At 46.7% G+C, this 64,531-nt stretch overlaps 6 protein-coding genes and 1 pseudogene across 9 annotated transcripts; 5 read left to right on the top strand and 2 right to left on the bottom strand.

Moving 5' to 3' along the window:
• The first annotated feature begins 9,640 nt into the window (after positions 1 to 9,640).
• Positions 9,641 to 10,672, top strand: LOC136479378 (uncharacterized mitochondrial protein AtMg00810-like). Its single transcript, XM_066477261.1, has one exon. The coding sequence runs from the start codon at positions 9,641 to 9,643 to the stop codon at positions 10,670 to 10,672; it is 1,032 nt and encodes a 343-aa protein (XP_066333358.1).
• A 4,443-nt stretch (positions 10,673 to 15,115) lies between these two features.
• Positions 15,116 to 40,365, top strand: LOC136483506 (putative disease resistance RPP13-like protein 1). Of its 4 annotated transcripts, XM_066480586.1 has the most exons (7): positions 15,116 to 15,299; positions 17,209 to 17,307; positions 22,637 to 22,713; positions 27,527 to 27,828; positions 27,909 to 28,958; positions 37,505 to 39,678; positions 39,840 to 40,365. In XM_066480586.1, exons 5-7 carry the CDS (start codon positions 28,518 to 28,520, stop codon positions 39,868 to 39,870), a joined length of 2,646 nt encoding a protein of 881 aa, XP_066336683.1. In that variant the 5' UTR covers positions 15,116 to 15,299; positions 17,209 to 17,307; positions 22,637 to 22,713; positions 27,527 to 27,828; positions 27,909 to 28,517; the 3' UTR covers positions 39,871 to 40,365. The 4 variants fall into 4 exon arrangements, with proteins under 4 accessions (XP_066336683.1, XP_066336685.1, XP_066336682.1 ...); XM_066480588.1 differs by lacking the exon at positions 17,209 to 17,307 and having other exon boundaries at positions 27,912 to 28,958; XM_066480585.1 differs by lacking the exon at positions 17,209 to 17,307.
• LOC136479377 (putative disease resistance protein RGA4) lies at positions 27,929 to 28,473 on the top strand. The gene is made up of 2 exons (XM_066477259.1): positions 27,929 to 28,406; positions 28,451 to 28,473. Exons 1-2 carry the CDS (start codon positions 27,929 to 27,931, stop codon positions 28,471 to 28,473), a joined length of 501 nt encoding a protein of 166 aa, XP_066333356.1.
• Positions 40,366 to 40,961: 596 nt separating the features above from the next.
• Positions 40,962 to 42,785, bottom strand: LOC136479376 (probable indole-3-acetic acid-amido synthetase GH3.4; annotated as a pseudogene).
• Positions 42,786 to 43,235, top strand: LOC136479375 (probable indole-3-acetic acid-amido synthetase GH3.4). The gene has a single exon (XM_066477258.1). It carries the CDS (start codon positions 42,786 to 42,788, stop codon positions 43,233 to 43,235), a length of 450 nt encoding a protein of 149 aa, XP_066333355.1.
• A 170-nt stretch (positions 43,236 to 43,405) lies between these two features.
• On the top strand, positions 43,406 to 56,241 carry LOC136479373 (3-ketoacyl-CoA synthase 20-like). Its single transcript, XM_066477257.1, has 4 exons — positions 43,406 to 43,432; positions 45,740 to 45,807; positions 45,898 to 45,972; positions 55,674 to 56,241. The coding sequence occupies exons 1-4, from the start codon at positions 43,406 to 43,408 to the stop codon at positions 56,239 to 56,241; spliced, it is 738 nt and encodes a 245-aa protein (XP_066333354.1).
• Positions 56,242 to 56,543: 302 nt separating this feature from the next.
• On the bottom strand, positions 56,544 to 57,005 carry LOC136479372 (3-ketoacyl-CoA synthase 20-like; the record flags this gene model as incomplete). The annotated part of the gene is made up of 1 exon (XM_066477256.1): positions 56,544 to 57,005. A coding segment is annotated over one exon (462 nt), but the record flags the coding sequence as incomplete, so codon positions are not given.
• Positions 57,006 to 64,531: the final 7,526 nt, after the last annotated feature.

Raw genomic sequence — 64,531 nt, 5'->3', positions numbered from 1 at the left:
CACCATCCACAGGGACCCGGCTGTGTGGGAGGACCCTGCCGAGTTCAGGCTAGCATCATGCTAGGCTCGCCCACGCCGACTCCATCGCGGCTCATTGCTAAAAAATATGAAAACAAAAAGAAGAAGCAATCTCATCACTGCAACCACCACCACACAAGCCCCATCATCGATCGGTGCTCCAGTCCATCGACGGTACGTTTTATAGTTTTCGTCTAGGGCTTGCAGTGCAACAATCTATGCACGCACGCACAGATCATCTCATCCACTCTCATATCTTCTCGTAAACTCGTGTCTATGCTGTATCACAGGAACATTCGGCTCGACACCATAACTGATGTTACACACTCAACACAAGTACCACTATGTCAAAAAGCATTTCTAGGGGCGGTTGTAGATTATTTGTAGGGACGGTTTACTCAGCTGCCCCTACGTAAGGGTCTCTACAAATCATGCATTTGTTAATTATGCCGAGTTCATGCTAGGCTCGCCCACGCCGACTCCATCGCGGCTCATTGCTAAAAAAATATGAAAACAAAAAGAAGAAGCAATCTCATCACTGCAACCACCACCACACAAGCCCCATCATCGATCGGTGCTCCAGTCCATCGACGGTACGTTTTATAGTTTTCGTCTAGGGCTTGCAGTGCAACAATCTATGCACGCACGCACAGATCATCTCATATCTTCTCGTAAACTCGTGTCTATGCTGTATCACAGGAACATTCGGCTCGACACCATAACTGATGTTACACACTCAACACAGGTACTAATATAAGTACTATGACATAATTTATTGTTTCCGTGATTCTGTTGCAACGCACGAAGATTTATCTGATAAGCATAAAAATAAGCTAGCATCTCCGAGTCCCAGATGTGAACGCAGTTAGGTCGCCGGAGAAGGGACGTCAGTCGTCTTTGTTTTCTCCCGTGTCCCAGCTTATCATAAAGTACTCCACTGTGCGCATCTGGCCATGTGGGTAGTGCACATCATCATGTGTGGTGTGGACTTGCTGACTCGAGACTCGAGTTAGTTGTGTTGCAAGTTTGTGGTTTCTTCCAAGAATCCCTCCGAATGCATCTGTGCCTATTTGTATTTGATGATGAAGATGAGTTCTAAATTTGCCTCTGGAGATCATGCATTTCATGCCAAATTAAATAATTGTACCGTGAATATTCTCCTATCTCCCGTCCAACTAAAGGCATGTTTGGTTACCCCTACTAAAGTTTAGCTATTAAACTTTAATTACTTTAGCTACTAAACTGCTAAACAAACCAACTAAAAATGGACTAAAGTAGTTTAGTCACATTAGTCACTCAAGAGTAGCTAAAAGTGGGCTAAAGTGTCAGGTGGACAAGGACTGTCCCTCGTTATTGCTGGTCCCCCATCCTGATTTAGACATTCATTAGGGGTAATTGGGTTTTTGTTGAACTGCTTTAATGGCCTTTAATCACTAGAACGAAACAGAAATGACTAAAGTTTAGTCACTGGTTTTAGTAGCTAAATTTTAGTCGAGGGAAACCGAGCATGCCCTAATAATTTTGTGTAATTTATGGTCCTCTCGACACACATGCGTAATAAATTGTTATTTGGGATGTTCTATGTACAGCCAGCTGTTTTTGCAACAAGGCACAACTGCACAAGCATCTCTTAGATAATCCTGGCAGAAGGGACTCATCTCTGTTTCTTCCACGTGCAGACGGGCCAGGGCCAGGCCCCTTTGCTCCGGCCTTCGCTTGCCTCGACCTCCGGAGAAAGCACGCCCCACATTTAAATTTCCCCGCCGATCAATAGGCCCACGGTCAGACCTCCCGTTGGGCCGCTCAAACCTCATGGCGGCCCAGTAGCTACCTAGGCTAGCCCAGGTGTCGCCAGCCAACCAGGAGACCTATACTCCAGTGTGGGCTTCCTCAAAGCAACCGGTGGGGCTAAAAACAACCCACCAAACATCTGTCCGAGCTCCTTTTCAAAGCTTTTGAAAACTTGCTAACTCCGTGTGTTGTCCCACGGGACAACCACCGCCTTTTAGTTTAAGTTAGCATTTTTCAAATCATTTCACAAAGGTTTTCAAACCCATTTTCAAACTGCCACTAGTTGAGCACTTGTATCATATGCAGAAGCCATCTCCCCTTTCATTGCTTGCTCAACCTAGTGTTGTGTGGACTAAATACCTTCTCATCTCACGTGAAATACTTTAGTCCACCTAAGGCTGTTTTTCAATTATCAAAACTAAACCGAGACTTTCAATGGGCAAACAAGCAATTTTGGCATCGGATGACTGGTGCCATGTCTAGTTGCTCCTTCATGCCGCACCGGATCGAGGGATGAGGTGTCGACTAGGAGCTTCCTGTACAACGTTGCATGCTTCGGTTTGTGATTTTACTTCGAGCATGCGGTCGTGCCATCACTTCCCGAGATCATAAGCTCGTTGTCTCTATGGTAATTAACCTAGTTCGAGCGGAGGAGGGGCATTTTTGCATAAATTGCATGACAAAGACAGTTCCTCGTGGCGCGTTGTAGAATCTTAAGTAAAAAAAAACTTAGGACCCTTTTGGTACAACTCTGCTTTACTAGTGGAGTACCTTTTTTGGATTGGACTTCATAAAAAACTTTATTAGTGGACCTGAAGCTATTTTAGAACACATTTTTATAGTACTGATGCCTGAAATCAAGGATCGGGAGAAAGATCGAGAGAGAGAGAGAAAGAAAGAAAGTAGATGTATAGTGCTAGTTTTCTGAAAGGTTGGATTTAATACTAATGGCTACTATTCATCACCTAAAAAAAACTTTAAAATTAGGCATATGAGAAATATCAGCTCCCATTTTAGAAAAACGTTTACTAAAATAATTTTTTATAGTAAATATGAGAGAGTGAGAGAGCAGATAGAAGCTACTCTTTTCAGCTCCACCTGCTACCCTCGACTTGTCTCATCATGTTTCTTGGGACTCCAAGCGTTGAGAAGCTAGCCTTTCACCCGTTTGGTAGATTCGGAGGCAAAACAGCCCCAGGTGCTATCTCAGAATCTATAAGGCTAATGCTCTTATGAGGGTGTTCGAAGGAACGGACGCGGCTCCCCAACTCGGTACCATGCGTCCGCTCGCTCCCGTTCGTGCCCCTTACGAAAAACTAATCTCTCTACTGTGCTTCTTCTCCATCGCGCCGCTTGCCTACACCTCGCATCCATGCGCCGCAGGCGCCTCAACCGTGCTGCCCGCTCACCGCGGCCGCCTCCACGGAGCCGGCGAGCCTCCACAATGGATGCTCCAGCAAGCATGTGAGAGGAGAAGCTTCCTGTGACGCCGCACCGCTGCCACATCAGCGAGCTCCATTCACTACCGCCGACCTCCGCGCCGACGTTGAGCTCTGCAACGACGAGCCTCCATTCGTCCAAGCAGCAAGGTGGCATTGCGCTGAAAAGCGCATGTTGCGAGCGTATGTTTCAAGTATTTCAGATGTTTTAGATGTATGTTGCAAGTGTTTCATATGGATGTTGCAAAAGTAGATCGAGATGTTGCACATGTAGCAATGGCTATACACGTTTATTGCAAATGCATGTTCTAAATATTTCATCTATTTTCAGACATATGTTTGCAAGTATTTCGTCTTGATGTTGTATTTGTTTTACACAAATGTTGTAAGAAATTTTTATCTAGACGTTGCATATGTTTTGCAATGACTTTTTAAGTTTTCTCAGGTGTTTTTGCAAGTGTTTCAGATGTATGTTTTAAGTGTCTCATCTGTCTCAGACATATGCTGCAAATGTTTCATTTGGATGTTCCAGAAGTAGATCAGGTGTTGCACATGTTGCAATAGCGCTGGTAGCTGTCCACCACCTTCTTTCCCTTGTCCGCGAACTCCTTGACCAGTGCCACGGCCCTATCGTGGGTCACCATCAGCTCCGGTGCCCGGCCTCCTAGGACGACATAGTCGAAGGGGATGGCAGCGCGGCCTCCCGAGACGGGAGATGGCGGCGCGGCCTCCTGAGACGACGCAGTCGAGCGGGATGGCGGTGCGGGTGCGGGAAGCGGAGGGAGCGCGGGTTCACATGAAATGGATCAGCAGGTGCTGCCGTCCGGATGCTAGCCACACCAAATCTATAGCGAACGCTGCCTTTGGTAGGAGAAGCAATGGATTTAGTTAACTTTTTGAGAAAAATGAATTTAGTTAACTTTTTTTTAGAAACATGAATTTAGTTAACTGGTGATGTCCATTCGGTTAGGGATCACGTCCTGACTGGACCTATATAAGCCCACGCGCACAAACACTGCCATCGCCGCATGGGCCAGCTATTTACAAGGCCTTTGGCCCAAGAACATTTATTTTCACCATCGAATTTTCCCTCCTTTACTCCTTTGCAATGCAACGCTTGTTCAAGGTCTTGACAGAATGACAGGACGTCAAGGGTAACTCCCGTTTGGACGCATGGGCAATGATGGACACGCCTGTATTTGTTGGGAGCTGTTATGAACCTCCACTACCAAATCACATGTACAAGAGTTCTTGATACAAATTGGGTAGAATTAGAGGGAATTTAGACCGGGAATAGCAAGGATCAGAGGCAGGGAAGCAAGAACAGCAGAGGTTCTGGAACTTGACGGAAGTCGAGAGGAAGACGACGAAGCTCGATCAGTTCTTGTTCGATGGTTGTCACCGGTGCCGCTCTGGACTTTTATTCCTTGCTCCTGTCCCGGCGACTAGCGATGAACGGACGGAAACAGGCAGAAAAAAACCCCTTTCTCATTTGGGTTTCTATATTTTTAGCGGAAACAGGACCGGGATCGAAAAAAAAAACAGAATTAAAAACGGATGAGGAAATACGAAAATAGGGAAATGGACAAATACGGTTGGAGTGCCAGAAAATTAAGTTAGAATAGCATGATCAAATATTCTCGAGTATACATGAACAAAGTGACAAAATAATATATACGTAAGAAGTTACCGGTCCAATATTCACTAGCACGCCATGTGTTAACATGTTAACATACATAATCGGTGATTAGTAGGTTCATGAACATATCAATTTCTAGACATATCTCACATAGATTGAAAACGGGATGAAAAACAGAATAAATACGGGTCAATTCCAGATGAAAACGAGACCCATGGAAACGGACGGAAAAACCCCTCTCCCACGGAAACAGGCCGAACAAACTAGAAAACAGAACGGGTCGGAACGGGATTTTTCCGTCGGTTTTCAACCTTACCGGCGACTGTTACTCGGAAGCCCATCCCGCGGCCCAGCTTGGAAGCCCATCTGGTAGCCCAGTCCCTGACAGGACCTCTTAGCTAGCTCCTAGCTGTGAATTGACACTGTGATTTGTGAATCTGTTTGATGGGATCCGCAATGAATTGAATCTGAGCTTGGAGAAGTTCCTATTTGACGTTTTGGGAATTTGTGAAAACGAGCTTTACCTGGAACAGACTCGATCACAATTATTATATTCTGATCTGTAGCGCTATACTGAACGTACGTAAGTCGTGTTGCAGAAAAGGAAATCTGGAATCAACATGTTCGCAGTAACGTGGGGAGGAGGAAGAAGAGATCCGGAGGAAGACAAGTACTGTAAGAATTGGCGAGGACAGGATTTAGGATTTCAGAATTTCGTTTACAGAGTTCATGACATCTCCCCTCTCATCATCACTTGACTTAAGTATTCTATTACAGCCATTCTGGGCCAGAGACTGGTGTAGTACTGGGCCTGCGCTTGCGGATGGGCATGGGCCTGGCCGCGTTTCAGTGGACACATGATCCGCACTCGCCTCCCCTGCTTCTTCTTCCTCTCTGCTCTGGCTGGTGAATGACCAAGAACAGTCAGTGTTGGCACAACAGGTGCCTCAAGCCCTCAACAATCAACATTATTATACTTAAATGATGAGTGATTGTACAAATAGTGTAAGCATCACGAAAGAGACAATATAAGGCCAGACAGCCGCATGGACCAAGTCATTTTTGTGAGCCGTGCCCAGTCAGACAATAAATGCAAAGGTCTGACCACCGCCGCATGGACCTGGCCAAAGTCTTCTTTGTGAGGACGCGCTCAATCGTACATTCTCCCAAAGACTCCTCTGTGAGCACGCGCTTGCTGCTCACGTTGTTACTGCTGATGCTGATGCTTCCAGCACTACTACAAATTTATTTGGTTCGAATATGAACTTGGACGACTACCGTGTCTTTGCAAGTTGGATCACTTGTGGTCCTTGTTGTTAGATATTGTTGAAGACTGTATAGATATACTGGCACACGATCTGCATATATACGGTGACCACGGTCACCACGATCCGTTCCTTCATTTTGTAAACTCGTATATGAGCCGCACCAGTCAATGAATCATTCTTGTTGGCTCCTACTCTTGTTCTCTACATGGTATCAGCAGTCTAGGTCCTTCTCCTTCCCTCATCCACGCCGGCGATCTCACCCCCAACCATCGCCGCCATGGATCTCAACCCCATGTTCGAGGGTGATGTTGAGGATGACGTCTCCTCCTCTTCCTCTGTTGATGGCGGTGCCTCCTTCACCGAAGACGTCGTTCTTCCCCCACCCCCTTCCACCGTCATTCAATCTGTCAATATCCGCCACCACGTCCCAGTCGAACTTGATATCCAAGAGTCCAACTACGCCGAATGGCGGTGCTTCTTCGACGCCGTCGTCGGCAAATTTGGCCTTACCTCCCACCTCACCGTCGCCCCTACATCTGCTAATCGCCGTGACGCCCATTGGGTCATGATTGATCAGTGTATCCTCGGCTGGCTCTATAATTCAATCTCCAAAGACGTCCGTGCTATTGTGCGCCAGCCGACGCCGACGGCATATGCCATCTGGCGCGCGATCAGCGAGCAGTTCCGCGACAACGAGCTCCATCGCGCCGTGTACCTCGAGGCGGAGTTCCGATCCCTTGTCCAGGGCGACATGGATATCGCCACCTACACCGGCAAACTCAAGCGCCTCGCTGACGCCTTGCGCGACGTCGGTCAGCCCGTTCGTGAAACCTCTCAGGTACTCAATATGCTTCGTGGCCTCTCCTCCAAATATCGCCATGCTGTGCCGGCGATAACCTCCAGGCAGCCTCCACACACCTTCCTTTCCGCGCGCTCATATCTCCTGCTGGAGGAAAAGTACGACGCCGAACTTGCCAAGACCGACGCGCAACATGCCCTCCTGACATCCAGCGGCTCCGGATCGGGCGGATCCGGCGCCGGCAGCGGCCACGGCACCGCTCCTCGTCCACCAGCACCAGGCACGGGCAACGGCGGGTCCGGCAATTCCGAATCCAACTCCGGTTCGCGGACTGCCCCCAACGGCTCCGGCGCACCGCCACGCAATGACAACAATCGTGGCGGCAAGAAGCGCGGCCGTGGTCGTGGCGGGAACAACTACGGCGGACCCCGTCCTCCGGCCTGGCAGACCAGGGGTGAACTCGTGGACCGGTATGGTACAGGCATGGCAAATGTCGTTCCGTCCCCCGGCCTCCGGCGTTCTCGGTCCCCGGCCTGGCATCTAGGCCAATCAGGCGTACTTCGCTGCTCCACCGCCCGGCTCCAGTCATCACATCGGCGCCGCGTCCAGCTCTACACCACACGACGTATGGAACCACCAGGCCATGCTCTCGGCCCTGGTGAACTCCGGCGCTCAGCAGCCCTAGAGCGCGGAGTGGTACTTCGACACGGGAGCCTCGTCTCACATGTCTTCCAGCACCGGTAATCTCTCCTCCATTACACCAGTCTATTCCCCTATACCCATCACTGTCGGCAACGGTGCATCACTCCCGGTCACTCAGCGTGGCCGTGCCCACATCTCCACCACAATCTCTCCACTCCACCTCAACAACATTCTGATTTCACCATCGCTTGTTAAAAATTTGATCTCCGTCCGCTCTCTTACTCGCGATAATAATGTTTCTGTCGAGTTTGATCCCCTTGGTTTCTCTGTTAAGGATCTCCTCACGCGGGCGGAGATTCTCCGATGTAACAGCACTGGCGAGCTTTACCCCTTGACGCCGGCTCAACCTCAAGCTCTTGTGACCACTGCACCCACCATGGATCTGTGGCACCAGCGCTTAGGTCATCCCGGGCATCGCAGCTTCCACAAGACATTGGCCAGTCTTGATCTTCAGTTCAGCAAGTCCCAGCATACCACTTGTGAAGCATGTCAGCTAGGAAAGCATGTCCGGCTGCCATTTTCCAATTCGAATTCAGTTTCTTATGTTCCTTTCCAAATAATACATGCTGATGTATGGACATCTCCATTGTCAAGTTTTTCTGGATTCAAATACTATTTGGTTTTAATCGATGATTATTCCCACTATGTGTGGACTTTCCCATTGCATGCGAAATATGCGGTTTACTCCTGCATTGTTGCCTTCCACGCATATGTGCGCACTCAGTTTCAGATGCCACTGCTCGCCCTCCAAACTGACAATGGCCGTGAATTCGATAACTTGGCCATGCGCACCCATCTTGCTGCCCACGGACACCATGTTTCGCCTCTCTTGTCCGTACACCTCTTCGCAAAACGGAAAGGCTGAGCGGATCATTCGAACCATGAACGACTGCGTCCTGCAGTCTTCTTATTCATGCTGGCATGCCCGGAACCTACTGGGTGGAAGCTCTACACACTGCCACTCATCTTATTAATCGCAGGCCATGTCAGTCCAGTGGTTCAATCACACCTCATCAGCGTTTGCTCGGCACTGAACCAGATTTCAGTCATCTTCGAGTATTTGGCTGCCTGTGCTATCCTAATCAAACAGCCACTACATCTCACAAGCTCAGCCCCCGTTCTACCCCCTGTGCTCTCCTCGGGTACCCAGCCGATCATCGAGGTTACCGCTGCCTCGATCTCCATAGCCGGCGGGTCATCACCTCCAGACATGTTGTCTTCAACGAAGCTGTCTTTCCATTTCTCTCTGACGAGTTTCAGGCAAAACCGGCACCAGCGAGACCGGCTACAGTACCGGACTTCGACTCCTCGCCTGTTTTCATTCAGCAACTCCTGCCTCCACATCCGGATCACGCAGCTCGGCAGTTAGCGCTGCATCCTTCCCCACCACCCGCATCCAGTTCGCATGCAGCTGCTCCATCACCTGCGCCCTGCTCCCTCTGCCCCACCTAGCGCCGAAATCGGATCAGCACCACCGGCCACTGCTCCATCCTCCATCGCCAACTCCACCTGCCCCACATACCCAAGCGCCCATTGCCGGGCAGGGCCATCACATGGTTACTCGATCCCGAGTCGGCACATTCAAACCCAATCCTCGCTATGCTATGAACCTCACGGCTCCCACGCCTTCCAGCGCTCCATCACCGATCCCCAAGTCCGTTCGTGGCGCTCTGAAAGACCCGAACTGGCATTCAGCCATGGCCGCTGAGTTTGAGGCTCTTCAGAAAAACCGGACTTGGCGTCTGGTCGATCGACCCCCCGGCGCACACATCGTGACTGGCAAATGGGTCTTCCGGCATAAACTCAACCCGGCCGGCACTCTTGAGCGCTATAAGGCCCGGTGGGTGGTCCGTGGCTTCACCCAAGCGCGCGGGCGTCGACTTCGGCGAGACCTTCACTCCCGTCGTCAAGCCGGCGACAATTCGCACAGTGCTCGCCATCGCGGCCTCCAGGAACTGGCCAACGACGCAACTCGACGTGTCCAATGCCTTCCTCCACGGTCCATCTGAAGGAGCAGGTGTTTTGTCAGCAGCCGACGGGATTTGTCGATCCTGACCGGCCCGATGCAGTTTGTCTCTTGGACAGGTCTCTCTACGGCCTTCGTCAAGCACCCCGAGCCTGGTTTGAGCGGTTCGCCGCATTCATCCGGACTCTCGGCTTCACTGCGACTCGCTCCGACTCGTCGCTGTTCACGCTGCGGCGCGGCCACGACCTCGTCTACCTCCTCCTGTACGTCGACGACATCGTCATCACCGGTTCCTCTGCGGCCCTCATCCAGAACATCGTCAACAAGCTGCGCGCCGAGTTCGCCGTCAAGGACATGGGCGATCTGCGCTTCTTCCTCGGCATCGACGTACGACGGTCCAAGGAAGGATTCTATCTCTCTCAAGCACGCTACGCCAACGACGTTCTGGAGCGCGCTGGCATGGCTTCCTACAAGGCAGCGGCCACACCCATCGATGCCAAGGGCAAACTCGATGCCACTGGCCCTGCTGTTGCTGACGCCACAAGCTATCGCCAACTCGCCGGGGCCCTGCAATACTTGACCGTGACGCGTCCGGATATTGCCTTCGCCGTTCAGCAGGTATGCTTGCACATGCATGATCCACGCGAGCCACACCTTGCGCTTCTCAAGCGCATTCTCCGCTACGTCCGCGGCACGACGTCGCACGGGCTGCTCCTGCGCGCCTCCACCGACTTCAACATTACCGCCTACTCCGACGCGGACTGGGCGGGCTGTCCCGCGACACGGCGTTCAACTTCAGGCTTCTGTGTGTTTCTCGGGGACGCGCTCATCTCCTGGTCCTCGAAGAGGCAGGCCATGGTGTCCCGTTCAAGCGCTGAGGCGGAATACCGTGCCCTCGTGAACGCCGCCGCTGAATGCATTTGGCTTCGGCAGCTTCTCGGCGAACTTCATTGCAGCATCAACAAAGCCACTCTTGCATTCTGCGACAATATTTCAGGCGGTATACATGTCGGCCAATCCAGTGCACCACAAACGAACCAAGCACATTGAGCTCGACATACATTTTGTCCGCGAACGCGTGCAGGCTGGCGAGATACGAGTTCTACATGTCCCTACCGCCGAACAATATGCAGATGTGCTCACAAAAGGTCTTCCTACATCGACATTTCAAGCTTTTCGTTCCAGTCTATGTGTTGTAAATACAATCCATTAGACTGTGGGGGGGTGTTGAAGACTGTATAGATATACTGGCACACGATCTGCATGTATACGGTGACCACGGTCACCACGATCCGAAGGTCCCGGCGCCCTGCGTGGTCAGCCGTTCCTTCATTTTGTAAACTCGTATATGAGCCGCACCAGTCAATGAATCATTCTTGTTGGCTCCTACTCTTGTTCTCTACAGATAAATGTCATCTTCAGCTGTATAGCAATCTGTCTGCCCAGATCAGATTCCGATTTCAAGTGGTGCTAGAACTAACCAATCACTACACAAAGATTTTTGCCTACTGGTACTGTACTTCTCACAGAGAATCACGCTAGTGTGATCTTGAGATCGGAATACAGAGCTTCCAAATACCGACAGGGAATAAAAGATGACAGCCACATCAACAAAGAGCAATTCGCTCCACTGCTAGCTGAACAAGCAGAAATCAAGGTAACTCAAAATCATCCTTGATTGTCTGAATTTTCATTGATGAGTAGGCCTAAAGACTGGATGGAATAGCAATTGTGTGGTGACTGGCTTGTTCCCGCTGTATTTGTCACGAGAGCTGGAAAACCTTTGCACAGATTCTGTAAGCCTGTAATAAAAAAAGAATGAAGTAGAGGAGGTAGAATAAAGTATTAAAGTTACATGATGCAATGAAAGAAGGCATGAATATGGTGCTTGAGAGCTCAGTTGCAGACAGTACAGCATAGGAAAATTATACTGTCGAAAAGGATAATCAACTCAGAGAGCACTGAGAGAGAGGGACAAAAATAAAGCATTAAACTTTCCAAAAGTATAACACAAAGAGTGATCAACCCAAGCTGCAATCCGACATTTTGAAAGGAGTGCAGAGAGCAGAATAAGGTACTAAGCGATAAGACAAGCACAGCACAGGTCATACCTGAACTTTCAGGCACTTCATAATTTAGGCATTGAAGGGATTTACATACAAAAGAAAGCATCAATATCTTTCATTCACTCAAACAAGGAACCATAAGAAAGATACAAAAGTTAGCGATGGCAAGAAGAATGAATCTCGATACAGCAAGAAATGGTACACAGACAAAATGCAAAATGTGCAACCCAGCAGTGTGGGTTCCTGTTTTCAGGAAACATCGGGTTAGTCATCTAGTGCACAACAACAATGGAAATGTCATTTGATTTCATCTCCATGCTTCAATCCGTTCAACCTTGGAATTTATCCGGCTCACAACAGTTTTTTCCTTCCCCATACCCCGCTCATGTGGGAGCCTCCGGCACTAGGTCTGTCCTTTTTTTTTTACGATGCTCACACCTCTTGATTTCTCAGCTGGAGGCGTGGCACGCATTGCAGACTGACCCTTACCTTTTCTAGTCCTACAATTCAGGTTTTGGCTCTCCTTCCCTTGAAGAGAATTTGTAGTAGTGCTGGAAGCATCAGCAGTAACAACGTGATTCAGAAGCCACTTCTGTACGTACTCATTTGGTAGTAGTTTTTTTTATTTTATTAAGCTGGCAGGGAAATCCCATAAAAAATCGTGTAAAAGAGGGCCTAAGCTAAAATGCCATATTTAGTCTTGATGTGCTTTTGCTTTTGGGTTATTTGATTGGTACAATTACAATTTTTCATGGATTGAATATACACCACTATGATTTATCTATTCTGAACCAGACTATTATATTTTTGTTGATGTCTGAAACCCACCACTGTGTACACTTTAGACGTTGTAGGGCCCATCTGCATATTTTCGTATTGCCTAAACTGCCCTTCTACCATTCTCTCAGCACGTCGGTGACATGCGGGCCCAACAAGACATCTTCTTCCTCCTTCCTTTCTTCCCCATGATGTCGCTGTTTGTACCCACGTTGCAGCCTGACGAGATACCGCCGGCGCCATGCTGTTGCTCTCCCTCTCGCTCGCAGCTCTGCCTCTGCTAGCTCTCCGCACCGTGGCCGCGTGGGCGAACAACAAGTAGGAGGACGAGAGGCCAAAAAAAAAAACAAGTAGGAGGACGAGGCCCCGGAGCGGCAGCGGTGGTTGTGCCCGGCGCTCGCATGCGAGGCTGAACTGCGCGCCAGGCCGGTGGTTCCTGTGCTCGCGCACCAGGGAGGCAGCGGTGGTTGCGCCCCGCGCTGGCGGCGGTGTCCAAGGAAATTTCCGTTCTGTCCGATAAAATTTGACATCGTTCAAATTTTTTCCTTTTTTTTTTTCTCCCAGACAGACAACCCAAATTCAGTCGTACGACGGTCCCACACTATAATATTTTATTCTTGTTTTTATCAAGTGATGTTTAATAGCTTAGGAATAGTTTCAAATGAAATTCTACGAAATTTTTTCAAAACAATTTGAATTTTTTTAAATTTGGTCCAATATTTCCGATATATCATGTTTATCATATTTATCTATAACCCGATAAATTTTTATTTAATGAAAACCTGGTGTCCACACGCGCCGGGGCGACGGCAGCGGTCATGTCCCACATGCCAATATTTCCCAAGGGAAGCCGAGGGCAATACTATCCATACAGAAACACTCGTATGGCACGTACGCGGTACGCCGGCAGCTAGGCTGAAGGCCTTCCCACCAGATATATTCTATTTAGTTAATTTTATTCGTCTATGACGAGTAGTTCTTGGTGCAGGACTGCAGGCCGCCAGCTGCTCAGAGCTGAAACGCATCGGCTTCTCGTTTTTTTTTTTTTTTTGACAGCATCTGCTTCTCGTTGAGGAATGACCACATCTTCCACGGGGCCGATCTCGATGACCACATCTTCCACGGCGTTGCACGCCTGCTGGCTGCTGCACCTCGCGGTTCTTTCGGTCAAGCTCCTCCAATACTTTCTTTGCGACTTTCGGTCAAGCTCCTCCAAGACATAAGCAAGTTACGTGAATGAACAGTACAGTAAAAACCAGTAATGAGCTTGCAATCCCAAGTTTTCCCAACAAGAAATTTCAGTTTTCTGAACAAAATCTCCGAATGGAGGAGGAATCAAAACCCGAATGCCCCGGCCGACAACAAGAGCTTCAAAACAGAGAAGGAAGAAAAGCTGACATGTGTGGATAGCCATCGCTTGAACTTCAGCTTATCATCATGGTAAAGCGTTTTTCTCTCGCAACGAGACCGGTCTAGCTGATGCTGATGACTGGTGACGGAGAGAGAGAGGACGTTTGCAGCTACGACGTTGACTGCGCGATGCGTCCGTTGCAGACTAATTGGTGTTAGAATCCGGTGACCAAAATTTAGAAGGTGTGTTGGGACAATATTATATGTAGTATTCGGATGTTAATAAAAAACAAATTACATAATCCGTCAGTAATCCACGAGACAATTTTTTAAGCCTAATTAAGTCTTCATTAGCACATATTTACTGTAGCATCACATTGTCAAATCATGGCCTAATTAGGTTTAAAAGATTCGTCTCGCAAATTAGTCGCGAACTATCAATTAATTTCGTAATTAGTCTATATTTAATACTCTATGTATATGTCCAAACAAAATTTAGAAGGAGCAACCAAACACCACCTAATCTGAGAGGCACAAGCGGGCAGCCATTGCTGACTAATTAATTAGAGACGTGGACTGCGCGATGGGTCCGCTGCAGACTAAGGGGGTGTTTGGTTTCTGCATGCCCTCCTAAAATTCCGGTCACATTGAATGTTTAGACACATGCATGAAGTATTAAGTATAGACTAATTACAAAACTAATTACACAACTTACGACTAATTTACGAGACGAATCTTTTAAGCCTAATTGGTCCATGATTTAACAACGTGGCGCTACAGTAAACATATGCTAATGACAGATCGATTAGGCTTAAAAAAATCTCTCCCAAATTAGCCTCTATCTATGTAATTGGTTTTGTAATTAATCTATATTTAATGCTCTTTATTAGTATCCAAATATTCGATATGACATAAATTTTAGGAACAACTAGAGAACCAAACATAATCTCGTCTGAGAGGCTTCCTATTCTGCTGACAGCAACAAAGCGCGAATCCTTGGAATCTTCTTCCGTTCCATCACCATCGACGGAGACATCAGTGTTCAAGACGCATCTCTTCTCTGCTGGATTGGACCGTAGGTCCAGACAATCTTTTCATGGGCCTCCGGACGTATGTAACAACACCGGAAGCTTATTTTATAGGTGCAAACGAACCGATATGTAAAAACTTAAAAACTATTAATTAGGACCACTGAATATCCATCCAATAGATAGGGCCAATATAAGGCCAGACAACCGCATGGACCAAGTCATTTTTGTGAGCCGTGCCCAGTCAGACAATCGTACATTCGCCCGAAGACTCCTCTGTGAGCACGCGCCCAAGTCTTCGGGCCTTTTTTTCTTTAAGAGGGAGAGAGAGTCGCTCTTAATTTTTGTGTGTCCTTCCTTTGCATCTGTGAAGCTCGAAACCAGTCCAGGTTTCTTCTCACCCAGGGCAAGTGAGCAACTGCCTTATATTACGACGACCGGGCGCGCCGAGTCAAGGTCAGATTCTCTCTTGTTATGATCATCATAGTATATTTACAAGCATGTTCAATGTTTTGTTTCTCTCTCCATGATTTATTTGGTTCGAATATGAACTTGGACGACTACTTAGTCTTCGCAAGTTGGATCACTTGTGGTCCTTGTTGTTAGATATATGTCGAATATGTGTACAGTTTTGGTTAAGTTGGTCTTGAGTTGTATGAGAGGTTAGGGAACTCTGTATCCTAGAGATCCATAAATATGAGGCAACTCCTGTTGTAACCAGAGAGACGACTTTGTTGCTGGTTTGTGTGGCGGTGAGGCCGCGAGAGCTCCCGGATACCGGTGTAGCTGTTGTTTTATGGAAAGGAGCGCCCGTAGTCATGCTCCGAGGATGTAGGCACATTGCTAAACCTTGTTAAAAAACAGCATGCCTCGGTGTCGTTCTTGTTTGCATATTTTCTTCTATGGTGGTTATGCTTCCGCGTTCGTCGGTTAGTAGATCTCTTTTGGTCTGGATCTAACCGTGCACTCTAACACTTGTGTGAGCCCCTACTGGATGATGACGTGCACTAGGTACGGCTGCTTGCGGCTTGTTGCAGGAGCAAGAATTTCATTTTTAATACGGTAGCTTCACTCAACTTCCAGATCACCCGGTTACGTTATTTTGACTTGGTCGTCACTATTTCACCCTACCAACTTGATAGTCGCTTTCATTTCAAACGTGATCAGGTCATCCAGTTCTTACATATAGTTTCTTTAGGACCTGATTGTTTTTGTTTATTTTTTCATTGGATCTTTGTGTTATCTTCTTGCTTTGAACCTTTACTACCTCTACAATTGCCACTACTTTCTGTAGGCCATAAAATCTCTGTTTTAACTCCGATTTGACCCATTCAAATTGCGTTAGATTCGTAACGACATAATCTACGCATTAGTATCAATGTTTTCCATGTCAAGAGCTCTAGAATTTTATGGTTTAACGCCTAACTTGAATAATGATTATACAATTGGATTTTTTCTAATTAAAAGTAACTTAGACTTTTCATCTTGGTCAATTATATGATTAGTTTTACCTTGTTTTTTTTCTAAATCAAGTGTAATTTGACTTAACTCAATTAAGGTATTTCTCTGAAATATCTTATATATGTTTTATATAGCTAAAATAAATAAAGCCTATAGTTTCTTTTCCAAGCAAATCAATCGGTAGATGTATCTTTTTCACCGTAGTTCCGATTAGCGTGCTTTTCGCGTCTGTGTGATCATAGCAACACGTAGATTTGATTTCAAATCCTTTTTCACTGATTGGTGTATTGTTCTAATATAATTATGTTTGAATGCTATGCATGTTGTTCGGATGCTTGTGTGGTGCTTAATGATCTTGTCCAGTCGGTGAGTTTTACGTGGTGATCAAGAAGCAGTTCTTTGGAGGCTACGAATCAATAGAAGAAGGATCTAAGTTTAATTGGATCTTTGTGTTGTCTTCTTGCTTTTTTTTTCATTGGATCTTTGTGTTATCTTCTTGCTTTGAACCTTTACTACCTAAGTATCTACAATTGACACACTTGCCACACATTTTAGCCCTATTGATCATGTTTTCACTTGAATCGCCAAAATCACAATATGGCATAGTGTCCCATATTCCTTACACTCTTGAAAGAATCTGATAGTGCAGGACGAGGATGAATAGGCTGAACCTAAAAAATTTCTGTCAAACTCAAAATAGCATATCTGTCAAACTGTAGAGGTCCCACAAATTTTCTTGAACCTTCACACTTGTCCAGAGGCTTGACATGTTACAACAAAAACAAAATCACCAAGAAAATTATTCTGAGTTTAGTTGGCGAAGTACTAGGCTTACACTGACCTATATTGGGTAAAAGCTATTCCCTTCCACACCTGCAACTGAAACCTTGCCAACCACACGCAGCTCAAAGGCCACACACACACACAGGTGACAGGTGCAGCTGTATGTTGGAGTATACCTGATTACGCAGGGAAACTATCTTACAGGGTGCACTGTGTCAAGGTCAGATTCTCTCTCATTATGATCATAGTATGTATGTGTGTGTGTGTGTATGTGTGTATATTCACAAGCGTGTTCAAAGTTTTGTTTCTCTTTCCGTGGATTAGTTCAAATTTGAAATTGGACTACCGCCTTTGCAAGTTGAATCACCTGTGGATTTTTGTGTGAGCCCCTACCGGATGATGACGTGCCCATTATTTCTGCCCTTGTGTAATTCTTTTGGGCATGAAACACCTGTCTCACTTCCAAAACTAGTACTAGTACCACAAAATAGAATATCCTTGATGATCACTAATTTCCTTGAGGGGCGAGATTGGACTCTCAAGGAATATACCATTACCTTGGCAGTGGTAGAAAACCTTCAAGGAAATACATATTTCTTAAGTGCTAAACCAAACTGCCATGTTATTTTAATCATAGATTTCCTTGAGTGCTAGTCTGAACCGCCAAGGCAATTGCACGTTTCCTTGAGTGCTAGTCTGAAACCGTCAAGGTAATCGCACGTGTTAAAAATGTAACTTCATATTTGTTTCCTTGGCGGCTAAACCCCCTAGAAAATAATTTGTAGCGACCAACCCTAAAGGTAATAGCTATTTTCCTTTCTATCTACCTTTGGCAATCTTTCCTTGAGTATTGGCCTCCAAGAATAATTTCGTTGGCAGATTTCATGGTGTAACACCCTCAAATTTGCTTCTTTTTGAAATAAAGTTAAAATCATTTAATTATGTATTTTGTGCTCATTAAAACATATGAAATAATAATTTTTCATTAAATTGAAATTCATCATAAGGAGTAGCAACATGGATGTGCATACATACCGGTGCATTTGATTTATTTCAATCAGTGGTTGAATCCAAAATTCAAAATGAATTCAAAATACTTTTGAAAAATGAATTTAAAAATGGCTTTGAAATAAAAGAAAAGAAAATTTGAAAAATAAAAGAATTTAAAAAATTATAAAATTTATTTTTGGAAAACTTACCAAAATTTCTCATTTTTATTTGAATTCAAAAGTGTATTTTAAACCATATTCAAATTCGATTTGGTTTATATTTGAAATTGGTTTTGTGAGAAAACAAAAAGGAAAATAGAAAAGCTACTCTCTCTATCTCCCTCCTCTCTCTTTTGGCCCAGCTCGGCCTGCTCCTCTCTCCTTTCCCGCGCGGCCCGCTCGCCTTCTTCCCTCCTCCTTCTTGGGCCGGCCTAGTTGAAAGCCGCGCGTATGCGCCCCGCCTCCTCTTTCGCTTGGCTCGCTGACAGCCCGGCCCCGCTCTCTCACTCACTGCCACCCTAGGCCCGCTTGTCAACCGTCTCCCTCCTCCAACTTGTGCCCGAGCCGGACACTGCCGCCGGTGAGTCCGCCTTATCCCCGCGTCGTTGCCTTGCCTCCCACGCATTCTCCCGGCCATAAATACCGCGCCCCTACATCACCCGCCCTCGCCTAACCCTAATTCGAGCCGCTATGCCGCCCTGTGCCCTAGCGCCGCCGTCGAGATCTCGCCGTGAAGAAGCTCTACGCCGCCGTGACGATTAGCTGCTCCTCCGTGCCCGAAAGTGCCTCCTCGAGCTTCGCGTCGTGTTCGCGAGCATGCCAAGCCCCTTATCTCTCTCTGTCTTGCTCTGTGTTGCCTTAGCCCGCGTCGCCTCCTATCCCGAGCCTCAGAGCCGTAGCCGCCTTGCCAAGTCGCCAAATCACCATGCCGTTGCGGAACCCTAGCCATCGTCGAGCCGCCAGCTTCACCGTGCTCCATGCCACTCTCCGTCGCTCCGCACTCCGGTAAGCCATCTAGCCGAGTTCGCTGCTTTCTCCTCTATCTTCCAGTGGCCACAGTTTGCTTCCTCGTGAACTGTAGGCCATAAACCACTTGCGTCGCCTAGCTCCGTCAATGGCGCCACCGTCGGTGTCGCCGCCGGCCAGCCGACATTGCTGTTTCCCTCTCCCGATCTATTCAGAACCATCCATCATCGATCCAACGGCTCAGATCTCGCCATATCCCTTCGCCCTTGCCTTTTTGCCAAAAACCCGCTCGGATTTTTAATATAGAACCCGTTGTCCCTACAGTTATTCTAAAGAGCCCCATGAAAGGTCGAGATGACGGACTAGAGGGGGGTGAATAGTCCTTTCTAAATTTAATCGCGTCGGCTAACCGAAACAAGTGCAGAATTAAAACAATCGGTCTAGCCAAAACTACACCCCTCTATCTATTGTCTCTAGCACCTTGCAAAGATCCTAATTAAGCAACAAAGGTGCCGGGCTAGCTAGAGCTCACCTATCCAATCCTAGGAGCAAGGTCACACAAACATATGCCACTAGTATTTTGCACACCGGGGAGCTCCTACACAATTCTAGTAAACAAAAGCACAATGCTCCTAAGCTCACTAGCAATGCTCAATAACAAGGCAACCAATGCCAAATTAGAGAGCGCAAATACTTAGCTACACAAACTAAGCAATGTGACTAACAAGGTTACACAAACCAAATTAGCCACGTAAGGGAGCTACTTCTATGCTACACAAGCAAGAAGGTAATTAGTGAGCTGCACAAGCTAACTAATTACAAGAGCAACTACACAAGCACAATGTATATGAAAGTAATTACAATCTTGTGTTTGTGTAAGGAGATTGCAAACCAACGGGAAGAACAATGTTGACATGGTAATTTTCTCCCGAGGTTCACGTGCTTGCCAACACGCTACGTCCCCATTAAGACAAGCTCTAAGGTTGCCGCCGGTCCTCTTGCTAGTGGTGACCCACAAGTCACACTCTCCCACATGGAGTCTTACCATAAGATCTAGCACTTGACCCGGCTGGACCACTTATCGCCCTTCGCGTCTTGCTCTATTAGAGTTGCTCCTCATGGCTCCCACGGGGTGAGCATAATGCCCCTCACAAAGCTCTTCTCCGGAGCACCACACAAGCTTCTTGTGGGCTTCGACGGAGACCACCACCAAGCCGTCTAGGAGGTGGCAACCTCCAAGAATAACGAGCACCACCGGCTTGCAAGACGACCACCTAGTGCCACTCGATGCAACCTCACGATACAATCGCACTAGAATCACTCACTCACTCAATCGGATGAACACTATCAAGCTAGAGTGAGTTAGAGGGCTCCCAAGCACCACCACATAAGCCACCAAGGCTTTAGTGTGCTAAGCTCTACTAAGCTACCGGACAAAGGCCGACCAACACTTCTATTTATAGCCCCATAGGCTAAAGTAGCCGTTAAACCTTCATTGGGTGTTTTTCGGGACGATCAAACGCGCAGGTTGTGTGCATCGGACGCGCCTAGTGTGGTGATTGGACACGTCCGGTCGCTGTGTCTAGTCGCAGCATCCGGTCGCAGCCTGACCGTCATGTGTCCCTTTCAAATTGTTTAGCCATTCATGCCCAACAGCTATCACTGCGCATAGTAATACCACATGATCGGACGCGCCGTTAGAAAACGACCGAACGCGGGAGACACAGCATCCGGTCGAGTCCAGAGAGCTCCCAGAGCCGCTCTAGGCCAACCGGACGCGTCCGGTCACACCGGACCGGACGCTCCCAGCGTCCGATCAATTATAGCGCTAAAAACCCGAGACTTGCTGGTTCACACTGGACGCATCCGGTGTGGTGACCGAACACGTCTAGTCACTGCGTTCGGTCGAGTCTAGAGAGCTTCCAGAGCCGCTCAATTGTGATTAGACGAGTCCGATGTGGCCGACCGGAAGCACCCCTGCATCCGATCCTCTCTGGACCAACACCCGCGCCCCATGTCACCTTGATCAGACGCTAAACAGTGATTGCTCAGTGTTCGGTCACTGCTATGACCCAGAGTTCGGTCAACTCGTCAACTCTGTCGTGCCTGGCTAGAATACCGGACGCGTCTGGTATAGATATCGGATGCAACCGGTCACGTTGGGAAGATACAAGACGTGTCTGGTCCTCACGTCGGACGCGTTCAGTCACCCCATGACCAGTGCATTCAACTCCTTTTCTTCACCAACTTCTTTTCCTTTGCAAATGTGCCAATACCACCAAGTGTACACCACCAAGTGTATGTGTGTTAGCTTTTCACAAACATTTTCCAAAGGATTAGCTACTCAACTTGCCACGCCGCTCGATTCTAGCAATGATGCAAAGTTAGATCACTCGAGTGGTACTAGATGACCGATATACAAACAAGTTTGCCTCTCTTGATAGTACGACCATCTATCCTAAACCCGGTCATAAACTTCTCTACACACCTATGACTGGTGAAATGAAATGCCCTAGGTTATACCTTTGCCTTGCGCATTCCATTCCATCTCCACCATTTTTATGCAACACATGCACCAACCAATCACCAAATGATATGATCCATTTCATATCATCACGTGACTGTATTGGTTCATCGATCTTGACTTCACTTGCTTTTTACCGTTGCCTTCGTCCATCGGTGCCAAGGCTTGCTCAAGCTTCACTCCAAAGCCTCCGACTTGATCTTCTCCACCTTGATCACATGACTCTATGTCATGTCTCATGTACAATAAGCTCCTTCATCATCACATGTGTGAGCTTTGCAACATCTTTGAGCCATCATCACCGTCATGGCATATGTTGCTCACACACATGTACCTGTAGACTAATCACCTGTGTATCTCACTTAAACACATTAGTCCACCTAAGGTTGTCACTCAATTACCAAAACCAAACAAGAACCTTTCACCCCTACCTTTTCTTTAAATAGTATCCGCAGTCCTTAGGCAGATTTAAAATCAGATTTTAATTATTTTAAATTCAAAAATTAAGTTTCATCTATTTACAAAATTGCCACTACTTTCTGTAGGTCATAAAATCTATGTTTTAACTCTGATTTGACCTGTTCAAATTGCATTAGATTCGTAACGACATAACCTACGTATTAGTATCATTGTTTTCCATGTCAAGAGCTCTAGAATTTTATGGTTTAACGCCTAACTTGAATAATGATTATGCAATTGGATTTTTCTAATTAAAAGTAACTTAGGCTTTTCACATTGGTCAATTATATGATTAATTTTACCTTGTTTTTCTAATTCAAGTGTAATTTGAATTAACTCAATTAAGGTATTTCTCCAAAGTATCTTATATATGTTTTATATAGCTAAAATAAATAAAGCCTATAGTTTCTTTTCGAAACAAATCTATCGGTAGATATATCTTTTCACCATAGTTCCGATTAGCGTGCTTTTCACGTCTGTGTGATCGTAGCAATGCGTAGATTTGATTTCAAATCCTTTTTCACTAATTGGTGTATTGTTCTAATATAATTATGTTTGAATGCTATGCATGTTGTTCGGATGCTTGTGTGGTGCTTAATGATCTTGTCCAGTCGGTGAGTTTTACGTGGTGATCAAGAAGCAGTTCTTTGGAGGCTACGAATCAATAGAAGAAGGATCTAAGTTTAAGGCAAGTATAGCATGGGATCATCCTTGTTTCCTATCAACTTTAATATATTTAATTCATATTGCACGTGTCACCTTGATAGGGATTCCCTAGAATTAAACTTATACCTTGTCTCCTATGGGATATGCATTGGGTAGTATGATGCTAATGCTCAATTAAAGGCCATGATCTTGTAACTTGACTAATGTTATATGTAATAAACATTAAAAGATGTTTTTTAGCAACATGGAACCAGGGGGCTAGAGCATTGGGCTATTTTTATGGTGCTCTAGATTCCTCTCCCTAAGGACTTATCTATAAGTGATCATTCAGGACTTATAATACAACTGTGAGGGCTACATGGCTCTGGCTTTAGCTCAGTATGAAGACCTTTTCTAGCTTGTTAGAGGTTACCTTTATTGACGTAAGAATGGCTTGCCGAATCAGGTATAGTGCGGTCTCTGTCCCCTTGTGTATAGGCTGCGTGTCGTGGTGCCATCAGGAATGGGGGCTCTACATCTGTTTGCCGAGTGAATCTAATGGCCCTAACTTGTTAGACGAACCTTTGAAAGGCTTCATAGTGAACCCTGCCGACCTTCCTTGGAAGTGGATCAAGAGATTAGCTACCTCGGGCGAAAGGGTAAATCACGATTCACAGTGAAAGTGTACAACCTCTGTAGAGTGTAAAACTAGTCTATCTACTATGTCCACGGTCACGAGCGGCCTTAGAACCCTTACGGAATAGATGATCATTAATGGTTAATGATGATGAATACTGATGATACGGATAATGAATATGCTCACTAATGATTACTGTTTATGCTATTCATTATTCATGTTTACCTGATCATGTGTTTATATGGGCTTGTGATAAACTTGTTGCTACTCCTATGCTAAAATTATGACAATTAAAAGCTAATCGCAGTTAAACCAGTGTCAGCCTTTTGAGCCTCATGAACCCCATGTTATATTTGTTGAGTACGACATGGACTTACACTTGCTTTATTTTTTCAATTATTTGAATAAAAATCCCGGATGAGTACCAGATTGCTAGAGTTTGGAGGAATTAGGCTTGGGAATTAGAGTCTTCCCCCGATGATCAGAGTTGTCTTTCTATTGTTTGTTGTCTAAGGTTATATCCTTTATACTAAGTACGTTATATATTGAGCGTTGTCTTTTGATATTATCCTTATATGTAGCTATATGTGAAATTTGACTTCCTGGGTTCACATATGGTGTGTATCTGGTTTTGTTCTTAAAACTGGGTGCTACACATGGTTTCCTGTAGGGTTTTTGACCCTCAAGGATATTCTGTTTTGTGATAGTATAAGTGATAGTATATGAGTAATGTCCAATCTACCAATCTAAACTTGTCGCTGAATTTAAAAAACATCCTCGAACTCAAATGATGGACAACTTACATCCCTTAACTTTAAAAAACCAGATAAAATACCCACCATAATCATTTCAAAGTGGTTTCCTAGGTTGTTTTACTAACATGGCAGTGGGCCCACATGTCAAATGATTTCTCTTTCTTCTATATTAAAAAATCATAACTTTTTTATATTCAGTTGGATGAATACAAACTTTATATCAAAACTATAGAGATCAATGCGATCTATAACTTTGTAGTTGATAATTTTTTTGAGATCTTTTGGAGGCTCAAATATTTGTTTTAAGGTATCGGATTTTGAATTTCAGATTTTAAAATTTTTCAATCAACCTAGGATGTTGACATGGTCTACAACAAATTTGTAGTTCTTAATACGATCTACAACTTTTTATTGACAACTTTTTTATCTAGGATCATTTAGAGGCTTATAAATTCATTTTTAAGTTTTTGGATTTTGAAATTCTTTTTTTTGAAATTTTCAAATAACATGGGATGTTGACATGGTCTATAGCAAAATTATAGTTCTAAATACAATCTATAACACTTTGTAGTTGAAAACATTTCTATATGAGATCATTTAGAGACGCAAATATTTATTTTAATTTCCTATATTTTAAAATTCAAATTTTTAAAATTTTTCAAATGACCTCGAACATTGACATGATCTATATCAAAGTTATAGATCCCATTGCGATCTTTAACTTTGTGGCTGAAAACCTTTTCATTTGAGATCATCTAGAGGCCCAAATATTCGTTTTATTCTCTGATTATTAGATTTAAATTTCTGAACTTTTCAACGACCTTGGATGGAGACACGGTCTGCACCATATTCCATACATTCTTGAAAGGGTCTAATTAACAATGCCTAGAGAGGAGGTTAAATAGGCTGAACTTAAAAAATTCTTTCCAACTCAAAGTAGCAAATCAGTCGACCTGTAGCGGTTCTGCAAAATTTCTCAAAGCACCACACTCTTTTAGAGGTTCCACATGTTAAGAAAATGAAATCACCAAGTAAATGGTTGTAAGAGTTGAATTGACAAAGTACTAGGCTTACCTTTGCGGGGTAAGAGTTATTCCTTGCCACAACTACAACTAAAACCTTGCATAAGAGTAGATAGAACAACTAGAATACTAAAAGCCAACGCATAAGTGGTATTTAAAAATTAAAGCAAGCATAAAGTACAAGTGAAACAAGGATTTATATCAAGATTTGGCCACAACACCAAGGCATGCCTACGTCTTCATTTTTTAGAGACCATAAAGGTCTTGAGTCTCATCCAACTCTATCCTCTTCTCAAGTGACCATAAAGATCAAGCTCAAACGTGTCACTAGAATGTTCGGTGATGCAAACCTTGTAGGAGCACACCACAAAACTTGGGTGCTTCAACGGGCACCGTCTAGCCATCTAGGATCAAAATCTAAGAGTAATGAACACAAATCCACCGAATTGACAAAGAAAAAGAGTGCTCAAAAGATGAATTTGAGTTTATCTAGCACTCTCCCTTATCTTCTCTCAATCTCACACCAAGTCTCTAAAAAAATCAACAAGGGTGCCCTTTGTCTTATGTCAGGTTGAAATAAATGAACATGGTGACCATTGGAGAATAAGGGGGATGACTATAAATACTCCCCCACAAAAGAATCCAACCTATGCACTTGGTTAGCAGAACGCTCTCAAATTCAGAACCTCTGGAAATGTCTGGAGCCTCCATACTTGTTGCTAAGATTTGTATCCCCCTTAATAGGAAGGCAATCCTAAAATCAAAATCTCAAAATATAAAATGAATTATAAGCCTTTATTGTCCATGTTGTTTTTCTTTTCTTTTTGAGGGCTTGGGATACTTCAATATTGCTCCAAAGTGTCTAAAAGTTGTACACAATCTCATAGACATCATTAGTCCCTAAATTGCTTGTCATTATTACACCAAAGCCTACTAGGGACCTAAATGCGGTTTCAAATATCCCCATTGATGTTAATACAAACTTGAACACCCTCAGACCATGCTCGTAATCCACTAAATGATATTTTGATTGCAACCTTTCTTGTTAAAGCATATCTTCCTCAAAGTCCCACTTATACCTTCTCAAAGTCTATCATTAATGTTACCCTTGTAGGTTTTTGTTTCGCAACTCATCATGTATAATTTAATGCAATACCAACTTCCTCTTCACTACATGTCTCTTGCAAATGTGATTCTCTTGTGAGTCCAGCTCACATTGCACGATCCATCAACGTGAAGCATGCACTTTCCGTTCCCTTCACCACCGTGGTTCATTGGCGCTAAGCCTTCCCTTTCCCTTCACCATTTCCCCCCTAGTAGCCATGATGCACCCCCACACATATACATCATGAGATAAAAAGAGTTTCTCCAACAAAACATTATTGTGACCACTAGTTAGTGATATAAACAAAACATGTATTACAGCACCCTACATGTAACTACATGCACACCAATCCAAGCATGCCCTTCATCAAGCACAAAAATGCACAATACCAAGCATGCACAAGTTGTTAATTGCTAATAATAAGCCTAGGTCTTCCCATGATCTCATGGTTTCGCACTTGATGAAATGATGAGTATATTGACAGCAGCCGACAGCAGCATAGCATAAACATATGCAAACATGTTCATGCAATCCCAATAGCCCTCTACCAATTTCACCACATATCAATCATTCATCCCAATGTTGAACCATGGTACTTGTCAATGTGGTTGTATATCTATCCCACATAGCAAAGTTGGTAGAGATCGTAGACAACTTATGACTAAAAATTTTATAGTGGCCTAGTTTTTTTTGTGAAATATAGTGGCCTAGTTTTACTTGTTCTTGCTATTTTGTTCTTGTCGGGTTTTTTTGTTTTTGTTTTGGGGAAATATTTGGTGGAAATCACCTTCTTAAAAATGTATCTATAAGTTTTTCAAAAAATCCAGAATTTGACATATTTTAAAAAATCATATAAAAATAACAAATTTCAAGCGTGCGCTCCAAAAGACAATTTTGTCTTTCTGGTTTCGACGCATGCAAATTTTTTAAGTTTTATAGGAAAATTTATATATTAAATTTAAATTCTAACTTTTGCAGCAAAATATATCTCCATAAATAGGCACTTTGGGTGCACCAAGTTTTAGGCTGTTAAAAACCTCTGGGTATCCTATTTTGGGGTTTTCACGATTCCACAGAGAAGTCAGTTTCCACCTAATATTTTCCACTGTTTTGGATTAAGCTGCAGTGGCGTATTACCATATTGGTACTCTGTAATTTGTTTTCTTACACTTCTCTTGATGAGTCGGCAGAGTTTTCACAGTTTTTAACTAAAAAAAAAAGAATAAAGATAAATAACGGGTAATGGCGTTACTGTTACTGTGAGTACCATTCTGAACATTTTGGACTTGCAGAACAAATGGCCTGTACATCTCAACAATTCGTGTTCTTTGGTGCAGAGTCATACCATTGTGAACTTTCGAAGCTTGGCGTTCGCATTGCAGTTTGTCAGTTTATGAGACATCCGTACAAGTTGCATTCCCATCAGTTGCTGACTGCTATTTGAGTCGTCGCATCCCAAAGATTGGCAGATTCATATCAAATGGCTGAACGGATTGATAAATTAGCAAATTACTAAATGTAAAAGTATCTCAATTACCTACGGCCGTTCTATATATTTGCACGTGAACCTTCATCCCTGCATCAGACGTTCTTTATCAAATACTAGTCTGTACCGAGGAGCAAGCAAATTGTAGTGGAGGTAACACTCTTGTTATATTCAGTTGATGAAATGATTGAACTGAAAAGGTACATGAACTAATATAAAATATTTTCTCGTAGAAGCCACAACATCACAAACCATGGCGGCGGTCCTGGATGCGATGGTATCCTTTGTGATAGACACGCTGATAAAGATGGCAGCTGATGAAGTGGCCATGTTGTATGGTGTTCCCGATGAGATGAACAAGCTGGAGGGAAAACTGCAGGACCTCAAGGCAGTGCTCGCTGACGCGGAGAGGAGACGCATAACAGAGAACGCCGTGCAGCGGTGGGTGCTGATGCTGAAGGATGTTATGTACGAGGCAACTGACATCCTTGACATCTGTATTATTCAGGCTGAGGAGGGGCAGGAGTCCATCATGTGTGCAGAATCGAGGTGCTTCAATCCCATATCATTCTGTATGCGGAATCCTGTCTTCACCCATGACATTGGAACCCGCATCAAGGATCTCAACAAGAAGCTTGACAGCATCTGCGAAAGCGGTGCTAAGTTCAACTTCATTAGAATGGAGCAGAATAACCAGCAGGACAGGGGGATGCTTACTCATCCTGCCGGCAGTAAGACTTCGCCGGTGATTGAGCGATCGAGCTTGGTTGGGAAGAAAATCGAAGAGGATACAGTTGATCTGGTGAATATGCTGACAGGCGAACGGTGGAGCAATCATCCAGATGATTACATTGTTGTTGCCATTTCTGGCACTGGGGGCATCGGCAAAACCGCATTGGCCCAGAATATTTACAACCATCAAAGACAAATTCAGCATAAGGATGTGGTTGAGTATCACTCAGGCCTGCACTGAAACCGAACTTTTGAGGGAGGCCATCCATCATGCTGAAGGACGAGATTGCCATGATGATGGGAAGTCTCGGCTTGAGTCAACACTTGCAGACACAATCAGGGACAAGAAAACCTTTGTGGTACTAGATGATATGTGGACTGCAGCAAAGTGGAACGATGTGCTCAAGGCATCCTTCAGTTACGTTGCTCGTGGAAGCCGAGTCCTTGTCACAACGAGAGATGATCGAGTCGCCCGTTCGATGAAGGCTCAGTACCTCCACCATGTTGACTACTTGGGGCCTCAAGACGCGTGGACCTTGCTCAAAAAAGAGGTCAGAAACGTTTCTTATCTTTACTTTGAATCATCAAACAATACACTTTTTTCTGCAAATGTTTTGAATAGCAATGCTAATGTAACTTACATTGTCTGTTGACTGAATTTTCCTCAACATGTGTTTATTTAATAAATTAATACATCTACTAGTCTGTCAACCCGGGCTCAGAGCACGCTGCTCTTGCACTGTTAGAATCTTAGAAGAAGCAAAACGTTAATCCTTACTGCTTAGTACCTACATCTACCTAAAATTACTTATCATTGCCCTCTCACTTTGTTATTTTATCCAATACCCATATAGATACTTTGTTTTCTCTATCCGGTTGTGATAAAATAACAAAATTAATTTATATGCTTTCCATCTATATCATCGTTTTTTCCCCCTCTGATGGCACCTCCATGTGACTTCCATATGCACTTAGTTAAAACCTTAGCTTAAATTATGGCAGCTCCTATTGCAGCACTGTCATATTATGTCATGAATTTATATTTTGACTTTTTTAAAAAAAATGAAATTGTTATATGCTTGTGTTTATTATAAATTTAACCAAAACTATCTTTTCTGTTTTTATTAAAAATAAGGATTTAGATCTAGACTCTACAATTAATTACTATAAGCACATAAACAGTCATTAAACCTGCACTACAGTGCTTTGAAGTGGGATTTGGAAGGAGGGAGCAATAGTGGTAACCTCAAGAGAACAATAATATTTAAGTATATAATACTGAATGTTTACTCAAAGAAATCTATAAAGCAGGAAGGTCCTGAACATTTTTATCTGCATTAACCTTCTGCACTGTTTAAGGTGTCGGATTTCCTCTCTCAAAGAATTATATATACAATAGTATTTTTTAATAAAAAATGAAGTGCTTACAATTATGCTAATATATCATAATGTCTTGATCAAAATGCATAAAATGATTCAAAGTAACAAAATGCATAAATAATTGTCATAGATATCAATATGATATTATATCGATTATTATTGTCATTAGTATATATGAGCCATGAAGAGAGATAATTTTCATGATTACTAAAACATATAAATATATATTTATTGCTCATGTATGCATGTATACTTGATCTATATGAAGGTACCATATGTATGTTTAATTTAAGTGATTAATAGTGATAAAAGTTTGTAATTTAGAGACATATATAGTTGTAATTTACAGTGACCTTAATTTTTTTCATAATAGCACACATTGGTGATTTAGATGTATATTTGAGAGAATGTTTAGTTTATTTTAATAGTGGCAAAAGATAATAGTATAGATGAAAATTTAAGGCGCTACTTATATTATCATCATAATGCCAGGATGGGTAATTTATTCACAAATTTAGTGCTTACTATATATTATGTTTTATAATGACAGATGTGGGTAATTTAGATGTAGTTTGAGGGCTTTACTTTATCTTATTTATAAAAATGATAAATGCGGGTAATTCTAAGGAAACAGAATATCCAATAGCTATAGGTAAATGGTGATTAGAGCAAATCATTGATGGCTAGATTTTTTTTGATATTTGTAGGAATTTCTTGGACTTATCATTTTCTAGTATACCTTTTATGACGATTAATGTGGAGACTCGGGTAGAATGATATATTGTGTGCTTGGATGTATTGAGAATATAAACCAGTAAGAGCATCTTTAGCACACTCGTCATCGCATTAGCCGTAGCTTTTTTAGTTAAGAAATTGAGCCTTGAGCGCATTAGCCAATAGCTTCACCATCCCTGTTGGGACATTAGCGAGTCAGCGGTTTCTTTCATGTTGCTTTGCTTTTAAAATAAGTTCTATTATTTTACTATAAAAGGAAAACGATTATAGGGCCGAGATACAACACAATTTATTTCTAAAGACGGTATAAAAATATTAGTGTCATAAAAAATATGTAGCGTGCCGTGCTTGGGCCGCTGCCTAGGCACGTCAGGGCGGCCTGGCCTGGCCCAGCCCGCTAAATTGCCACAGGCCCAGTGGAGGCCCGCAGCTTACCAGGCTTCATCAGTCCAATCCTATACCTGTCCATAGACTTACTCGGGCACTATCCATGTCCACTCTATGTTCGCTCTGACTCGTGGAGGCGTGGAGCGTTGCCGCCTCCCGCGTAACCTGTAGTCGCCCGCTACCTTCTACTTCTCTCCCCGTGGCTGGCCGCTACCTCTTTCCTCCCGACTCCCTTCTTCCCTACGCCAACGCCACACCATCTTCTTCTCCGCGCTGCGCCCTTCTACCCTCACAGATCCACACCACCAGCTCCGCCCTACAGCTAGATCAGGGGTGCCATGCCGCCATGTGTCGCAGGCGTGCCGCGCCGCCGCCCCTTCGCTACCCGTGCCCCGCCTGAGGGCGACGCCGATTCCTCCATTCCCCTCTCGTCGGGCTGCTGGGCTGGCACGACCCACTAAGATCGAGCTTTTCAGGCCGGCCCGACCAACCATGCTTGGCCGTTGGCTAGGCCCGGTGCCCGGTTCAGCACGGCATGATGGGCACGGTGTGCCGTGCCTGGCCCAGTGCCAGCGGACCGTGCCGGGCCGGGCTGCACGGCCCAAATGGCCATCTATACACACTGCCGCCTTCTCATCACCGTCGCCGCCCTGCACCCCACCTAAACGGCGATAGACTTCTTTGTTCTCTCTGCTTGGAGTGGAGGGTGAGGGCAGTGCAAGGAGGCAACACCGGCCGAGTGCGTGGCCCGATGACCGAGCGCTGTTCGTGGTCGTGGATCCTTGAGTTCGTGAGTTCTCCCCTATGCCCGACCCCTATCTACCACCCGCCCTCTCTATCCGCTCTCATCCATTCTTGCTGCGGAACAAGTGGGTTTACTCACCCTTCCCCGAGTGCCCCCAACGGGCGACTCAGGGGCGACGGCGCCAGCGCCCTAGGCCCCCCTCCCTGGCCCCCCTTCGGCCACCGTCGTGTGATGGCGGTGGCCTGCGGTGGCCCCTAAAAAAGGGTGCGGCCACAACCCTCCCTCCCTCCCCGTCACTCCTCCACCACCCCTCCCCCTCATCTATGACCACCGGGTTCATCTCCGGCGAGGAAACGCGGCCACCCGAGCGGATCTAGACCCCTGGGGCTAGATTTGGTGCCTACACCCTCCATTCGTTCTGCGTGGTGATGCAGCACATCCATCCCTTCTTCCAGCATCCCTGGGTCTTCATGCGGTGGGCAGCCAGATTCAGGCCGGTGCCGACGGCCTGCACCCCTATGGGGTCGCTAGCGACTGCCTTGGGCTAGGGGCAGCGGCAGCCTGGCTGGACCGCACGCCTGCCCGCGTTGGCTGGTCTGGCCGGGGCCGTTGCCTACCTGGCCCTGACGTGGACGGTGCCAGTCCACGGTGGCCAGTGTGCCAGGTGGACGGTGGATGCTGCGGATGCCAGCCTCGCTCGTGGGGGACGCTATGGTGCCAAGGACGGTCAGATCTGGCGGTCGAGGTGCCTACGGCGGCCATGGCCTGGGTGCCCACGGCGGCCACATCTAGGCGGCCGGTCCTGCCCTAGGTGGGCCTTCCTAGCCAACTAGTGTCGGCCATTGCTGGTGTGCTGGACGGGCGAGGCCTGCTTGCTAGCTGGCTGCTAGCCGACGCCGGAGGATCTGCCCCTGCCCCGGCAGGGCGGGACGACCCCAATCCGGTGAACAGTTGTTACTTGGGTGAAAACTCTGCCCGATGCCTTGCTTCGGGCCGACGGCAGTGGTACGGTCTGTGTGAAGGGTCGAGATGGTGGACTAGAGGGGGGGGGGGGTGAATAGTCTTTTCTAAAATTAATCGCGTCGGCTAACCGAAACAAGTGCGGAATTATAACTATCGGTCTAGCCAAGACTACACCCCTCTATCTATGTTCTCTAGCACCTTCCAAAGATACTAATCAAGCAACAAAGGTGCCGGGCTAGCTAGAGCTCACCTAACTAATTCTAGGAGCAAGGTTACACAAACCTATGCCACTAGTACTTTAAGCAACAAGGGAGCCCCTACACATGCTAAGAAGCAAAAACACAAAGCTAACTAAGCTCACTAGCAATGCTCAATAACAAGGCAACCAATGCCTAATTAGAGAGCGCAAAAACTTAGCTACACAAACTAAGCAATGTGACTAACAAGGTTACTAAAACCAAATTAGCCACGCAAGGGAGCTACTTCTATGCTACACAAGCAAGAAGGTAATTAGCAACCTACACAAGCTATCTAATTACAAGAGCAACTACACAAGCTTAATATGTATAAAAGTAATTGCAAGCTTGTGTAACGCGGATGCAAACCAATGGGAAGAATAAGGTTGACACGATGATTTTTCTCCCAAGGTTCACGTGTTTGCCAACACGCTAGTCCCCATTGTGTCGACCGCTCACTTGGTGGTTCGGCGGCTAATTAGCATCACCCGCTAAGCCCGCACGTCGGGCGCCGCAAGAACCTACCCTTTGAGTGAGGGTAGCTCAATGACACGCTTTACTAAAGTTGCTCTTCGCGACTCCCGCGAGGCGAGCACAAGTGCCCCTCACAAGCACTTCTCTGGAGCGCCGCACAAGCTTCTTGCGCGCTTCGACAGAGACCACCACCAAGCCATCTAGGAGGTGGCAACCTCCAAGAGTAACAAGCACCACCGGCTTGCAACTCGATCACCTAGTGCCACTCGATGCAATCGCACTAGAATCGCTCACTCACACAATCGGATGATCACTATCAAGTATGTATGAGATGGAGGGCTCCTAAGCACTCTCAAGCATGGACACAAAGTCCCCCAAGGTGCTCAGCACCAGCTATGGCCGAAGGCCACTTCTATTTATAGCCCCAAGGGTTAAACTAGCCGTTACCCCTTCACTGGGCAAAAATCAGGCCGACCGGACGCTCTGGTCGTGTTGACCGGACGCTGGACCTCAGCGTCCGGTCGCCCGTAGACGGCCACGTGTCCTGATTCCAACGGTCACTTGACCTGACCGGACGCAGCAGCTTCAACTGACCGGACGCTGGACCCTAGCGTCCGGTCGTTTTCAGTAAGGTACCCGAGGCATATTTCTTCGACCGGACGCGTCCAGTCGCATGTGATCGGACGTAGCCCAGCGTCCGGTCACACGCCAGCTTCTACGTCACCGTACGTCAGCCTGACCGGACGCACCCTGCCAGCGTCCAGTGCTTTCAGATCCAGCGTCCGGTCAGTTGACTGACGCCAGCATCTTCGCGATCAACTCGTTTTCACTTCTAACTTCTTCACCCTTGCTCTAATGTGCCAACCACAAGAATTTGCATCCGGCGCAATAGAAAATAGGCATTCCATTTTTCCGAAAGCGCCGAATCAACTTGCTTGCTAACACCATCTCCTTTGTAAATATGCCAACATCACCAAGTGTACACCACCATGTGTATGTGTGTTAGCTTTTCACAATCATTTCCCAAAGGATGTTAGCCACTCAACTTGCCACGCCACTCAATCCTAGCGACGATGAAAAGTTAGATCACTCGAGTGGCACTAGATGACCAATATGCAAACAAGTTTGCCCCTCTTGATAGTACGGCCATCTATCCTAAACCCGGTCATAAACTTCTCTACACACCTATGACCGGTGAAATGAAATGCCCTAGGTTATACCTTTGCCTTGCGCATTCTATTCCATCTTCTTCAATGTCGATGCAACACATGCACCAACACGATCAACAATGATATGATCCACTTCATATCATCACATGATCATATTGGTTCATCGATCTTGACTTTACTTGCTCTTCACCGTTGCCATCGTCCATCGGCGCCAAGTCTTGCTCAAGCTTCACCGCCACGCGGTCCATCACTCCAAAGCCTTCGACTTGCCCTTCACGCTTGCAACCGGTCCATCAAGCCAAGTCTTGTCTTGATCTTCTCCACCTTGATCACATCACTCAATGTCATGTCTCATGTGCATTTAAGCTCCTTCATCATCACATGTGTGAGCTTTGCAACATTTTCAAGCCATTTTCACCTTCATGGCATATGTTGCTCACACACGTGTACCTGTGGACTAATCACCTGTGTATCTCACATAAACATAATTAGTCCACCTAAGTTGTTACTCAATTACCAAAACCAAACAAGGACCTTTCACCATGCCACTACCTTCTCGTAGGCGTCGTTGAAGCTTCTGTTCGTCGCACGGGTTGTTGGGGCGGTCCTAGGACGGAAGTCCTTGTGCTCTTCTTTCAACGTTGTTGGCGTCTACGGATGTCATCCCCTTCCTGGAGGCTCCGTTGGAGCACTTCTACTGCCGTCCCGCCTCTCCCGCCGGAGTTGATCCTGGCTATAATATGCCTACATGTGCTTCAGCTCCTTCTTCGCTTTGGTCTGTCCAGCTCAGATGTATGGTGTTGCCGCTGTCGTATGGTTCTTCACAGGATCTTTTTGGCGGATGCTTTGCCATCGTTGCTGCCTGGGCGGATACTTTGCCGCTGATGTCACTCCACTCTTGCCGATGGCGGATGCTTTGCCACCGTGCTGCTTGGGTTCTTTGCAGCGGATACCTTGCCACTGCCTCTCTTCTTTGATGGATGCTTTGCCGTCATTGCTGCTCGGGTGGATACCTTGCCGCCGCCATCGCTTTCGGCGCCCCCCTCATGCCGGATGCTGAGGGCGTGATGCCCCCCCCCACTCCTGCGGATACTTTGCCGCTGTTGTCTCGTCGCTTCTTGATGAATGCTTGGCCACCGTGGCTTCATTTCTCTTGCTGGCAGCGTTGCGTTGATGTATTTTTTCCTTTGCAAGTTCAATCGGTTAGGTTTGTGGTGGAGGGCCTCTCCCTAACGTCTTTCTTTCTTTTATGTTGTCGTTTAGGTTCCTAACCACTTTCTCTATGGTTCTGTAGTCGGCACTATGGGTTCTCCTATAGCTACGTTGTGTAAGCTGTTGTTTCGGCTCATCTTCTTAATGAAAACGTGTGAAGTCGTGTTTAAAAAAAAATCCACTCTCATCCCTACTGCCGAGCCACCACCCCAGTGCGGGGAGGCCTCAAATCGGGCAGGCGGCGCAGCAAATCGAGCAATGGGCAACGGGCTCAGCGACGGCGCAATAGCAGATCTCCAGTGGGCGTCAGCCGGTGGGCCTGCATTTTTTTTGGTTGTCTGTAGAGGAAGACAAGCACCACCCTGTCCACCCACCACCGCCTCTGTTATTTCTGACTAGCAGAGCCTCTTAATCAGAGGCGAGTGAGCTGCCCAGGTCTGGCTGCTTTGCTTGTCTATGCAGATCTGTTTCTTTGTAGTGTTTTCTCCTCTTTCAAAAATTCAAAATGGTGACTGTATCAATCTTCTAAAATCACTTCTATTTTTTCTGTTGATATAATAAATAACAGACAACACATTTTGATGTTAAACTAAAATTCCTCAAAATTGACTGTTTTATATACTATTTGAACTTAAGAGTATCGGTTTAATTCTAAAGAATGAAGGAAAAAGTGTACAATTAATGTTAATTTCAATACCAATATAATATAGATCAACAACTGTGGACAGTGAGATTTGTTAGTCTTTTAGAGTGTGCTCATCAAGTATGGAGAGTGAATTATATGGAGTGGATAGCCAAATGGAGATATACAGGACGGAATTCAATTTGGAGTGTCTGCGGGAGATGTTCTAACTCTACTAACGATTGTTTCATACGACCAGATGCCTAGATAGTATTTACAAATCTCATGTTGCCAATTGAATGTTGTTGACGTTGCTACAACATTTTCATAACTATAGTTTTTAGTTGCGTTCATAATTTTCTCATAAATTTGAATTTATGATTTTCAACTATATTTATCTGCCATTGGTCTTTAGTTCTACTCTAATATGCAAACTGATTTATTAGGCAATAGCTATAACTATTGATATTTGAACTAGTTCGAGATTTGAAGTGCACTTGAATGAATTATGAAACTAGTGCTGGGAAAGGAAAGCTTGTTCAGCATAAAAATGAGCAACATGACAGGTTACATTTTAACTTTGTAATGTGTGGCGCCCCATCTTGTATTCTTGATTCAGTAACCACTGATTGGGCTACGTTGTGATATTAGTGGAAACTATGATTCTTTGTTTTTTTTAAAACATGGATAACTTAATATGGTGGTTTATATATGGAATATAGATCCAGGTTCACGTATCGACCTAACAATTTGACATTAAAAGGATATGTAGTTATTTAGTGGAAGGTGAGGACATAATAACAAGTAAAACGACCTACTTCGACTTTCTTTTGAAAAGAAAGAATGACTAAAGAATCGATACGCCTTCCATCCTAAAATATAAGGGATTTTAATATGTCCTAAATCGAACCATCCTAAGTTTTGACCAAGTTTGTAGAGAAGAGTAATAACATTTATGATATCGAGCTTCATTATATACATTATAAAATGTATTTTGCTAATTTATCTTTTTGATGTGGTAGATGTTAATGCTCTTATCTACGAAGTCTATCAAATTTAGGATAGTTTCCATATATTTCAGGACAGGGGAGCAGCTGGAATTCTGCAACCATGTCTGAAACAGAAATTCACAATCAAATATAATTCCATTCATTAATTTTAAATCTGCCTGCAGGTCATAGCAACCGAGAGAGATCAGCTTGAAATAGATACTCTGAAGGATATAGGATCGAACATCCTTGGCAGATGCGGTGGTTTACCTCTTGCTATCAAAGTGATAGGAGGACTATTGCGACAAAGGTCTATAAACATAGTTGAGTGGGAGAGGGTTTTAGATAATCCTGCATGGTCTATTGATGGAATGCCCGAAGAGCTAAACCATGCACTATACCTGAGTTATGATGATCTACCCCCTCATTTGAAGCAATGCTTGATTTACTACTCACTTATCCCACAAAAAACAAACATTAGTCCTGATCAACTGATTGAAATGTGGATTAGTGAAGGATTGGTGAGCAGTAGATACTCAGATGACCTGGAACAGATAGGAAGAGATTACAACGAAGAGTTGATCATGAGGAACCTTATACAACCATATAAGGAATGCATTGGCCATTCACATTACGTAATGCATGATGTTGTTCGCTCATTTTGCCAGTATATGGTTAGAGATGAAGCACTGGAGGCTCGTATGGGGGAAGGTGGTATTGGTAGCAGTCTTCTTTCACACAAGTTTCGTTTTCTGTCTATTGGAGTGGAGTCAGGTTCAGATGAACTGGAGTGGAGCGTTCTACAAAATCAGAGTTCGTTGAGAACATTAATATCTTGTTGCCCTATCAGGTTTAAGCATAATGATTCTTTGAGTAGATTATCCAGACTACGCACAATGCATTTAGAGAATGCAGATTTTATTCCATTATTAGCAGACCATCTGGGAGAACTGAAGCTCTTAAGGTACTTGACCATAGAAAGTACTCAAATATCTAGTCTACCAGATACAATTGGCCAATTGAAGTTTTTGCAGCATATTGGCCTTAGTGGTTGTGAGAAAATGGTACGACTTCCTAATGGCATTGTAAAGTTAAAGCAGCTGCGGTCTGTTTATCTCGGTGAAGCGGTAAATATTATACCAAAGAAATTTGGTGAGCTGACAAACTTGAGGAAAATACTGAACTTTCCAGCCAACATGGATGGTGGTGCAAATGGTTGGTGTACTTTGGAAGAGCTAGGTCCTCTTTCTCAGCTTAGGGATCTTTCACTGAAGGGATTGGAGAATGTACATCCCAGCTCCTTAGCTGCAAAGGCCATGCTACGTAGCAAGAAGCACCTTGGCCGCTTGGCCTTGAAGTGCAGCAGTATAATAGAAGATGACGGCGGGTCAGTCAAAAGAGTTGTCACAGAGGAGGAGGAGCGGCACATTGAGGAGGTATTTGCTGAGCTTTGTCCTCCAGGTTGCATAAATCATTTGACCATTGATGGATATTTTGGGCGTCGACTTCCAGAATGGGTTATGTCAATGACAGGAGTGTCTCTGGAGAGGCTGCGGATTTTGGAACTGTCGAATCTTGCTCTTTGTACCCAGCTCCCCAATGGCTTGTGTCAGCTTCCCTGTTTAGAGATATTGATTGTTCTTCATGCTCCAGCCATCAAGCATGTTGGCCCAGAATTCATGCGCCACACCCACAAGCACAATAATAAGCGCCATTCCCGTGTGTCGGTATCATTCCCAAGTTTGAAAAAATTGATCTTCATCGAAATGGTTCGCTGGGAAGAGTGGGAGTGGGAGTGGGAGTGCGAGGAGCTGCTTGAAGCCATGCCAGTCTTGTTGGAACTCACACTCAAATGCAGATCATTGACACAACTTCCACCTGGCCTTTCCTTCTACGCAAGGGCGCTCAAGATGTTGAACCTTCAAGATGTCCATTGCCTTTACTATCTGGAAAACCTTCCTTGTGTCGTTGAACTTAGCCTGGAGTGCTGCCACAGTGTAAAGAGAATCACCAACCTCCCAAGTTTGCAGAAGCTTGCCATCAGTTGCTGCTCGCGACTGTCTGTCTTAGAGGCTGTCCCAGCACTTAGATACCTTAATCTGCAGAGTTCCGGCATGAGAAGACTCCCAAGATACCTGCGGGGTCTCAACCTCACCCGTTTGTACCTGTGCTGTGACCTACCGCTGCTCTGTTCAATGGCTTTGGGAAAATCCACCTACGACTGGAATAAGTTCTGCCATATCCGTCGTGTGGAGGCCCATACCCATAATGGTCCAAATGGAATTTTCACAGTCACGTATACAAGGGATCCTTGCTACCTGGAGACCAATATCAGCAGCGCCCTCTTCAATCTGCTGGGGTAATATATATATGTTACTTCTCTTTCAATATAAAATATGGTTTCCTTACTTTCGCTTGCTTATTTGTTCCGTGACTGTGAGCGAGCTGCAATCAACAGCAGCCAGCAGCAGCCTGGTTTGGTCAATTTGAAACATTAATCCTTCTCATTTCACTGCGCAGACGGAGGTGGCTATGCACGCTTTGCAAGTGATGGAAGTGGAATCTTGGTTGACGATGGAATCAATATCATATATAGGAGCGTATCCGGCCCATCCTACGTTTAAATCCATTCGAAGATTATGAAAAGACACTGTGTATAAGGGGTTTCTATTTTGACCATGTTACCGAATGGTTCTCGCCGTTCTCAACTGCGTGACCGTTTGATACAGACTTGTAACAGTGCTACACCTCGTTGGACTCGGATCTCATAAACTGCATCTGTATGCCGTGGAGTGTGTTTAGTACAACTCCTCGAGAAATGATTCTGCTGCTGAAGGCTATACATAATACTGTATGATAAACTTGTATAAATTGAGCTTTGTTACAGTGGTTTGGAAAAGTACTTGTAGAAAATTTTGAAGTCCTTAGATGAAGATAATCTGTACAAGCGTTGTTGACATCAAAATTGAAGGTGCTACAAATGACTTTACCATATACTTTGATGTCAACAACTGATATTCTTGAGTTCGTTATGGCTGCGGATTGCTATCTAATGTTTTAGTTGCCTATTGAATCCTTTTGACTATACCTGTGACCATAGCCTCAGCTGAAAGAAATTTCTTCAAATTTGGAAAAAAACTATTTAAGGTCCACTATGTCACAAGAAAGATCGAATCACCTAGCTATGTGCTACATTGAAAAGGATGTCTTGGACACTATTGATCTCAACACCATCCTTGATGATTTTATTTGGAAGTTTAAGGTAATCATATTAGTGACTTTTTATTGTTCTTCTAGTCATTGAATCTTGATATTGTCATTGCTCATCGATCACTATTAATAATAGACATCTCAAACTACGAATGTATCGTGATAGTGTCATTGTTCATCAAATGACTCCTATGCTTTGCAAGTAAATTACACACACATATATATATATGTTATATATACCTATATAAAATTGCACATTAGCATATATACAATTATACATATATATAGCCAAAGGGCCCGCTGTCAAGTTCGCTCGAGGGCCCTTCAAGGCGTAGAACCAGCCCTGCTCAAGAGTATTGTGGTAATTTCCATAGCATATATGTTTCTAATAGAGTTAAATGCATCATTGATCCGTTAACTTTTGTCCATGTTTCATTTGGGTCCATCAACTGTGAAAGTGGTTTTTCGGGTCCATAAACTTTTGAAGTGATGTATCTCTAGTCCATACCCCTTCGTTTCTTTTTTTAATCCGACGTGGCGGTCCATAGTGGCGCTGACATGGCCTTGGAGGTAGTTGTGGCTCACGTGAGCGGTAGACGAGGGCTGGTTGATGACCTCCTGGCACTGGTGGCGCTCGACCACGGCAGGCTGCCACGCCGGCGCCCGGCAGTGGCGTGCGGCAACAGCTCCACGACGGGGCCGCGCTGGAACATGCGCTCGTCGACGAGCCCGCCCGTCCAGCAGCTCCACGACGGGGCCCGGGCGCACGCACCGGGGCGCCTTGTACTGGTTGATGGACGCGCCGCGGGCGAGCGCATAGTCCATGAGCTTGTCGAACGTGCCGTCCGACACCACCCGGATCTCCTGCGGTCGGCGGCGCGGCCCTGGCGGTACACGCTGTTGAGCGCCTCCTCCACTGCCAGGCAGCAGTCCTCGAACACCGACGCCGGCACGGGCGTCGTCGTCGCGGCCCCGCCCGCGGCGCGGAAGCGGAGCTCCCAGAAGAGCACGTAGTGGCCCGGGATGGTCCCGGCGTCCGCGTAGCTCGTGTACTCCACCAGCGACGCGCCGAACGGGGCCAGGTGCTGCACCGCACCGCTCACCGCCGCGTGCATCTCCGCCTCGTCGGTCTTGTCGGAGTCGATGCTCAGCACCACGTTCTTGCGGCGCAAGAAGTTGAACATGGGCGCCTGGTTCTTGAACCCGGCCACGCGCAGCACGTCGCCCACGCGATAGCGATACAGCCCTGAGGGTCACACGGTTGCACAGCTAGCGTTGTTAGTGTCACTGCACAGCACTGAACTTGTCATCTATCAGTAGGCACACAGTGCGTACAACCTGATTAGGTGGTGACCACGAGCTCGTACTCGTGCCCGAGCTTGACGTCGACGAGGTCCACGAGGTCGCGCTGGTCGGGCTCGCCGGCGGCGGCGTCGGGGTGTGGCAAGGGGAGGAACTCGAAGTAGCACATTGTGGGGATGAGGGTGTAGGCGACCTCGCTGGGCTTGCACATGGGGTTGAGGTTGATGCCGAAGTAGCTCTCGGAGGACGCGTACATGGTGCACGTGAGCGGCAGCCCGCCGTTGTAGAACTCCAGCTGCGGGATGTACTGCGCCATGGCGCCGGTGACGATGACGTCGATGTACTTGGTGTTGGGCCACACCCTCCGGATGATCCCCTGCCACGACGGCCTGGCGCACTCGGCCTCGACGGCGTCGGCGAGCGCCGGGTCGGCGCGGAGGAGCACCCGCTGCTCCACGGCGGCGCGCACGGCGCGGTCCGTGACCGCCTCGGCGTCCAGCGTGCCGCTGCGGATGTCCCGGCACAGGCGCTGCCTGGGCTGCTCCAGGAAGCGGATGGCGCGGAGGAAGCCCGAGGCGAAGACGGCGCCCACGCGGAGCACGTCGGCGCGGTGCACGAGCCCGCACAGCAGCTGCGCGTACATGCTCTGGTACGCGTCCACGCAGAGGATGGCCTCGTCGGGGTTGGTGTACACGGTGTAGGGGTCGTGGGGGCGCTCCAGGAAGTGACGGCTCCGGTAGAAGCTGGTCAGGACCGGGCGCGCCCGGTGCCCCCCGGCGTGCGCGACTCCGCCTTGACGAAGTAGAGGTACATGCACTTGCCCTTGTCCAGCCCAGGCACGGCGTGGCTCATCACCGGCATCAGCAGGCTGTACAGCAGCGATCGCCGGTCCATCTCGTCGGCGATCGCCGGCATCAGTTTGCGCTCCCCTCCCGACGTGCTGGAGCTGCCAGCATGCCACGTACGGCCATTACTATCCCGGGCCACTACGTGCTCTTCTGGGAGCTCCGCCTCCGCGCCGCCGCCGCGGGTGGGGCCGCGACGACGACGCCCGTGCCGGCGTCGGTGTTCGAGGACTGCTGCCTGGCAGTGGAGGAGGCGCTCAACAGCGTGTACCGCCAGGGCCGCGCCGCCGACCGCTCCATCGGGCCGCTGGAGATCCGGGTGGTGTCGGACGGCACGTTCGACAAGCTCATGGACTACGCGCTCGCCCGCGGCGCGTCCATCAACCAGTACAAGGCGCCCCGGTGCGTGCGCCTGGGCCCCATCGTGGAGGTGCTGGACGGGCGGGCGCGTCGACGAGCGCGTGTTCCAGCGCGGCCCCGTCGTGGAGCTGTTGCCGCACGCCACTGTCGGGCGTCGGCGTGGCAGCCTGCCGTGGACGGTGCAGGCGAGCGCCACTAGTGCCAGGCAACCAGCCCTCGTCTACTGCTCACGTGAGCCACAACTGCCTTCGAGGCCATGTCAGCGCCACTACGGACCGCCACGTCGGATTAAAAAAGAAACGAAGGGGTATGGACTAGAGATACATCACTTCAAAAGTTTATGGACCCGAAAAACCACTTTCACAGTCGATGGACCTAAGTGAAACATGGACGGAAGTTAACGGATCAATGATGCATTTAACTCTTTCTAATAAGCTCTCGCGTGAGTGGTGGTTCGTCGTTCTGTTCTGCTGGAGCCCGTAGCAAAGGAGGTGCCTGCTACGTCCATGGACTGCCTGGTGGACTAATCCGAAGGACACCATACGACTACGACCGGGAACACGGGCATTGGAGCGAATGTAGTCGTAGGCTCGTAGCACAGGTACACGTTGAGCATGAGCGGTGCCCTCGTGGACTGCAGGAACCGGCCTGACGGGTTGAAGAAGGCATGGAATGCCGAGAATGACATCATATATATCGCATGACTGCTCAAAACAGAGTTTACCAAAAACTAGTCGGTCGTCATAAGAAAAAAGTATTCCTTTCTAGCTGCTCAGCATCTTTTTTTTTTTTGGAAAAGATCCTCACTGGCTTTCCAATCCTTATTGTTATTGAGTTTTGTATGGTTTATTGTAATGCCAAAATATATAAATGGAAGTTGGCCCACAACACATCCAAAGATCTCTGAATACTGGTCCATGAAGTTTTTAGCCTCTCTCCATAGCAAAATAACTTACTTTTGTGGAAGTTAACCTTTCTTTAATCCTAAAAGCTGTGCATTAGCGCAAAAATATTTTTCTTGCTCTTCGCTTGTTTGATACCATGCTCCATATATAGATCGAAGGAACGTTGCTACTACTTCATTGATCGGTTTGACAACTGGTGGTAGTGAGATGGCTGTGATACAATTGTTATGTATATACAGTTCTTGGCCGTAACAGATAACTAAATTGTACAGCACTCTGTTACTCTGAGGAACAAGCTAAGACGACCGTTGGAGATGTCCATTCGATTAAGGGCCCGTTCGTTTTGACTTAGTCCTTGCCGGAACTATTCCTGCTACTGCTTACCTGTATAAAATATAGCTGTGTTCCTAACCGGATCAATTTCTGGGTTCTATTCCATGCTATCCGAATGTGCGCTAAGGGATCACATCCTGGCCGGGCCTGTAGCCCACGCCACAAACCCTGCCTTCGCCGCATACTGCAAGGCCTCTCGCCCAAAAACATTTATTTTCAGCATTAAATTTTCCCTCCTTTATTTACTCATTTTTGTAGTGCGACGCTTCTTCAAGGTCTCGACAGTTGGATGGGCAATGGACACGCCTGCATTTGTTGGGAGCTCTTAGCTACTATTAGCTGTGAATTGACGGAGCTAGTAATAAATGCAGGTGTATTTGCATAGTTGGAATGGCGAAGATCCACCGCCGGCGTCGTCCGCCTGCATGCCCTTGCTCACTTGCACCCGTGCCCTCGTCCACCTCGCCTATCGCGGAAGAGGAGGCATCAGAGCTCTGCACGTGCGCCCCCATCCACCTCGCATAGTTGGTAGGAAGGGGACACTACTGGAAACAGGGACTTTGCCGAGCGCTGCATTCGGCATAGGCCACTCGGAGAAAAAAAGTCGGCAAAGCCTTCTTTGCCGAGTGTCATTTGTCGGGCACTCGGCAAAGCCTTTGCCGAGTGTCCTAGCCGTTAACGGTGCGCTTGCTTTGCCGAGTGTCTCAAGGACGACACTCGGCAAAGAATTTATATAATTTTTTTTCCAAAATTGTTTGCCGAGTGTCGGCTCTCGGCAAAGAATTTTTTTTATTTTTTTTTAAAAAGTCTCTTTGCCGAGTGTCTGCGGTGACACTCGGCAAAGCCTTCCCCTTTGCCGAGTGTCGTGGCCTGACACTCGGCAAAGCTGGGAAATCTGGTGTTTTCCTCCAGTTTTTGCCAGCTTTGCCGAGTGCAGTGGGCATTGCACTCGGCAAAGAGGCCTTTGTCGAGTGTGACACTCGGCAAAGCGTTTATAATTGCCTATTTTTTCTTGTTTTTACATTCCAACACTTTCATCACACATTCAAACAGAAAATTTCACAGATATTCATCACATTCTTCAAATCCATGACATTCATCACACATCCATCCCATTATCACACATTCATCACTTACATATCACAAACACCATTTAGAAGTCACAAACATAAGTGTCTGAATATATCACATCGAAATTCACAAGTTCAAAAGTTGTTCATCATCTAACATCCAGTTTATTACCACAATTCCATGAATATGGACAAGTTCAAACTCATTACCAAATACGCCTTTGATCGGGCGGTGACTGATACGGATCCTGAGGATTAGGCGGATTATTGGAACCCGCCGACTGAGGCTACACAAAGGAGTATATATTCTATGTGTTAGACATGTACTTGGCTAGCTAATTAGAAATTACTTGCATGTAAGAGACTGCAATTAACTTTCATACTCACATGTGTAGGTCCATCCCAGGGTGAGGCTGCAGGTGGAGGTGGTGGAGCGAGCAGCTCAGGTGGCACAACAAGACTCGTATGTTGCCCAAGGCTTTGAAGAAAGCCCGTGATGCTCGACAACCGAGTCTCATAGGTCTCCGTGATGCCCGTCAACCTACTCTCATAGGTCTGATGCTGGGACATCAGCTGCGCCTGTAGCTCTTGACGCTGCCGAGCTTCTTCTTCGAGCCGAGCCTGCAACATTTCACTCCAATGTTTTAGTAATGCATAGCTAATTACGGTGTGTAAAAGTCAATATACGACGAGTCAAACTGAAATTACCTCGAGAACGTCGACCCGCTGCTGTGCAACAGTCGGCCATGTGCGTATGGCCAGGCTCTCGCTCGTGCTCCGGGCTCAGATCGTGGAGAGGTCGGGGACAGCGGTCGAGTCGATTGTGCCATCGGCAATCCACATGCGGCCATGCTTCTTTCCTCCTCCCAACCTCATGACAAGCTCCGTATCAATCTCCTGTGTGCACGGGTCGAAGTCTGGCCCATGGACTGACCTTGCCGCCGACGTGTACTCGCTGATGCGGGTGTGGACGCTCGAGTTCGTGTACTCCTGGGGCCCGTCCTCCAGGCTGAAGGAGACGTCGGACGTCGCCTTTCCCTTGTGGGACATGCACCATGCTTGGAAGTCCGAGCACTCCTGGCCTTGATGTGCCGCCCTCTACGAGAAAGACATCAAGAAGATTAGAAATCAGTCATAATTGAGCATTAGAATAGATAAATGAATTCGTGTACCCATGCATCTCTGTATCCGGCGAGGTTGCGGCTGCCTTGATGGTGTGCTGGTCCTTGCATCTCCAAACGCCGTTCCCTTGCAGCGTTGTGCATCGAGGCATACCCCTCCGTAAACCAGTTGTCCACGATCTTCTCCCACGCCTCGGGATACGATCCGCACCACCAGGGAATCATCTGCATGTCATCCGGTAATTGACATATAAGATGATCGAATTAAACCTACTTATTCTCAAAATGAATCAATCTGGATGTTCTCATGTACCTCAATGTACTGCTCCCGGGTCAGGTCCATGGTTCTGGCATCGGCCTTTTTGACCCTCTGTCCAAGCTTCGACCCGTAGTAGGTGACAACGGCCTAGATCTTCGCCTCGTGAATCATGTCGACGACGAGCTTTTTACAGGCTTTGGTCGCCACCTGATCCTTCCTGCCCTCAAATCCCTCCTCGCATTTGAAATAAGCCTGTAGACAAACACGATATTTGTATGGATATTTTTTAAAGAAAAAGTTCAATGAAAGAAGCAATGCTATGCGAGGAGACTTACCCAGAACTCCCCAATGACCCATGCTACCTTGTTGGGGTATGGCTCCGTATCAGCGGCGATGGCATAGTGGTCAAACGAACAGGCCGCCAACATGTTGTTCTTGTACGTGACGACGCTGGGGTAGTGTTGCCTGCATAGAAGACCCAGGATGCCATTGGGGGTGCGTGCACCAGCACCGGACACAACCACCTAGTTCCTGCACATGTGATTAAGAAAAATTAGTAGTTCATCTTTGTTTGAACTTATCATATGAAGTAGGGGCAAATAAAATGTCAAGTTTACTTACTTTTGCCCTTCAGGGCGAATCACTGGGCGGCGGTGAGGAAGCGAAAAAGTAGGGAGGCTCGCAGGACCTCACAGGTACACCCTCGGAGCAGAGGAAGAGGAACCCGTGCCTCCCGCCAATGCCTCCTGCTCGTCGCCCTCGAGGGGCGTCTGCGAAACCTCCTCCTCCTCCTCCTCCTCCTCGTGCGCCCTCTCCACGGGCGTCACCGGCTCCACCTCCTCCAACACCTGGAGACGTGCCGGGGGCCTCCTGCTCCTCGGGTTCCTCCTCCTCCTCGCGTCCGACCCCTCGGCCTCCTCCCCCGCTTGGTAAAGTGACCTGACGGGCCTGTGACGCCCACCCGCCATCTTTGTTGAATCACCTGAAAAAAAGAAAAGTATTACATGTATTAGAAATAATATTCATGCTTACAAAACACTAATTAGAAATAGATGCAAAATGATAATCAACTTTAGTATTACATTTATTAGAAATAATCATCATTATTTGGATTAGCTGGATCATAGGTCTCATCATCGCTATCAACATTGTCCAAATCATCAACACTAATTGAAGGAGGAATGTTGTCTTCATTGTCATTGCCTAAACGTAATCGCTCAAGCATTTGTAGGTCATCCACATTTTGGACCTCATCTCTAGCATCCTCATCATCAACCCTTTCATTGTCTACTTCCATTTCTATCGCTTCGGTTAAGTCTACCACAAAGCTTCCTTGTAGCCCCTCTTCTTGAAAGAACTCTCCCTCATATGTGCTTGGATTGAAGTTGTAATCTTCATCGTTTGGGGCAGGTAGTTTACCATGTGGTGATACCTTGTGCATAATAGCCCAACCCTTAAGCTCTTTGTCTTGGCACGCGTATGGCATATAATACACCTGATAGGCTTGTTGAGCCACAATATAGACATCTTTTCCTGGGTAGATGGAATCTGGTTGAATCTCCACTAGCCCAAGATTAGGGGTCTGTCTCGTTGCTCCAGGATCAAACCAGTGGCATTTGAATATGACAGGATTAAGAGCTTTGGAACCATGAAATGATAGTTCATAGATTTCCTCAATTCTTCCATAATATTGGACCTCATCAGTGCCTAGTGTTAAAACTCCGCTATTTGTGGTCTTTCGATTGGGGCGACTCTGCTCGTAGCATGTTGTTTGAAAGCGATATCCATTCACGTCATAGCCGTTAAATGACTTGACCCTAATGGCACAACCATTTGCAACCTGTCTTAACTCGTCACTTATAGTAACATTAGTTTGGGCCTTCCGTTTGAACCAAGAAATGAAATCAGGCCTCCCTGGTCCTGCACCCTTTGAAAGAAGGGTATCAGTTTCCTACGGGGTTGGATCCCTTCGTCCTTGCCAGGTTTGACGAGTGAATTCCCTGTATCAAAGAGAAATAAGGGGCTTGGATGCGAAATAGTGTGACGGCGTATCGAAACAATGGGGTTGAGAACTTACCCAATGAACGGCTGCACCTCGACAATGTTGGTCAACACATACAGCATGATACTGCGCCACTCTTCATTTTTTAATTGCTTAGTGGTTGATGCACTTGCGCTTCCGAGCTGCCCTTGGAAAAGGCTGAGCTTCGATTCATTTTTGCCAGCATTGTAACGAGGGGGTGGATTATGCACGCTAGGAAGGAGGTTCGGTTTGTAGTATTTCTATGTGAAGGTTCCCACCTCCTCCCTAATGGTTTCCTCTGCAATGGAAGCCTCAATTTTGGCCTTATTTCTACATTTTGTTCGAACAGTCTTCAGACATCTCTTGATTGGATAGCACCACCAGGCCTGCATGGCCCCCCCATACATGCCTCATAGGGGAGGTGCACAATCAAATGCTGCATCGGCAAGAAGAAGCCGGGTGGAAAGATCTTCTCCAACTTACAGACTAACATAGGTGCCGCTTTTTCCAAGTCACTAACGACGAACCGGTCAAGCTCCTTTGCACAAAGCCGGCGAAAGAAATAGCTCAACTCTGCAAGCACTTGCCATATATGATCAGGGACATAGCCTCGAACCATCGCTAGAAGAAGCCGCTCAATCCAGATGTGGAAGTCATGACTCTTCATCCCGTTGACTCGCAGAGTGCCTAAGTTGACTCCCCTCCTCAGATTCGCTGCATACCCATCAGGGAACATTAGCATTTGGATCCATTGAAGTACTTCCCTCCTCTGATCCCTGGTCAAGATGAAATCGACCTTAGGCCGCCTCCATGTCTTGTTGCCTCTAGGAGGCTGCATCTCTTGCTTTGGTCTATCACATAACGTTGCTAGGTCCACTCTAGCCTTAGTGTTGTCCTTAGACTTTTCAGTGTCCATGAGTGTTCCCCAAAGTGCCTCGGCGACATTCTTCTCAGTGTGCATTACATTGATGTTATGTGGCAGAAGAAGGTCATCGAAATAGGGGAGCCTCGTCAAGCCTGACTTATGTGTCCACATATGTTGCTCACCATATCCCACAAACCCACCATCTAGAGCGGACACGAGAGCATCTATCTGCGCATGAACCTCGGCACCAGTCATCATCCGTGGTGGAGGGTCTGTCACTACGACACCTTTCGTAAAGTTCTTGATGTCTTGTCTAAATGGATGCTCAGAAGGGAGGAATTGCCGATGTGCGTCGAACGACGAATACTTGCCACCCTTCCGTAACCAGATGAACCTCAAAGCTTCCTTGCATACTGGGCATGGGAACTTCCTGTAAACACACCAACCGCTGAATAACCCAAACGCCAAGAAGTCATGCATGGAGTACTGGTACCAAACGTGCATTTTGAAGCTTGTCTTTGTAGCTCTGTCGTATGTCCATACCTCTACCTCCTAAGCATGGATCAATTCATCAATCACCGGCTCCATGAATACACCCATATTACTCCCCAGATGTCCAAGAATTATCTACGACAAGAATATGTTATGTAGTTCAAAGGAGACACTGAGGGGGGAGATTGAGGGGGATAACGGACACGGGCCAACATGTGTATGGGGCAGCCATCATTCCATAAGGATTGAACCCGTCTGTTGCCAACGCAACACGTACATTACGAGCCTCTCTAGCTTTTTCACGATATATGTCATCGAAGTGTTTCCATGCTTCACCATCGGCTGGATGCACCATCTTCTCCGGACTGTACCATTTTCCATTTTTGTGCCATGTCATCTGTTTCGTGGATTCCTCGTTCATGAATAGCCATTGGATCCTCGATAGGAACGGAAGGCGCCATACGATCTTCACTCGGACTGTCGTCTGACTCTTCTGACCATCATTAGAGTCTGTCTCTAGGTACCTAGACGATTCACACTTTGGACAGTACTTTGCGTCCACATGTTCTTTCCAGAATAGGACGCACACCTTCGGACAAGAATGTATCTGCTCATACGGCAACTTAAGTGCCCAAAGGAGCTTCTGTGAATCGTACATGCTCTTTGGTAGAATGTGGCCCTCCGGAAGCAGGGTGCCAATCACGATCAACATCTTATCAAAGCCGTCTCGACTGATGTTTAACTCGGACTTCAACGCCATCAAGCGTCCAATGGCGTCAAGTTCAGACACCGAGGACCGATCGTAAAGGGGCTTCTGAGCAGAGTTCATCATCTCGTAGAAAGCCTTTGTGGCTGCCTCCATCTCCTCCTTCTCGCATTCGTCAACGCCGAGTGCTTGGTGAACATCATCTAACAAGTCTGGTACATCGGCATCATCATCAAAAGCTTCGACGCGTGGTCTCACCACCTCCTCTCTCGTACAATGGGCTTCACCATGGTAGATCCACCAGGTGTAGCCCAGCATATATCCATTCTTCACAAGATGTTTACCCATGTCAACCTTGTTTATCCTTCTCCTGTTTGCACATTTGGAGCATGGACACGGCTCTAGCAGATGTGATGACGAAGCCTTGCCAAATGCCTTGTTCAAAAAAGCCTCGGTATTACGAAACCATTCATCTATGTACTCCATGTGACTTTTCCAGCCTGTGTACATCCACTAACGGTCATCCATCCTCTAAAATGCCAGCGAGTAATGCAACCATCAACTACATCTACACGACTTTCATACTGTCTAATAGGTGAGGATAGGTCCTAATCCCACCCGTGGATGCATAGATGAGGTTAGTTACCATGGTCTGCTCCTATCCCAGACATAATTTTGGCAGCACCTCCCCGCTGTTCTCTCAATACACGTCCTGGTAGGGAGAGTGTGTATCCGGAGAACAACGGGGAGGTAATGCCGAAACCCTGTCTCGGATTGGAGCGGACCACGGAAACTAAACTCATCTACACATCTGCGGGCTATCCAAATAATGTGGACAATCTAAAAAAGATACGGCCGTAGATATGCAAAGATATGCATACCACCAACCATATCTCTTTCGGACGGGAGACGCCTAACTTGGTTACGCGATCTACGACCAAGGTACGCAAAAGAGGGGTTATACCTAGGGTGTCGGTGGAGTCAGGCTAGCAGGGCGGTGGCGAGTCGGTGCAGTGGCGAGGCGACGCGGTGCAGGCAGACCCGCAACGCCGAGGAAGACGATCGGTGTAGCCAAGGTGCTCCAGCTCCGCTCAGACAATTCCTTCACCTGCATGAAAAACAAATAGATTTGGGTCAATTCTAAATTTTGGCAACACCTCCCTGGCACGGGGAGGTTTCCAAAACCTACAAAAAACAACGGCATAAAGGCCAACAATCACAACGGCTCGAAGGCCGACAATCACAATGGCTCGAAGGCCGACAATCACAATGGCTCGAAGGCCGACAATCACAATGGCTCAAAGGCCGACAATCACAATGGCACATCATTATACCTTGGCGGCAGAGACGTCGACGAGATGGGAACACGGGGAAGATGGCGCCGGGAACGGAACGGGATGGCAACCTCCTTCCTCCTTCTTCCTCCTTCCTCTCCTTCCTCCTTCCTCCCCCCTTCTTCCTCCTTCTACACCGGTGGTTCGGTGGGGCATGGCGGGGCGGGGAGCGGCGGGGCAGCGGCCGGCAGGGCCGGGTGCGGCGCTCTTCGCCGGTCGCGGCGACGGGAAGCAGGGCCGGACGCGGCGCGGCGCAAATCGGCGGCGGGGAGGGTCGGGGTGGGGCTTGATGCCGGCATCGGGGCAGCGCGTGCGTGCAGCGGCGGGGAGGGTCGGGGCGGGGCTTGATGCCGGCGTCGGGGTAGCGCGCGCGTGCAGCGGCGACGCGGGGCGGGGCGCCGGGCAAGCGCGCGCGGGCAGCGGGGCAGCGCGGGGCGGGGCGCTGGGGCAGCGCGCGAGGGGGCGGCGGCGGCGGCGCGTAGGCGGCGGGGAGCGGTTGTGTGGATAGGGTTTGGCCGGGGTGGGCCGGTCGGGGCCCATTTTGATGTTAGGTCCTTTGCCGAGTGCCACGGGCCGGCACTCGGCAAAGGTTTTTTTATATTTTTTTGTTTATTTTCTTTGCCGAGTGCCCTAGTTTCTAAGCACCATACGTGACAACGTGCACGAAACTTTTTCAAATTTTTACCATAGGCTCCACATGCTATATAACGATGCATCCACAAGTTTCATGATTTTCTGAATTCATTTGAATTTTATACAATTTAAAAACACTTTGGCCGCAACTTTGTCCTCATGTTTTGTTAAGAAGATGTGAAAAATATCCCGCAAGTTCCTGGATACGGCCTCAAAACACACTCACTAGCATGACAATCATTTTTCAAATGATTAGATTTTATTATTCGATGCACCTGCAGTTCAAACTTGCTTTTTGCGAAATAAATCAACAAAACAAAAATAATTCTAAAAATATAGTAAAAAGTCACAAAATTCAACCAAATTTTAACATGTACTTTAAAGCACTGTAGCAACCCTAAAGAAAAAATCTGGGAGCAAAAATAAAAAAAAATTTGCCGAGTGCCAGACCTGGCACTCGGCAATGGGGGTCTTTGCCGAGTTCCAGAGACAGGGCACTCGACAAAGAAAATAAACAAAAAAAATAAATAAAATTTAAAAAATTCTTTGCCGAGTGTCTGACGGCGACCACTCGGCAAAGCCTAACGGTGGGTGGCTGCCGTCACCTCGGTTAGCCTTTGCTGAGTCTTTAGCTTTGCCGAGAGCCCGACACTCGGCAAAGGGAGGATTTGCCGAGTGCTATCCTTATGCCGAGTGTTTGGCTTTGCCGAGTGCGGCACTCGGGCACTCGGCAAAGTAGGAAACACTCGGCAAAGCCCCTGTTTCCCATAGTGGGAGGCCTGCGCTACCGCAGTTCCCTACCAGGTAGGCCGTAACCATCAACGATGTTGTGTTTCAGGCATTTTCGGACACGTTACCAGCCTATGTTTCAAGTGTTTCAATTGTTTCAGACGTATGTTTTAAGTGTTTCATCTGGATGTTTTCAAGCATATGTGTTTAAATGTTTCAGATGTTTTCAGACTTACGTTGTAAGTGTTTCATCTGGATGTTACAAAAATAGATATGGATATTGCATATGTTGCTATGACTATACACGCATATGTTCAAAAGCATGTTACAAGTGTTTCATCTATTTTTAGACGTATGTTGCACGTGTTATATTTGGATGTTGCATATGTTGCAAATGGTTATGTTGCAAGTGTATGTTCCGATCTGATGTTTTGGAAATTTGCGTAGAACGAGCCTTAATTATCTGGATTCCGTCACAATTATTAAATTCTGATCTGTAGCACTAAAACTGAACATACACGTGTAACTAAGTCGTGTTGCTGAAATGGAAATCTGGAATCAACAGGTGCCTCAAGCACTCGACGATGAACATTATGGCCCTTCTTGCTTCTCTTATAATCCATCTTTTTCAGCTTGTTTTTTTAATCGAAACAGTGTTTTTCTCTCCCAACAAATCAGCCGGAACAGTGTTTTGGCTTGTTTTTTCAGCGAAGCGAACGGGGCCTATATTGATGAGTGATTATACGATGGACACAACGGGACGTCACAGCTACATTTGCAGGAACAACGGCCTAGAAGAGCATATATAGGATGGATGATGGATCCTGATGAGTACAATGTCGTAGCATGCACCACACAAATATAACGCTGACACTGAACCACAAAATACTACTGCTACACCTGGCTAACCATCTCCATTACTAGTTCCTAACCTCCAACGACTACGACAGGTGTACTACGTACTAGAGGAAAATTCACCAGAGGTCCACGAAGTTGACATAAGGTGTCACTTAGGTCTCCGAACTTTCAAAGTGATATCTGTAGATCCCTAAAGTTGGCAAAGGGTGTCATCTAGGTCCTAAACTTTCAAAGTGATCATCGGAGGTCCCTAAACTTGGCAGAGGGTGTCATCCAGGTCCCAAACTTTCAAAGTGATCACCGCAGGTCTCTAAACTTGGCAAAGGGTGTCATCCAGGTCCCAAATACTGTAGCGATTCGGCACAGAATTTTAAAAAAAGAAATCTAAATTTTGGTAATGTAGCTACATTCTGCAGAAAATTCTAAAAATTGTATCTTTTTAATACGATCTCGCACGAAGATGATTTTTATATAAAAGTTGTAGCTCTCGATGGGATCTACAACTTTCTAGTTTTGAGTATTTTAATTTGAGGTCGCTAATATACTCAAAAAAATTAAATAAATTTTCAGCAGTATATTAATCGCGTACGAACGCTTGTCGCCTTGAAAAAAACATATCTTTCTTATATGCTGTCAAATGGAGATACTTTTTATATAAAAGATGTAGCGCTCGATGAGATCTACAACATTCTAATTTTGAGTTTTTCAATTTAAAGTCTTTAAGATGTTCAAAAAAATTTAAAATGCAAAACCACTATACATGAACTGAAATCAGCATTTTAACTTTTTTAGCATCTTACCGACCTTAAATTAAAAACTCATAATTAGAAGAGAGAATTATTTATTTGGCACTAAAACAAACCAGTGTTTCGTATTTGACACTCGAAAATTTGAACTTTCTTATCTGGCAACGAGTTGAAATTTCCTTTCGTAAATGGCACTGCCATCAATTTAGGGCAGTAACGGTGTCAAGTGATCGGCAAAAAGACATAAATACCCTTGTTTGCAGCAGAAACCCATGGTGCCAAATAGGAAAGTTCAAGTATTTTCGTATGGTGCCAAATAGGGAAGTTTAAGTATTTTCGTATGGTGCCAAATAGGAAAGTTCAAGTATTTTTGTATGGTGCCAAATAGGGAAGTTCAAGTATTTTCGTATGGACGATATTGGCCTCAACTACTTCCCTCATCCTAGTCACTGACGGTTGGCCCCACGCGTGCTCATCGTCAACTGCAGCCACCAGCAGTTTCCGTACGTGTGTACCCATCAACTAATTAGCGGATTGAGATGCTGCAGGCGAACCCCGGGGTGCTACACCGTCGTGGTGAGCACCAAGAACATCACGCTCAACTGGTACTTCGGCAACGACCGCTCCATGCTGCTATCCAACTGCATCTTCCACATGGGTGGTGCCGCCACGCTACTGTCCAACCGCCGCACCGACGCCGAGAGCCCCAAGTACCGGCCGCTGCACACGGTGCACACCCACAAAGGCGCCGCGGACGAGTGCTACGGCTGCGTGTACCAGCACGAGGACGGCACAGGCCGCGTCGGCGTGTCGCTGGCGCGCGAGCTCATGGCCGTCGCCGGGGACGCGCTCAAGACGAACATCACCACCCTGGGCCTGCTGGTGCTCCCGCTGTCGGAGCTGCTCAAGTTCCTCAGGTCCCTCATGCTCCGTCGCGTCCTCCGCTCCCGCAGCGTCCGTACGTACATCTCGGACTTGCCGATGACCAGGAACAGCAGGCTCCCAGCAGCTGAGGCACCTGCACGCTCGACTGCCATGGCCGAGAAGGCAGCCACGCCATGGCCGGCGAGCGCGCGCGAGCAGGCCGCCACGCTGCTGCCTTCTCGGTTGTCAGCAGAAGCAACTCCATAACGGCTGAGAAACCCTGGCATATCGGATCTGCAACAGCCTCAATAGCTCACGCGCACTTCACACGCATGCCGCGCCCTTGCATGCGCGCTCGCCGCGCCAGTGACTCGCTCACCACGCTCTCGCGTGCCCGGTCCTCGCGCTGCCTGCATGTCCGCTAGGCGTGCTCGCCCATTCTCAGTGTACAGCACGGCCAAAGGCCCCGGATGTAATCCTATATATGTATACTATAAATGATCAATGAAAGCTGTCCAGTTGTGCAATCTTATTCTACATCGGCCATGGCAGTCGAGCGTGCAGGTGCCTTAGCTGCTGGGGAGCCTGCTGTTCCTGGTCGTCGGCAAGTCCGGGATGTACGTACGGACGCTGCGGGAGTGGAGGACGCGACGGAGCACGAGGGACCTAAGGAACTTGAGCTGCTCCGATAGCGGGAGCACCAGCGGGCCCAGGGTGGTGATGTTCGTCTTGAGCGTGTCCCCGGCGACGGCCATGAGCTCACGCGTCCGCGACACGCCGACGCGGCCTGTGCCGTCCTCGTGCTGGTACACGCAGCCGTAGCACTCGTCCGCGGTGCCTTTGTGGGTGCGCACCGTGTGCAGCAGCCGGTACTTGGGGCGCCCGGTGTCGGCGCGGCGGTTGGACAGTAGCGCGGCGGCGCCACCCATGCGGAAGATGCAGTTGGACAGCAGCATGGAGCGGTTGTTGCCGAAGTACCAGTTGAGCGTGATGTTCTCGGTGCTCACCATGATGGCGTAGCACCCCGGGGTTCACCTGCAGCATCTCAATCCGCTAATTAGTTGATGGGTACACACGTACGGAACTGCTGGTGGCTGCAGTTGACGATGATCATGCATGGGGCCTACCGTCAGTGACTAGGATGAGGGAAGTAGTTGAGGCCAATATCGTCCATACGAAAATACTTGAACTTTCCTATTTGGCACCATACGAAAATACTTGAACTTCCCTATTTGGCACCATACAAAAATACTTGAACTTTCCTATTTGGCACCATACGAAAATACTTGAACTTTCCTATTTGGCACCATGGGTTTCTGCTGCAAACAAGGGTATTTATGTCTTTTTGCCGGTCACTTGACACCGTTACTGCCCTAAATGGATGGCAGTGCCATTTACGAAAGGAAATTTCAACTTGTTGCCAGATAAGAAAGTTCAAATTTTCGAGTGCCAAATACGAAACACTGGTTTGTTTCAGTGCCAAATAAATAATTCTCTCTAATTAGAAAGTTGTAGGTTTCATCGAGCGCTACAATTTTTATATAGAAATTATCTCTATCAGATGACATATAAAGAAGATTTGTTTTTTTTAAGGCGACAAGCGTTCGTACGCGATTAATATACTGCTGAAAATTTATTTAATTTTTTTGAGTGTATTAGCGACCTCAAATTAAAAAAACTCAAAACTAGAAAGTTGTAGATCCCGTCGAGAGCTACAACTTTTATACAAAAATCATTTTCGTGCGAGATCGTATTAAAAAGATATATTTTTTAGAATTTTCAGCAGAATGTAGCTACATTACCAAAATTTAGATTTCTTTTTTTAAAATTCTGTGCCGAATCGCTACAGTATTTGGGACCTGGATGACACCCTTTGCCAAGTTTAGGGACCTGCGGTGATCACTTTGAAAGTTTGGGACCTGGATGACACCCTCTGTCAAGTTTTGGGACCTCCGGTGATCACTTTGAAAGTTTGGGACCTAGATGACACCCTCTGCCAACTTTAGGAACCTACAGATATCACTTTAAAAGTTCGAGGATCTAAGTGACACCTCGTGCCAACTTCGTGGACCGCTGGTGAATTTTCCTCTACGTACTACTACTAGCTAGTAGTGGTAGCTAACAATATGCATGCATGCATGCTCATGCTCCAGAAACTAACACCAACTGCCAGGAGTAATTACAAAAGTCAAGCGCTGAATGCACGGGCGCGCGCGGCCTCCATGGTACCATCATCGTTCTTTCCGTGCATGTGCATGCATGCGCGAGCAGTGGCGGTCAGTTGCTCACTTGGGCTGCTTGCCGGCCGCCTTCGCCTTCAGGTTGGCGGCAGCGGCGGCGGGAGAGTGGCCGCCGCCGGAACCGGAAGGGCCGCCGGCGCCCTGGTGCTGCTGCTGCTCGCGCTGCTTGAGCTCGGCAAGGAGGGCCTTGTTCTCCTGGTCCAGCTGCTGCGCCTGCCTCCGCAGCCGCTCGTTCTCCTGCATGATGAGCAGGTTCTCCAGGCACAGGCTCGCGTTCACCCGCTCCATCTCTTCCTACCTGCACCTAGCCTCCGATCCTCCTGCGAGCCATGATGCAACAAAGAACAACGAACATAATAAGTAGAGAACAAAGCGAAAACAAGAAACGAAGGCTTGAAGCAGGTCGTATTTGCAATGCTAGCTCTACCATTTCTATCACTGCATGCACCTTACTGAAGTCTGAAGACTGAAGGGGTTGGCCTTCAAAGACAGATGGATGGAGAGCAACGGGGACGTAGTTGAGGAAGATGGAGCTCGATCGATCTTGTTCTGCTATGCTTCGCCTTCGCTCGACTATGAGTCCATTTATAGGCGGCCCTGCCTGGAGCGAGCTCCTCAGCTCGTCCTCTCATGGTCATGGAGTGACGCGCGGGAAACTGGCCGGGAGCGAGTCAATGCTAGCTAGGCTGCTAGCTGTGCGTCATCTAGTACCATGCATCATCCTCTGCAGCAGCTGCAGACACGAGGAGTAGCTGGCTGTCAAGGGGAAGGAATTCAAGTGTCCGGGGAAGAAGGTCCAAAGATACGCACGCCATCATTCTTCTTCCTCCTTGGTCGGTCCTGTCAGTCCATAGACTATGGACTCTGCTGGTACCTTCCTCTCTCCCTCAACACACGCAGATCGAAGCCATGTAACCTAGATATATAGTATCACTGTCGGAGCCAAGGGGGGGCTGGCAGGGGCCATGGCGCCCCCCCCCCCCCCGGTCCTGTCAGTCCATAGACTATGGACTCTGCTGGTACCTTCCTCTCTCCCTCAACACACGCAGATCGAAGCCATGTAACCTAGATATATAGTATCACTGTCGGAGCCAAGGGGGGGCTGGCAGGGGCCATGGCGCCCCCCCCCCCCCCCCCCCCCCCCCCCAATGTTTCAAAAAAAAAAAAATTAGTAGTATGACTTAATATTTTTTATTTATATTAAGAGAGAGATTATATAAAATTATTGTCATATATACCTATTAATATCTTCTAGATAATATAATCATACAAAACACAACTAGATAATAAAATTATCGCAATGAAAAAGATCGAGCCGACCCCCCCTAAGTATAATTCCTGACGGCCGGCCCCCCTGAATATAGATCCTGGCTCTGCCACTGTATAGTATGTTATTAGAGAAAATGATGTGGTTTATTACTAGATTATGCGGTTATGCAAATGATGAACATTCTGTTGAAGTCGAACCATGGTTAAAGATGGGCTGATTGATCGGCTAGTAGTGCAATATACTCTCTACGTCTAGAAAAAAATACAATTCTAACACAATGTCATGATTTGGTATCATAAATTCGATCAATTATAAATAAAAAAGTATCAACATTTATAATATTAAATAAATATTATTAGATTAATTATAAAATATATTTTTATAATATTTACTAGAAATTTGATTAAAAGTGAATCACTTTTATTGGCACGTAACGTGTAGACGTTGCGTTCTTTCCTGGACTAATACCAAAATATACATACTGACTGCAATCTAGTACCAAGTCCGAGGTCGAGCGGTCAATGGGCATTAAACCTGGGCACTCGATTACTAGTGCACAGCGCAGTGCAGCTTGTGTACGTACAGTATTGTAGAGTTTCTTGCATTGCTGTCGACTCGAATGTCCCTGTGTTTAGTTCGAGCTACTAAACTTTATTAGCTACAAAATGATTTAGTTATTTTTAGTAACTCTAGAGTTACTAGAGAGGACTAAGGATCTGTTTGGAACTGCTCTGCTCCACATTTTGTAGCTCTGCTCCCAAACTTTCCTGCCAAATATGTCCAACTCCACAAACTCTGCTCCCAAAAAAGATGGAGTTTTAGTCCAACTCCATGTTTTTCGCAGATCTCCTCAGAGGATACTCCACAAACCAACGTTTCGTATGTCCTCGTGGAGTTGGAGGTAATTACCCGCAATTACCACTCGTTACACAAATACCATTTCGTTCTATTTCCTCCCGTCGCCCCCCACCCGACGTTTCGTTTCGTACGTCCTCGTCTCTTCTTCCCTGTGAGCCGCGACTCCGCCAGAGGAGATCCCGCGGATGCCGCCGGCCGCTGCCGAAGAGGGCGCCGCTGACGGAGGAGATCCTGCGGACACCGAGACTCTGCTAGGCCACCGCGACTCCACCGGAAGAGGAGATCCTGCGGGCACCGCGGTTGCCACCGGCCACCGCCGGAGGAGGAGCTCCCGCGGCCACCGCGACTCCGCCGGAGGAGGAAATCTGCTCGCCCCTCCCCCTTCCATCGTGAAGCCGCGACTGCATCCTCCGTCTGGCCACTGCGCACCGGATTACCTCGGTGCGTTGCTCTCCAACGGCGCGCTCCTCCGCAGCCGACTACTACTGCAGGGCTCAGGCAGCGAGGCTGCCATGGACGAGGAGCGGGAACTCGTTGAGCAATGCAGGCGCTTGGAGGTGCAGGTGAGGAGCAGTGGGGTGGACCAGTTTCTTCTCTGAACATACGCGTTGCGTTCAGTTTAGCCTCTGAATGGCTTGTTCAGTTTAGTTTAGCCTCTGAATGTCTTGTCACTTTGATTGCTTGCTGATTATTATTCTAGCAATCTATTGATTTATTTACCTATTGTGATTGATGCGTGAGTCGATGGCTGCACAATAGTGATGAACTGATGACTAATTGATGCGTGAGTCGAACGTGCAAATAATTACTAATAAAGCATAAAATATGTCAGAGGCATAAATATGTCAGGGGCGACCGTGATCCAAATTATGTTCCAGAGATTCCGGAAAGGTACTTCAAATATGTGGCTAGATCAAATGGCTCTACCGATGCACCATATTTGTATCCGAAATATGAACTTTGTCAATTATCCATCAAGCGCTTTGAAATTTACGTGACAAAAGTATGTAATTATTTGGCCAAAATATTTGTTTTTTTACTTTTCTCCAATAAATTAAATGAGATTATAATATTACACCATATTTGAATTGGTAAAAAAAATATTCAATTACACATGCTCTGTATACAACAGAACATACACCAAACATCGATCAGGGGCATAGTAGACCTTTCCTATACAAACCTTCTGTTTCCAGAGCTGGAGCTAAACTGCGTGCCAAACAGATCCACTTGCTCCAGAAACTCCACAGTGGAGCTGCTCTGTGGTGGAGTTGGTGGAGCAGAGCTGAAAAAGGTGGAGCAGAGTAATCCCAAACAGGCCCTAAAGCTCTTTTAGTAACTTTTAGTCATAGCGTTTGGTTAAAAAGTTACTAAAGTGACTAAAAGCTATTAAATTTAGTAGCTACTAGGCGAACCAAACATGCCCTCATTTTGGAACACACTGTTGAAAGGTCCTAATATGGCTAGAGGGGGGGTGAATAGCCTATTTAAAAATCTATAAATTAACTAGAGCAATTTGATTAGTATGACAAATAGCGTAATGCAAACTTGCTCTAGCTCTACAAGGGTTGCAAGCCACCTATCCAACAATTCTAGTTGCAATGATTACTTAGGCACACAAACTTGCTACTCCAAATAGCTCAACTAGATGAATGTAAATAATAAAGCAAGCTCTCAATTCTAATTACACTAAAGAGCTTGTATCAACTAGTTTGCAAGAATGTAGACAAGTAAGTAGGGTGATTATACCGCTGTATAGGGGATGAACCAATCACAAGATGAAGATCAAGCCAATCACCGGGAGAATGCAAATGACAAGAGATAACCGATTTTTCTCCCGAGGTTCACGTGCTTGCCAACATGCTAGTCCCCGTTGTGTCGACCAACACCTGGTGGTTCGGCGGCTAAGAGGTGTTTCACAAACCTCGTCCACACGATAGGACACCGCAAGAACCGACCCACAAGTGAGGTAACTCAATGACACGAGCAATTTACTAGAGTTACCTTTCGGCACTCCGCCGGGGAAGGTACAACTCCCCTTACAATCACCGGAGATGGCCACGAACAATCACCAACTCGTGCCGATCCTCCATCGCTACTCCAACCGTCTAGGTGGTGGCAACCACCAAGAGAAAACAAGCAAAATCCGCAGCGCAACATGAATACCAAGTGCCTCTAGATGCAATCACTCAAGCAATACACTTGGATTCTCTCCCAATCTCACAATGATGATGGATCAATGATGGAGATGAGTGGGAGGGCTTTGGCTAAGCTCACAAGGTTGTTATGTCAATGAAAATGTGCAAGTCCTCTCCTTTGAGCCGGCCATGGGGCTATAAATAGAGCCCCCATCAAATAGAGCCGTTATACCCTTTCACTAGGCAAAACGCGCTCTGACCGGACGCTCCGGTCATACTGACCGGATGCTGGCCCTCAGCGTCCGGTCGCCCGATGGACGCCACGCGTCCCCGGCTTCAAACGTTGTTCGTCAGATTTCAACGGCTACGAAGCTGACCGGACGCTCCGGTCAAAACTGACCGGACGCTGAAGCCCTAGCGTCCGGTCGTTTCCAGTAAGCTTCCCGAGGCATGTTTTTTTGACCGGACGCGTCCGGTCCACCTTGACCGGACGCAGCCAGCGTCCGGTGCTCAACCCTTAGCCACTGTACAGACCAGTCAGTTTGACCGGACACAGAAACCAGTGTCCGGTGCATCACAGGTCCAGCGTCCGGTGCAACACCGAAACTGGCGACTTCTCTGCCAGCTCGACCGGCCGTAGCCTTTCAGCGTCCGGTTGCTGAGTGGCCCAGCGTCCGGTCAGTAGACTGACGCCAGCATCATTTCGACCAACTCCATTTCAACTCTAACTTCTTCACCCTTACTCAAATGTGCCAACCACTAAGAATTTTGCATCCGGCGCAATAGAAAATAGACATTTCATTTTCCCGAAAGCGCATGTGTGTTAGCCTTTTTTCACCTTGCAAACACCTTGCGCACATGTGTTAGCCTTTTTTCACAAATATTTTCAAGGGTGTTAGCACTCCACTAGATCCTAAATGCATATGCAATGAGTTAGAGCATCTAGTGGCACTTTGATAACCGCATTCCGATACGAGTTTCACTCCTCTTAATAGTACGGCTATCTATCCTAAATGTGATCATACTCACTAAGTGTCTTGATCACTAAAACAAAATGGCTCCTACATTTTATACCTTTGCCTTGAGCCTTTTGTTTTTCTCTTTCTTCTTTTCCAAGTTCAAGCATTTGATCATCACCATGCTATCACCATTGTCATGATCTTCGTCATTGCTTCATCACTTGGAGTAGTGCTATCTATCTCATAATCACTTTGATAAACTAGGTTAGCACTTAGGGTTTCATCAATTAACCAAAACCAAACTAGAGCTTTCAATCTCCCCCTTTTTGGTAATTGATGACAACCCTTATACAAAGATATGAATTAAAGTTCATTTGAATCCATGTTGCTTGCCCAAGCATATTTACCATGTGTAAAGGATATGGACAAGTTTCATGAACTCCATATGGTAGCAATTGCTCCCCCTACATATGTGCTAAGAGTTTGGATTGTAGCTTTGCACATATGCTTAGATAGGAAATATAGGAGTCAATTTCTACCAAATGATGCTAAGGTATAAGAGATGGACCTTTGAAGCGTGATACCAATCGGAGTGCACCAATATACCATCCTTAGCACCATTAGTAACTAGACATACACAAAAACTAGAATACCCCATGAGATCAACATTAAAAGCAAGGGTCTAGTTTTCATAATGTGAGCATGAGTCTAGTTACTTTTAGCCTATGCATGCTAGTTTTTCATTTCATCATTCAAACCTATAACTAGCATACACCACACAAGCATGGATGTTGAAACTTAGAATTTGTACCATGCGAGCAAATATATGAAATGTTCATTCAAATGCATCATACAAGTTTATGAGCTTGCTCCCCCTACTTGTGTGCTCAAAATTTTAATTGATCCCTTTCCTTTAGCATATCTCTCCCCTTATGTCCAATACTCCCCTATCACTCATATCTTTGTTTCTCTCCCCCTTTGTCAACAATTAGCACAAAAGGTGAGCTTAAATTATGGATAGGTTGGGGTGAAACCATGTGAAGTAAGGATCATTTTCTCAATTTTGGTTCAATCTAGATTACTTGCAAAAGA

Source organism: Miscanthus floridulus, chromosome 9 (genome assembly GCF_019320115.1).
Source record: "Miscanthus floridulus cultivar M001 chromosome 9, ASM1932011v1, whole genome shotgun sequence".
NCBI classification, from domain to species: domain Eukaryota; kingdom Viridiplantae; phylum Streptophyta; class Magnoliopsida; order Poales; family Poaceae; genus Miscanthus; species Miscanthus floridulus.
Note: the sequence above shows the minus strand (reverse complement) of the source record. Positions and strands in the feature narration are given on the sequence as shown.

Excerpts from the sequence above, each read along its gene's own strand:
- LOC136479378 (XM_066477261.1), top strand. The coding sequence starts at position 9,641 with ATGCCTTCCTCCACGGTCCATCTGAAGGAGCAGGTGTTTTGTCAGCAG.
- LOC136479377 (XM_066477259.1), top strand. The coding sequence starts at position 27,929 with ATGGCGGCGGTCCTGGATGCGATGGTATCCTTTGTGATAGACACGCTG. Across the intron at positions 28,407-28,450 it reads GCTTACTCATCCTGCCGGCA|AAAATCGAAGAGGATACAGT; the intron begins GTAAGACTTCGC and ends TTGGTTGGGAAG.
- LOC136483506 (XM_066480587.1), top strand. The coding sequence starts at position 28,518 with ATGATTACATTGTTGTTGCCATTTCTGGCACTGGGGGCATCGGCAAAA. Across the intron at positions 28,959-37,504 it reads GGACCTTGCTCAAAAAAGAG|GTCATAGCAACCGAGAGAGA; the intron begins GTCAGAAACGTT and ends ATCTGCCTGCAG. Across the intron at positions 39,679-39,839 it reads GCCCTCTTCAATCTGCTGGG|ACGGAGGTGGCTATGCACGC; the intron begins GTAATATATATA and ends TTCACTGCGCAG.
- LOC136479375 (XM_066477258.1), top strand. The coding sequence starts at position 42,786 with ATGCCACGTACGGCCATTACTATCCCGGGCCACTACGTGCTCTTCTGG.
- LOC136479373 (XM_066477257.1), top strand. The coding sequence starts at position 43,406 with ATGGACCTAAGTGAAACATGGACGGAA. Across the intron at positions 43,433-45,739 it reads TAAGTGAAACATGGACGGAA|GTCCATCCCAGGGTGAGGCT; the intron begins GTTAACGGATCA and ends TCACATGTGTAG. Across the intron at positions 45,808-45,897 it reads CAGGTGGCACAACAAGACTC|GTCTGATGCTGGGACATCAG; the intron begins GTATGTTGCCCA and ends CTACTCTCATAG.